Source organism: Lynx canadensis, chromosome A3 (genome assembly GCF_007474595.2).
Source record: "Lynx canadensis isolate LIC74 chromosome A3, mLynCan4.pri.v2, whole genome shotgun sequence".
In the NCBI taxonomy this organism is placed as follows: domain Eukaryota; kingdom Metazoa; phylum Chordata; class Mammalia; order Carnivora; family Felidae; genus Lynx; species Lynx canadensis.
The window spans coordinates 92,137,394-92,209,482 of record NC_044305.1 but is presented as its reverse complement, the minus strand read 5'-3'; positions in this window follow the sequence as shown (position 1 = coordinate 92,209,482).

The following is a 72,089-nucleotide window of genomic DNA, read 5'->3' as shown; positions in this document are numbered from 1 at the left end:
CAGCTTATAAAATACCTAGGAATTTAGTTTACGATAAATGTATGAACATTGCATGAACACTGGTCTATGCATATCTTGCAAGACAAACACTTCAATAAAAATAGAAGTACTAGAGGTTACTAAAACTTGAAAATCCCAGAAACAGACCCAACAGAATACTGTAAGTGTGTATAATGTATGTGCAATATATATGTATATGCATGTGTGTATCATATATATACCTATTATATATATATATATATATACACACACATAGTATAACTATAACCCCACCATGTACCAATGTCAGTTCCTGGTTTTATTGGTTATCATGATGTACGGTGAATAGTGGGCACAAAGTGAAGTTTACACGAACTCTATCAGAGTCTTCATGATTGTCGCTCGATCATACTTACCTCAAAATAACCTTTTAAAACGTACATTACATAGAAAATATGAAGCTGGTCAGAATAGAAAGATAGTCACGTTTTTTAACAGCCATTTTACAACCATTCCACACACTGCAACACAAGAATAAATGCCCATAAACATGTTTTATCCATCAGTAATCAAATCAGTCTAAGACAAACAGCAAAGAAATCTTGTTTGTTTCTTAACTTATTAACTTGTCAAAGAAAAAAATTACCCTTTGGTGTGAGAAAGTGGAAATTCTTATTCTACTATTAGGAGTTTAAATTCTGAGAAATTAGATATAAAAAAGTCTAAAATTATATATCCTTTATTCCAGCAATTCCTTTTTGTTATTTTTCATAAAAAATAATAAATTTATCTTCATGTATATAATCTCAAGACTATATGTTAATGTGTAATTTATAAAAATGTAGTCCCTCAGTTGGTTAAGGGTTTAACTCTGGATTTTGGCTCAGGTTATGATCTCACGGTTCCTGGGAGATAGAGCCCCCACTTTGGTTCCTGTCTCCCTCTCTCTCTCTGCCCCTCCCTCCCTCCTCCCTCTCTCTCTCAAATAAATAAATATTTTTTAAAAATTTAAAACTACAAAAAATCCAAAAGTGCAATACAGAATTGGTGAAATGAATATTAAACATCCATTAGAGCAATAATGTCTAATAACATATGTTTATATATATATATATATATAAATACATATATCAGAAGTTATTTTATGATAGATTATTAGTAATTTGTATTTTCTTCATTATATCAATTATTGTCTTGTTTCCAGGCTGTCTTACATATGTATTATTTTTATAATTAGAAAATAAGTAATTTATTTTAGCTTAAATATATTTAAGATAAAGAGAATAGAAAGACAATCTAGCCACATCAAGCAGTTACTAAAAGCTCCTACTTTCAAAATGCATTCAGGCTCTCTGCTCCAGGAGTTAAAATAACGTGACTTCACGCACATCAACATAATGTATTATTAGCAATTTCATACTGATCAATGCATGAATGAGACATTGGACGTCGTCATTTTTTCATCTTAAGTACATGCTCCAAAGATTTGTTAGCTTTTTACTTATACAATTTAGCTGAACTGTTGGGTCTTTCTAGGAAGAAAGTGAAACCTTTCCTTCCTTTTCCTATTCTTGTCTGAACAACATCGTCAATCTAGTTAATAGTGAATAAGAATATTAGAGACATGTGTGACAATTGATGTGGAAAAATTAGGTTCCTGCTGGCAATTACCTATCAAGAGCAGGTTGACTGATTGCCAGAGTTAAAACACATGCAAACTGTCAGCCATCATACAGGGCAACTATCCCAGAACCCTCGTGCAGCGTCAGGTAGAAATTCCGTTTTCACTGCTGGGAACCTGCCCTCGATGCCACACATTCATAATCTTCTCCCATCAAGCCAGGACACATTCAGAGACGTCCCATTCAGCAGTCAATATATGTCCTGTCAGATACATTCAATGGCTTTCATGATAAGTTGGACGAGAAGTGACATGCTACACATGATTGAGTGGAAGGGCATATCATATACAATTCCTGCTGTCATACTTTGTCATTCTATTTCTATATCTAGGTAAGGTACTTAACCTTGACACTTCTCCAGTTCAAATACCATGCCAATTAATAGACAAGACAAATCTGGGATATTTTAGTAAGTTGCTTATAAAACATGACTATGATGATAAAGTGGGTAAGTCAAATATTAATAAAATTAACTTGATTTTCAATTTTGAAAACAAACTGTATCAAGGTTCAATAAAATTTTTAAAAACGGAAAGCTCAGTGACATTCAACTTCACATTTTGCCTAAATTACCAAAGTCATCTGAAGGACTGAGCACTGTGCTGGTATGTTTATAGATATTATCTCCTTTACTGTGCTAATAAGTGTTTCATTACACAAATGAAATATCTATAATCAACATTATGTAAAAAGCATTCACTGAAATCTGACTTTGAGCCAACTCCTAGGCTAGAGAAGATAACCTATTCGTCTGTGGCAGATGATACATTCTAAAATTAACCAAGTATTGGCCATGATAAGAAGACAGACATTTCCTTCACCTCAGATTTTTCCTGAGCTTTCTATCAGTGGCATTTGGTTGGTATGATCTCACTAACTTCTCCTAAAACGTCTTTTTCCCTCTAGCTCAGGGACATGGGAAAAGAGAAAGCACATGTTTGGCCTCTCTCTGCAGCTCCTTTGCAACTGTTCTATAATCTCATTTAAAAAAATAAAAAAAGGAAAAAAAGAGGGAAAATGACTTAATCTCCTTGTGACACCATTTAGTTATTATCCTGGCAGCTGTTACCCATAAAATCCCACATTTAAGATCTTCTTTGAGATCATGTCTGTGACTTAAACCTACACGTTTGTCTATATTTTTTAATATGATCATCTTCTGCCAAACACCTGGAGGCATTATCACGATGTGATCACCTTAATCCAATTTCATGTGTTCGGATAGAGATTATTTTGAACTGGAGTACCCTGCATGGAATGTTAATTTTCAGTTCTTTCTTACGCCTGGTGTGAGCCCCTGCTGATCCTCAACCTAAATGAAGGGGTGTTCTCCAAGACCACATCCCCACGTAGGTGAACTTGAAATTCCAATTCCTGTCTCCCTTGCCACATGACAATCTCTAAAGTGTTTATAAGCTGCCAACTCTCAACCGTTTCCTCTGATATCAGCAAATGTCTCCAAAGGGAAGAGCCGGCCTACTGGGATCAATTCCCTAAGTCTCTGTCTACCACTCCTGGATCTTGGCTCAATAATAATTCCCCAACTTGTTAGTTTTTTGATGCTCTCATGCAGATTTTTAAAATATTTTGTATAGCCTTTATAGTGGCCCTCATCAGAAATTTTGGTCCAAATTACTTATTCTGCCATTGTCTTATTCAATAAGCCTCTGAAGTAAGTAATCTTATTTTCTCCATTTTCACATGGAGAAACTGAGTTGTGCAAGGGATTAGCATCTTCTCCTATGACAGAGTTAACAGATGGCCAGCAAAACTGAGTGTGGAGATGAAGACTTCATATCAGGCTTAAAAATTTTCAGAGGGTGCAAAGTGACTTGGGGGGCTGATAGATCAGTTTCCTCAAGGAGAGTTAATGCCTCATGATCCAGAACTTCAGGAAGAGTGTATTTTACAGATTTCTTACAGAAAATTTGTGGAGGGCAAATCAGTACAGTAGTGGCAGCATAGACCACACACAAAATGTAATATGATTTTGTTATTTAAAGTACCTGTAGTGGAACATTTTCTCCCACACTGAAGGAGTAAAGAAAGAAAACAGTCCATTTAAAAGAAGTCTTTAAAAGTCTCTTTTCCTCAAATATAATTTTATTCTTACAGATACCATTTAGTGGGCCAAACTTTTAGTTAACTCAGACTGGCTATTGCCACTTTCTTTCTGTCTACTTCTGTGAAGAAGGAGGGAAGGAAGAAGGAAGGAAGGCTTTTTAAATTTTGTGTATGTGTGTGTGTATTTGTTGTCACTGATCTTACTAGTGTGTTTATGTCTTTCAAAGTTTAAATCCAGAAAAATAAAATTAAAATCAACACTATGACGCAAAATATGCAGAAGTATTGAAATGAGAGTGACCAAACAGTAAATTCAAAAGAGTGAAAGAAAAAAAAAAACAAGATGAAAAAGAGAGACAAAGATGGCACAAGGAAGAAATGAAGGGATAACTGAGGGACAGGAAAGAGGAAAGCAGTAAAAGTAGGGGCAGAGAGACAGAACGAGTTAAAAATAACTGAATGGAGCCCACAAAGGAAAAACAATGGTGGACGGAATAAGTTGGCAAACTGGGCTAACATGTGTTTCATTTGTCCAAATTAAAAATTTGCAGCAAGATCATAGATCAAGATGAAAGAAAATCTCAATAAAGGGAGGAAGATACGAAGATACCTTTAAGGCTTTGAGGTACAAGAGAAATCCCTAAGACACATGTAGTCAGTCGTATTCTGGGTGTAAGATGATAAGAATGCTTTTTTCTAGATTGCTTGTAATAGTCACCATAGAATTGGATGTAGAAGAGTATTGGGCCACTGAAATGGATTTGCTTAAGGCAGTCTTGTTACTTCAACAAGTGAGAAGTTCTTAAAAACAGAAACTTGAAGGGGAGATTTTCAATTTCAGTGATTTACAGAATAACTGTTAGAAGGTATCAGAGATGGGATGTTGAGATTGTCCTGAATAATCCTTAAAGATTTATTTTCAGTTTTCAGTCTTCTTGTTTTTGTGACAATTGCTATATTGTTTCTTATTCTTTTAAATATTAGCTTGGTAGGGTCAAATGAGCAATCAAATAAGAACCAATGAAATATCCTGTATCAGTCGGGTTGTCTTGACTTTGCTCAAGCAGTCATCCCAAAAGAGGCTAAAAGAAAAAAAAAAAAAAAACAAGTCTGGTAGTCTGATTCCATGCTGCCTGACTGCTATGTTAAAATAATGCTGAAAACAGTATTATTTTAATTAAAAGGTAAGTACTGGTCTATAATATACTCTCCTCTCCTCTATACCAGTGTTAGCAAATAATGCTTAACTGTCGGTGTCTCAGCCCATTAGCTTCTCCATCTGGTTATCTTATTATATTGGCTCAATAAATTAGTCAATGTTCTTATAACCTCCAGGAAACCCAGAACAGGTCATGTCTTTTGCTAGATTGACTGGAAATTGCTATCATTAGGTGGTGTGTCTGTATCCTCTCCAAGAGTTAATGGGCACAACTGTAAAATGCGTCTGGGCCTGCAGCCTGGTTGTTTTTCTCTCTCTCTGTGTAGACCCTGGAGCAATGCAAAGATGTATGACCAAGGCCTTTGCAGGTTTATTCCTGAAAATAGTCCATTAGCCTCAACAGTTCTAACTTTATCTTAACACTGAATTGCACTCGTCTGTTAATATAAAACCTTGACTGTCTCAGTTCTGGGATGTTGTGTGGCATGGAAATGCCTAGCAGAGAGCTTTTAAAAGTTTTTATCATTAGGTGCTGCCATGTGGCTGCAGGTGATGTCATTGGGGCCAGATTACTAATAGCCTTTAAAATGTTCTGTGACTTTTCTTCTTCATTTCTGAATGAGCATCTATTATATTAAATGCTTGCCAATAACTACAATTGTGATTTTCTAAAATAATGCTTTCTTTACTTTTCATATACCCACCCTATGTGCTAACAACATCAAAGTGGAAAAATCTAAAATTCCCAGGGTATCTTAGAAATCATGAAGTATAAGAGAGACACACAATAGTACATACAAAAATTTGGACAAATCTGCAGTGTCTGGGTGGCTCAGTTCATTGAGCGTCTGACTCTTGATTTCAGCTTAGGTCATGATGCCAGGGTCTTGGGATTGAGCCCCGCATGGAGCTCTGCATTGAGTGTGGAGCCTGCTTAAGATTCTCTCTCTCTCCTCTCTCTCTCTCTCTCTGTCTCTCTGTCTCTCTCTCTCTCTCTTACTCTGCCCCATCCTCCACTAGTGCACATACTCTCTCTCTCTCTCAAAACAAATCGGACAAATCTGAGGTGAAATTTAAGGTTAAAATTGTATTTTGAAGATTTTGTATTGTGATAATCTGTATAAAATATCTAGCTCGGTGGCTAAAACACATAGAAGCAAAATAAGGAAAAAGGCAGTGAAGGGGGAATTAAGGGCAGTAGGCGTGTGTGGCTGGAGAAGAAGACACAACTGAATGGTGAAAAGTCCCTGTGACCAAGGAGTTCAGGACTATTGCTTTTATTTTGGGAAGTAAAAGAATTAAATCAGTTCCTTGAAAAGAATAAGCTGGCAATCTAGAGGGAATAGAGGTTTTTTTCTTCTTTGGAATTCAGGAAATGTAACATTATGTTTGTTACACAAAGCAGTGGAAGATGGAACTGTGTAAGCTTAAAATATAATTCACCTTGAAAACAAATAATAAAGTACTGTGGATAATGTCCTTACTTGAGTATCAATCACATTTGAAATTACAATGTACCTTTTATTTCTCAAATTGGTATCTGACACAACAGGGAACTCTTAGAATGGAAATACACACACACACACACACATATATATATGTATGTATGTATATATATAGTCTAAACTCTCTTCTAATGCATCATTTTCCCCCATAATACCACTGTCTGTCTTTACCTTTAGTGGTGAAAAGCTTATTATTTATTAAAAGAGCAAGTCCTAGCATGGACACATCTATCGGGGGGGGGGGGGGGGGGAACTTCTTTGAAATGTTAAACACCCACCTGTTAATTCTGTTTCTTTGCAACAAAATTTGCATCCATTTCAACTGTATTCTGTAACAGGGATGCTTTCCTGTGCTTGAATGGAGATATATATATATATATATATATATATATATATATATTTGATATGAATATACTTACATAAATGGTCACGTGTAATGTATACACCCATCTTTTACAATACAAACAGAAAGACTAGGAAAAAGAGCACATAATAGAACAGGTCAACCTGTTTAAAACGTGCCTGGCTTCAGGTCCTGAAACGTTGAGCAAGGGAACAGTGTGCTTTGTTTTATCAAATTGTGTCAAGTGGTTTTACTTCTCCAAGACTGCCACCTCTGGAGAGCAGGAGACAGTAGCAGCAGGCTAATGCACCTAAGCAGCATGGGCTAAGCACAGGGTCAGCCAAACCCAGTAACAATGCCAGCAGGGGAAAAAACATCACCTCAACTCAAGGAGAATTCATTTGGCTGTAGCTATTGCTGTGCTTTAGGTAGTAATTTCTGATTCTGCTGCACTGGGACCTTTCCTTTGAGTTATTTTTTTGTATGTTTTGTTTTTCCTTAATACTGATCGGATCTGTTGTGCTTCATCCATATCATCTCATTCGGTTTACCTGCAACTGTGCTGCTGAGCACCTGAGGAGGACCTGGAGGAATAGAAGACTCCAGTGAGGAGCTGAATATCCTTGAACACACACTTGCGCTACGCTCTCGAGAGGAGTGGAGAGGGAAAGCAGAGTCAGCGAGGACAGACCGAAGCTCCCTGCGGTGCCGTGGAGTTCTCCTACATGCTCCATCTGTTCTTTAGAACTTGTACATATATTTTCTATGTTTTCCAGTCCTTCCTGCTCTGAAGGTTTATGAATTCAGTGCAACACCACTCGTTGAGCAACGGAGAGATGGCAGTGAGTAGGACTTCTCCTGGTCTCAGAATGCACGCGCCTCCATTCTTCCGGGAGAATCTGTGATTTCTCTCACTTGTGGTCAGAAATTTACCCATATGTATAGGCAGCATAGATTTTCATATTGGTAATGATATGTTGATTAAATTTGCTTTTGTTGTACACTACAAACTAATAGTAATAATAATATAATAATAATAGCTATAAGTGCTGAGTATCTCATATGTGACAAAGGTCATACTCAAACTTTACATTCATTTCTGGTTTAATCCACAGAACAATGATAACAAGTAAAGTCCATTACCTTTATGCTATAAATGAGGGACCCAGAGGAAGAAATTAACCCTCTTAATATCAAACAATAATTAAGGGAAGGAGGCAGTTGAATTGAATGGGTATTCAAAGGGCAGATAATACTCTTTAACTCTGAATTTGAGTGCCCTACACCCATTTTTCATGGTGATTTTTCATTTGTCAGTCCTTTTTTCTTATATAAAAACATGCTGTATGTTTAGGTTTATATATTTATGCTAGATATATGTAGACATAGAGATGTATTATGAGTGTATTTATATTTATTTAAAATGTATATTACATTTATATTAGAATAAATTTTTAAATATTTATTTGAGAGAGAGAGACAACATGCATGCATATGTGGGAGGGGCAGAGAGAAAGGAGAGAGAGGATTCCAAGCGGGCTCTGCACTGTCATTGCAGAGCCCAATGTGAGGCTCAATTCCACAAAGTGTGAGATCATGACCCTAGCTGAAATCAAGAGTCAGACGCTCAACCTACTGAGCCACTCAGGCACTCAAGTTTCCTCCAATTTTTGGTTTCCTCTTTGAACCTCCAAATTTCATGTTAGAAGTTTTCCCCATATGCTGTTGATCCTTGGTTGTTTTGTTTCTATCTAGAAAGCTCATTGAAGTGCCGTAAATATGGACTATGATAGGAGTTTCTCCAAGAGATCATCTCTCTGGACAGTTTTGTTAAAGCCTATCTGCTAGCAGTTTCCTTACGTCTTTCTTCTGGGGCTAATCAGATTCCTCAAGAGGACCTTTCTAATATCCTGCCAGGAGGCTGCCCACCTGGCTGAGGATATTGGGGATATGAGAGGGGGAAGAGGGCTGCTGGCCTCACCATCTGATGTACATTCACAAAATTCCTTTATTTTGTGTACATATACCTACTGCCAACTGTGCCTTCTATACTCTTGCCCAGTTTCCCCTCTTCCACCAGAAAGAGAAAGAACAGGCCTGCAGCAGCACAGAGTTGGGCTGGCAATCTTATTTATCTTTTATTTAGAATATCCCCTATCGACAATAGCCAACTTCCATTACCTGCCCTCATATCTTGTTTAACTTCCAGTTCTGCTCCAGATTGGGATTCTTCTGTTTTTAGTCTCATCTTCACTCTGACTTCCAGAGGACTTATTGCTGACAATTTCTTAGGCTTTTTGGTGATTTCTAGATTCTTGCACTTTGGCTATTAAGCTAAATCAGGTACCACTCATTGTTCTGTGTTTAGCTTCTAAAATGTTGTTGTTAATTCCTTTCCTTTTTCTTTATGATATTATGCCTTAAAAATCTTTTAGTGATATCATATGGGGATTCAGGAGGAATTCAAAGTTAATATGAGTTTTCCATATATCATTTTTATAAACAAGTATAAACAATTTTTTTGTAATTCTGAAATAAGTTTCCTAAAGACCCAATTCCATAATGGAATGTTAGTAGTGTTAAATATAATAGGTCATAATATTATCATTAATTATATTTTCAGCTTCAGTTGGAATATAATTATTTCCTCAACAAATACAGTCTTGCATAGCTCAGCAGATTAAAAAAAATATGCAATGAACTGGGACCTGGGGGGGCTAAGCCCTACCTGAATAACTGGTAATAACATTCAATCTGCTGACATAGCATTTTCCCTTGAGGAATAGCCTACATGTCCCTAAAAGAATCTTCCTTTGGTGAGGATGAGATACTTGCTTTGAGGCTGGGAAAGTTTCTCCTAGAATTCAAGCTGGTATTGCCACTAACTGCATTTCTTGCAGACAGTATCTCACATAAGGAATGGAGAAATTAGAAGATAGAATCTGGCTGGGCAGGAAAAAGGTTTCATTTTGGAATTTGGGGCAGACTCATATCACAAGGCAGCCGAACCCATTCAGGCAGACTCCTACTCAGAGAGAAAGCCTTGATAGAGCTAAGGCTTTATTTCCAGGAACAGGGAAACATGACCTGCAAAACTTTAGTGGAATAATCTAACTTGGTGGGTCCAAGCAGTGGGCAGCACTGTGTTTAGAATTCAAAGTTTTCTTTTCCTCTTGGGATGAGTAACTGACACAGCAACTGAGAAAAAATAGAAGGGTATGCCACGGGAGAAAAATGCAATTGGAATAATATGTTGTACTGTCTTTGGAGTAGTAAATTTCCAAAGCCAAGGATAAACATAATTTTTAGAAGATCACTTGATTCAAGGTCACAGCTAGAGGAAGAACCATTAGAAACAGCCCTAGGATACAAAAGTCTGGGGACTTTTCCAAGTTCTCAAGACTATTAGAGCAGGGAGGTTGCCTATTCAAATTATGGGGATCTCTGACAATAAAAGAATTAAGACTGTTTCGTTTCTACAGAGTCCACATCAATCTAGCACTGAAATGCCAGAAAGACAGAAGCCAAAGGGGAAATAAAAGCTTTTAAATAAGAGAGATGAACAGAATAATGAATGATATATCCTCAAGAGAGCTGTTAGGAAACTAGTCTGAGATTTGATCATATTTTAGAATTTCTGTGAGCACAGGGCTGATGCGTCTATATTTGTACGTGATACGTGTCATGTTGATTCACTGGAACATCAGAAATGTGGGAGATGTGAGCAATTTGGTATTAGAATGATTACTCACTACTGCGTGATGGCAACAGTGGTCCACTGGGCACCGTCCAAACAGGACTAAGCATAGGTAGGAGAATTGTCAATATAAGAACAAATGAGAGTGGAGGGTTAATTGGGGCATTATTACAGTTTTAAATTACTTGTGAAAATAAGAGAAGATGTGCTTGATAAAGGAGAAGCCAATTTGGAGCATTTTCTAGTGTACATATTCTAATATTTGGGACATGGTGTCATCTGACTTTTATTGGTTGATGAACTTAGATAATTGAGCCAAGCATTTTTTGAGATAGGAGAAAGAGGTGTGATTTCTTATTTTTGAATATAATTTGAGATATTATATCATAAGTTACATTAATTGAAGACAAAATAGTATGGTGCTTATGAGTGCATACTCCAATCCTTAAAACCTGGGCTTGAATCCCAACTTTAGGGAAATCAACTGATTTAAAATATCTCAGCCTCAATGTTGTTGTCTGTAAAGTGGAAATAACAATTGTAGTTATCATAAGGGTTCTTATGAAAGTTATTAGAAATAATACACCTTAAAACATTAACTCATTTAATCACACGCTAGAGAGTTTTCCAAAGTTTTTGTGCACAAGAATCACTCTGGAGCTTTCTTTTTAAAACTTCAGATGAATTAAATGGTTTCCATGAGGCATTTTTGTGGCCACACTTATCCTTGTTTTCTTCTAGTGAGAATGGCTTGAAAGGGGTATCATTAATGCCTTTTGCAATGGTAAGAAGCAAACGGCCCAAGGAGAATCTCCCTCACTTAGGATTGCCAGATTTAACAAAAACAAAGCAAAAACAAAAAATTGTATGCCCTGTTAAATTTTAACTTTGGATACATATAAGTATCTCCAATGCAAAATTTGAGATGAATTTGAGACTACGAAAATATTTGCCACTGTTCTGATGAAATTCAAATTTGCCTGGGAATTTCATATTTTGTCTGACAATCCCACCCTCAATGTATGAAAAGAGAACATTTGAGGAAGAGGGTCTGATATGTCAGTTGAGTAAGGCGGCTGCCATTAGCATCAGGGTAAAAGTAGTTACTGATTTGATCTGCCTAGTACTTTATGAGTCAAAAGCTTGTGCAGATGAAACCCAGCATCCATACTGGCTCTGACCCTGAACCTGGTGACCCAGCCACAGTTACAGATGGCTTCTCGGTAAACCATCTCAGCAAAGGCCAGGTTTCACTGCACAGAACAGCCACATGAGCAAAGGTTCTAAATAATTGGTTGGTTTACCCTCAGTGCCTTACCTAACACCTCTCTGCCTAACATGAGCCATACTTGTCATGAACATTATGTCCTCAGCCGTCTTATTTTAGAACTTCACCCACTCTTTGTATAGAAGGATGTTTCCTGAATTTTCTGGGGGTCACTTTCTGAATTTTCACATTGGGAAGCTTGTGCAGTTATTCCCTCTCTGTGCCTCCGCTGGCCTTTGGCACTTAACCCTGTGCCTGTCACAGGAGTGATAACAAAACTAGGAGCTCAAGAACTAAAACGTATGCCATGCACACTCGATGCCCAGCACTAGTGGAATGATTTTACAGATTTGCCTCATTTGATCTTGCAAAAATATGGATAGATGAAAAAACTGAGACTTAGAGATGATCGTCTGCTTCATGGGCATGCAGCCACTGCATGCCAAAATCTGAATGTGATCTCAGGTTTGTCTGAATTTGAAAGTTGTAATGTATACTGCTGTAGTATATTGCCCTTCGATGACAAACAGAAGAGCTCCTTTATTTAGCTGCTTCTTTGGTTCTCCAAGGATATTGTACACACACGGAATGGATGTTGTTTGTATGCTGAGCAGGGTATTAGGCTCTGGAAACACAAGATGAAAATGACTTGGTGGCATCTGCCTTCTGTGCCTAGTACAAAGTTGGCATGTACTAGGTGCTCAAGAAATATTGGTAGAATGAACAAGTGAATGCATTTCAATAACTTAACACTTACTGGATTGGGTATTATTAAAATATTATATTAGGTTTATAAAATGCATGTGTATGATCAGATGATCATTATCGCAGATATTATTATAATAAAATCAATAGAGATGCTCACTTAATGTAATGAGCTTTTCTTTTTTTCATGATATCTGACCTTGTAATGCCATTTTCCCAAGCTGGGTGATAAGTTTTCAGGACTAAGAATAATTCTGGGATGAAAAGGACAGGTATGCAAACTGTGCTGTTAGTCATGCTGTTGGATCAGAAGAGGCAGAAATATCTGAAATTAGAAAAGAATTATGCAGTAATCAGGCTGCAGAGAAAGGCACCTAGAAGTGGAGAAAGTTGCTGATGAGAGAAGCATAATGGGACACACTCTTCTAATAAATTACACCTGTGTCCAGGAAGGGGGGGGGCAGTTTCCAATGAGGTGGAAAGGGAGCTGTGAAGAGTTTTCTCTTTGAAAATCTGAAGGGCAATAGCATGTGTACAGTTCCTATTTTGTAGCAGAATTGTGAAGAGACAAAGTTGAAAACATTTACTGGAACATCTGCTGTGTAAGCCACTTTGAGAAAATAAGCAGGAGGCAGAAGATGAACATGTGCCTGACAGTGGGTATGTGCAGTGAGGATGTGGGGAGAAAGCAGTGAAGACGTGGCATGGTAAGAAAGGGCTTGGCAGGCATGTGTGTCCTTCAGGTTTGGGGGTCCTCAGGTCCTGAGCTTTGGAGGGAAGCATTGAAGAAGGGTTAATCCTGCAGAGAGACTTTAAGATAAGGAGACATTCCTCCCAATCTGGCTACCAAATTAAAAGGTGCCTGTGTGCAAAATGTAATCATAGGAAACAAAACATGAGGTAGGCTACAGAGTCTGTTGATCATTGATCATTAAATGTCCAGAAACCACTGTATCCAACAGGGGAGCCAAAGAAGCTCCCAGGGTTTCTTTTGCCTAAAGGACTAAGTCTGTCTGAAGGACCATGACATGCTCAACCCCATCAGAGTCCACCCGACACCTCTGAGGTCTTATGTTGCCTGGTAGAACAAAGATTTATATGGAATATTAAACACCAGGGTTTTTCCTACTGAGAAATGCATCATTTTAGATATCAACAACTTTGGAGGGCCCTACCAAGAAACAGAATTATCTACAAATGACCCTAGAATACTACTATGGGTTTCCTGGGCAGATGTTATCTGTGACAAAAGGCCCTACCTTCTTCTACTGAGGAGACCATAACATTCCATAAACTCCAAGTTAACACTTTGTCTCAGAAAATGATCTGAAATGCATTTATAATGGTCTAAAAGACAGATTGATCAAGTTACTTGTAAGAGTTTTTTTATACTACTTTTTGTAAAAATTCATACTTGTCAACATTCCAATCCCTGGAATCTGTGTGTATGTTACATGTGTTACATGACAAAAAGGGACTTTGCAGATGTGATTAACTTAAGGACCTGGCAACAGGGAGAGTACTCTGGATTATCTAGGTGGGTTCCATCTTGCCATGTTGGTTCTCAAAATTAAAGAATCCTTCCCAGCAATGCCCAGAGAAGATGCGAGGATGAAAGCAGGACCAGTGAGAAGCTACTGTTACTGGCTTTGAAGCTGGACAGAGGGTCCCTGAGCTAGAGAATGGGGGCAGCCTCTGGAATAGGCAAAGAAACAGAATCTTGCCTAGAGTTTCCAAAAAGGAAACTAAAACTAAACCTTGACAACACCTTGATTTTAACCCGGTGAGACTTGTGTTTGACCTCTGACCTACAGAATTATAAGATATTAAATTTGTGTCATTTAAGATGTTATGTCTGTGGTAATTTGTTATAGCAGCAACCCCATAATACAACATTCTAGACAATTATTTAGGTAACATATTCAGATGCACAATGAACACATTTAGGAGTCCTTTTTCAACGATCTCATAAGTACATCTACACTTCCTATATGAAAGTTTTGTCCTTCTATTAAGTAAAACTTCCTGAGGACAGTAAAATAATCTAGTAACTAACAAATGAAAAAGACTGCTTACCTAGCTAATCAGTGAAATATAATAAATTTCCTTCTGACTTATGAGATTGCAGGAGAAATTTCCTCACAGATGTGTCAAATGTGTGAAATATTTCTGGGGCATTTCTGGAAAGACTTAATTCTATTAATTTTAACATAAATCGTTAAAAAAATAGAGGGTAAAAACACTGCATTGCTGTTTGAATTAGTTTAATCTACATGCCAAACACTAACAATTTACTGCCAAATGCAGTAGAGATGGGACAAGATATGAAGAGAACTCCTAGTCAACATGAATTATTATCATTGCCAAAATGAATCATGATGTAGCAGAATTCAATACAGAATACAAGGGATCAATTTTTTCCCCAAGCTCCTACTTTAGAGAATCAAAGACTGGAGACAAGAAGAGTGACCATGTTGAGGGAGACTCATGGTCAACATTCCATTTGGAGGGCCTTTGCCCATTAAGCATGAGGAAGTTGAGGTAGCTGGAATTCTTGTAATTCTTGGATTTATAGCTTAAAAAAATAGGTGGGAAGTGGGAAGTACAGAGGTGGCTCCTGAGAATGTAGGTCTGTGGTAGCACCAGAAAAGATGACAGTCAGAATGACTATTGTAAATACAGAAACTAAACCTCTCAGCAATGAGGTGGGCTTGCTGAGATGACCTTCTCCTCTCTCCACCATTCCCAAAGGACTAACAGATCTGGCAACTAGAAACCAGCCCCATCTTCACTTCCCTTCCTCCCAGGAGAGTACTGAGGGGACAGTTTCTGAAGCCTGAACTTTTACATGAGTATAAGGTAACAAAACCCTTTTCAAATACACACACCATCAGGATATTTTCCACTATGTGACCTTCTTACTACATTATTTGAAGAAGCATAGTAGCTAAACTAGACATCACTATAGGAGAAAAATCCCAAGATCCCAAAGATAGAGAAATAATGTTCTAACTAGAATTAAGGTAAGATTTACATCTGTCTATATAGATAGATAGATAGATAGATATAGATATAGATATATAAAGAGAGAAGTATATATATGAGGCTACTGCACCTATTATTTATATTTTTATTTATAATTTTTAGTTGCAATGTAACACACATATAAGGAGATAATGTATTTCCTGTTTGGTTTTACCATAGGAGGTTTTTTAAAAAAATTTTATGTTTATTTATTTTCGAGAAAGAGAGAGAGAGATAACATGTGAGCAAGGAAGGGCAGAGAGAGGGGGAGCCATAGAATCTGAAGCAGGCTTCAGTCTCTGAGCTGTTAGCACCGAGCTCCACTCAGGGCTTGAACCCACAAACCATGAGATCATGACCTGAGCCAAAGCCAGATGCTTTACTGACTGAGCCACCCAGATACCCTACTACAGAAGTTTTTTTAAATTAGTATTCAGATCTCTTAATTCGTTTAAAGTAATTCTACTCATGCACAAATTTTAGTCATATGTCTGCAACAAAAAGTGAGGTATAACTCTCTAGCTTATTTGCTCTAGTTTAACAAAATTCCTTTGTTCCTATTTAAAAATATTTCCTGTATTTTCTTTTTCAAAAAATTAAAAATATACAACATCTTTATTATGAAAGAAATGTGGGGGTGCCTGGGTGGCCCAAGTCAGACTCTGAGCTGACAACTGGGTGGCTGGAGCCTGCTTTGGATTCTGTGTCTCCCTCTCTCTCTGCCCCTTCCCTGCTCACATTTTGTCTCTCTTTCTCTCAAAAAATAAATAAACATTATTTTTTTTAATCAAGGAATGAGAGTTTGTACAAAAATACAGAACTTTTGGAGGTGATGGGTATCTTTATGGCACAGATTGTTGTGATGATTTCATTGATGTAAACTTATCTGCAAACTCATTAAGTTGTATATGTTAAGTATATGCAACTTTTTGTATGTCAATCATACTTAAATAAAATGATTTTAGGGATGCCTCGGTGGCCCAGTCGGTTGAGCAACTGACTCTTGATTTCGGCTCTGGTCATGATCTCACAGTTGTGAGACTGAAACCCACACTGGGCTCTGATCTGGATGCGGAGTCTACTTAAGATTTTCTCTCTCTCTCTCTCTGCCCCTTCCCTGCTCATGCTCTCTCTCTCTCTCTCTCAAAAAAATTGTTTTTAATAAAATGATTTTAAAAAAGAAAACTTCGGGGCGCCTGGGTGGCTCAGTCGGTTAAGCGTCCGACTTCAGCTCAGGTCACGATCTCGCGGTCTGTGGGTTCGAGCCCCGCGTCGGGCTCTGGGCTGATGGCTCAGAGCCTGGAGCCTGCTTCAGATTCTGTGTCTCCCTCTCTCTCTGCCCCTCCCCCATTCATGCTCTGTCTCTCTCTGTCTCAAAAATAAAAGGTTAAAAAAAATTTAAAAATAAAATAAAAAAAAAATAAAAATAAAAAAGAAAACTTCAAAATAAAATATGAAAGGCATGTGCAAGCAAAGTCAAAGCAGTAGGCACAATATTAAAACAAAAAATTAAATTTAAATTTAAAATCAGTATTTGAAACAAAAACCCAAATTCTTTTATGAGGTTTAAATCAGCATATGACAGCTAGAACTTTCATTAAGTTTATAAAATGAAACAAAGTTTTTAAGAACCACACAGAAAAAATGGACAGAAGGTAGAAGGACTAAACAGCTCTACATCCTTGACAGGACAAAAAAATATGACGAAGACATAGTTATGTAAAAATTGAAAGTTCTTCTCTATTCCTAGAATATATATTTACTAAAATAAATGGAGAAATCAATATTCCAATCTAAAGACTCACAGAAAAGTAATTTATAGCAACAAAATAATTTTGATACCTATGTAAAGAAAACATTAAGAGTTAACCACCATAATAAAACAAATCCAATCATCTTAAATAATACAATCCAACATCATAAGTGCTACCTTTTTTTTTAACATAAATTTAATGCAATTGCACTTAAAATGCTAAACAGATTTCTTCTAGGACTCGACAAAGTAGTTCTTGAGTTCATCTTGAGATATATCATAGTAAACTTTGAAAAATAGTGACGAAGTTTGCTTTATTCCACCTGCTATTCCAATGTGTTCTACAGCAATGGCTGGTGCCCCATAGACAGACAAGCAATGAAGGTGAGCACAAATCTTAAAATATCAAAAGGAATTACATTCAAGTTAGAATTTAAAGAATTGATTATTCAATAATCTTTGCTCATATATTTAGCTGCCTACCTTGGAAAAAAGAATATTTGAGTCTTTACCTCACTGCATATGCCAATCTAATTTAAAGTAGTTAAATGTATATAATAGAACCATGAAAGGATTAGAATAGAAGATAGAAAATATTTTTGTTTATAACCTTCATAGGGGAAGCCATTCTAAGGGTAAAGGAAAAGGACATTTAAAAAATACATTTTAAATAAAATGTATTTAAAATGCATTCAAAAATGTATTCTGAATGTCAAAAATCATCATGAATAATATTAAGACACAAATGATGATCTGAGAATTATGAGGAGGGAGGAAGAGGGGGAAGGAATCCATCATGGAAAAGAAGCAAAAGTCCTTGTGGTAAATATGGCACACTAGCCACTCAAATCCTTCCAAACCTTACAACTAGATTTAAAATCTTAAAAGCTTGATAGAGGCTGGGAAGCTGAAGACAATGTTCATCAGATTCCCTTAGTGCTTGGGGTCTAGGCTTCTCTGAAGAAGATGGAATAGTACAAAAATGTGAAAGAGACCTGTGAGATGGAAGATAGGCTTTTGCTGTTCTTGTTGCTTCTGCAGGCAATTTCATTTGTGCAAGTGATTAGTTTTGTGACAGCAACAGTAGCAATAGACAGACACTCCATAGCATTATAGACATTAAGATGTAACATCCAGGGTATCTGCTTTGCTCATATGTATCGAGCAGCACTGGGAAAGCAGCCTTCCTGACTCCCAGGATTTTCAGTTGGCCCACCAGCCTTCATGGTTGTCCACTTTTGCATGATTGTTCTTATGGTTATTGTGTTCAGTCAGGGTTCTTAGAAGCAGAGCCAAGATGGGGATTTTTTTGTGAGTGATTTGTTGATGGAATGCTCTTCGGGACAGGGAGTTAAGGAAGAAGAAGGGAGTATGTAGAGACTAAACAAGAAAGTAGACTGTATGTGAGGGGAGCTGTACCTTTGAAGGGAACTTTGGGGTATCAATTGTAACACCTTGAGGGAAAGGATCTATCCTTTTGTACCTCGTGTTAGTGAGTTATCGGCTGCTAGCTTCTTTTGGGGAGGAGAGTAACTTAACCTCCAGGAGACACAATTTCCATTCAGCCAAAGAAAATTCTGGGGAAAAGTGGAGAGCTATGAGCCAATTCTCAGAGCTGCTTGGGCATAGAGCCCTGACTACTAAGGGGAATCTGGTGGGTCACCAGGAGCACCCACTCTACTGTGCATGTTCAGCCTACGGTTGGCGTCCAAGACTTCCACTTATTTTATAAGCATATAACACCCTGTATTATATTTCAATTACTTGAAGGAGCTGGAATGGTTTCTATTATGTGCAGTTAAATCCTAATAAATTCACAAACAAGGATTTATGGAATAAAAAATAGAAATTGCCAACAGAAAAATTATTCATATTTTTTAATATGAAATTTATGATCAAATTGGTTTCCAAACAACACCCAGTGCTCATCCATCCCAACAGGTGCCCTCCTCAAAAGCCACCACCCATCCCCCATCAATCCTCAGTTTGTTCTCAGTTTTTAAGAGTTTCTTATGTTTTGGCTCCCTCCCTCTCTAACCTTTTATTGTTTCCCCTTCACCTCCTCCATGGTCTTCTGTTAAGTTTCTCAGGATCCACATAAGAGTGAAACCATATGGTATCTGTCTTTCTCTGTATGGCTTATTTCACTTAGCATCACACTCTCCAGTTCCATCCACGTTGCTACAAAAGGCCATATTTCATTTTTTCTCATTGCCACGTAGTATTCCATTGTGTATATAAACCACAATTTCTTTACCCATTCATCGGTTGATTGACATTTAGACTCTTTCCATAATTGCCAACAAAATTATTAATAGGTGTTTGGTCTCACTAGTAACCAAATAATATAAATTAGAGGAAACTTTTCTGGAAGAAAATTTGGTAATAGGTATTTAAAATTTTTTAAAGTGTACATGTATATTCCCTTTGAGCAAGCAGCAGTACTTCTTAAGACTTTTAAGGAAACTATTTCAGTAACTTAGAAAACTTATTTGAAACTCGATGTATATGAGAAAATCCATCACACAGTATTTAAATCAAAACATTAGAAATAACCCAAGAGAAATACTAATACTGCTCAGATTATAGTAGGGATATACATTATAGGCATTGTTAATTTAATTAAACAAGGAGACCATTAGTCTGAGGCGGCTCTCGTGCCATGGTGACCTATGTAAGCAAACCAAAATTTAAGCCTATAAATCCATGAAGGGTACAAAATCAAAACACCAAGGATTACCAATCACAGCCAACTAGGTTTTAAGCCATAGTCAGTAAAATAATTTCCTTTCTTTGTTTCCACACTTTTTCTATGTAAGTCTTTCCCCTAGCTCCTGTCAGCGAAGTGCTGCCAACCGCTTCCAGTTTGGTGCTGCCCTATTCAAGTAGATTCATGGTCAAATAAACTCCTAAAATTTATAAGATGCCTCAGTTTATCTCTTAACAGCATATATAATGTATTAGGAACTATATACCTAATATTACATTACTATACTTCATGTGCATATCAGCAGTATACAGCCATTAAAATTGTAAGAGTCTAATGACAATGAAATGTACACAAGAGAGTAGCCCGCAAAAGAGTAACTATAAAATGATCTTATTTTTGCAAATATAGTTATGTGTGTATAGAAAAATACCGGGAAGAACTAGTACCAAATATTTATAGTCCTAATTGCTAGGTGGTAGAATTGTGGACAATTTTTCTTTTCTTTCTTTTTTTTTTTTTTTTTTTGCTTATCCTTATTTTCTAGTTTGTTCTATAATAACCTTATATAACTTATGTAATTTAAAAATGTATTATATCTAAAAAGTGAGGGTCATTTGCTTATTAGAACAGTCTTGGTAGTTGCAGAAGTCAGGTGGCTAAATCACCCAAAATTTGATGTAAGTTTTGATATCTTTTTGGTTTTTCTTTTGCTCTTCCTTAGTTTTCTGAATCTGACACAAAAGACAGAAGGAACAAATGGCTTGTCAATATCTTTTTTATGCCTCTTCAGATAGACTTCACACCTAAAGCTTCAGTGTTTATCTACCCAGTGGACCCAAAGAAACACTGACAGGAAAATATAGTGTTCTGAAAAGGGTGTGATGATTCAGGGAATGGAAATCTTTATCGTCTATCAATAGATTTGGCAGTTCAGAGAGCTAGGTAGACTTCAGGTTGTGACAGAAATTTGAATAGTGTGTTTTCTCCTTGTATTATGTTTCACTTGTTCTTTTTGAGCGAATGGAACAAAAGCTGAAAATTAACCACCTCTCCCCCAACCCCCACTTCATATTGTAATTTTAGCCTTGTTTTCTGCATCAGCTATTGCCTGTGGTTGATTCAAAGCAGGAGCAAACTGTAGATTCATACTACATAAATTCATCGGCTCCAAACTTATGTAGCTATTCCAGAACATTCTGCAGGGTTGTCTTTTGTTATGACCTGTTGTAAAACCTGATGGTGTGTGTACTGTAAACATAGAAAGGTCTAGCTAACAAATGGGTCTCTAGTTGTTCTAAAAAACCCATTTCTACTTTAAGATATTGTACTTCTGTGTTGGAGCATGCACTTTATTTAGAAGTTCCTTTATTATTATTTTTAGGGCTTTAAAATTATTTTCTTCTCAAATGTCATAGAATGTCTTACCGCCCATCTGCTCAAGAGGCATAATTATGAAACTGACAGTCTTTTTTGACACCTCCTTGAAGTGGGAGGAATGAACACATTTTCATTCATTTTGGGAACTCAAATTTTGGCTTTCCTCTTTTCTTGTAGGAATGAGCCTTTTGAACAGGCTCCACATTACATAAGTATTTTCAAGATGTGTAAGAAAGCAGGGACTCTTGCAAGGCAATAGCCCTGTTGACACATTTAACCACTTAAGCCACTAATGGAATTGGTAAATCGTCATTTCATCCGACAACTGCCTAATTCCAGCCAAACATTTAGGCTCCACATCACAGTTGTGCCTCTTCACAGCAATGCAGACGATATTTGACACTGAAGTTTTTGTTCAGCTCTTATAGTAAATAATACTTATAAATAACCTTATAAAATAATACACTAAATAGTATAAGAAATGATATTTACTTTAAAAATATTGAACCATCTGGAACAAAAACAGATATTCAGATCAATGGAACAGAATAGAGAGCCCAGAAATGGACCCACAAACGTATGGCCACCTGATCTTTGACAAAGCAGGAAAGAATATCTAGTGGAATAAAGACAGTCTCTTCAGCAAGTGGTGCTGGGAAAACTGGACAGCGATGTGCAGAAGAATGAACCTCCACCACTTTCTTACACCATACACAAAAATAAACTCAAAATGGATGAAAGACCTCAATGTAAGACAGGAAGCCATCAAAATCCTCGAGGAGAAAACAGGCAAAAACCTCTTTGATCTTGGCTACAGCAACTTCTTACTCAACATGTCTCCAGAGGCAAGGGAAACAAAAGCAAAAATGAACTACCGGGACCTCATCAAAACAAAAAGCTTCTGCACAGTGGAGGAAACAATAAGCAAAACTAAAAGGCAACCAACAGAATGGGAGAAGATATTTGCAAATGACATATCAGATAAAGGGTTAGTATCCAAACTCTATAAAGCACTTATCAAACTCAACACCCAAAAAACAAATAATCCAGTGTAGAAATGAGCAAAAGACATAAATAGACACTTCTCTAAAAAACACATCCAGATGGCCAACCAACATGTGAAAAAATGCTCAACATCACTCATCATCAGGGAAATACAAATCAAAACCACAATGAGATATCACCACACATCTGTCAGAATGGCTAACATTAACAACTCAGCCAACAACAGATGTTGGCAAGGATGTGGAGAAAGAGGATATCTTTCGCATTGCTGGTGGGAATGCAAGCTGGTGCAGCCACTCTGGAGAACAGTATGGTGGTTCTTCAAGAAATTAAAAATAAAACTACCCTACGACCCAGCAATTACACTACTCGGTAATTATCCAAGGGATACAAGTATGCTGTTTTGAAGGGACATATGCACCCCAATGTTTATAGCAGCACTATCAACAATAGCCAAAGTATGGAAAGAGCCCAGATGTCCATTGGTGGATGAATGGATAAAGAAGATGTGGTATATATATACAATGGAGTATTACTCGCCAATCACAAAGAATGGAATCTTGCCATTTGCAACTATGTGGATGGAACTAGAGAGTATTATGCTAAGTGAAATTAGTCAGTCAGAGAAAGACAAATATCATATGACTTCACTCATATGAGGACTTTAAGACACAGAACAGATGAACATAAGGGAAGGGAAGCAAAAGTAATATAAAACCAGGGAGGGGGACAAAACATAAGAGACTCTTAAATATGGAGAACAAACAGAGGGTTGCTAGAAAGGTTGTGGGAGGGGGATGGGCTAAATGGGTAAGGGGAATTAAGGAATCTAGTCCTGAAATCATTGTTGCACTATATGCTAACTATCGTGGATGTAAATTTAAAAAAAAAAAGAAAGAAAAAAAATATTGAACAATCATTGATTCTCTTTTTTTTAAACATTTATTTATTATTGAAAGACAGAGAGACACAGAGTATGAGCAGTAGAGGGGTAGAGAGAGGGGGAGATACAGAATCTGAAGTTAGGCTCCAGGCTCCGAGCTGTCAACACAGAGCCCCACGCGGGGATCAAACTCACAAACTGTGAGATCATGACCTGAGCCGAAGTCAGACACCTAACCAACTGAGCCACCCAGGTGCCCCGATTCTAATCTATTTTCAAAGAACAATACAAAATCTTCTCTGTTGCAAGCACTATGCTTTTAAGGATCTTCATCTCATTTATTAAAAATAAGTTTATAAAGACACCAGAGATGTGTCACCCACTTAAAAGATTACTTCAGGGTAGTCTGATGTGTGATCATAAGTTGATTCCATTCAGTATTTCCTTTAGTCACCAGTGACAGGGTGATAATTTGAAGAGTGGCTTTTTAGAACTAGTAAATCAGAATTTGAGAGATTGAGCATAATTTCAGAAATAGCTATTGTTGTAAGACTGGACAGATTTTAATTCTTGCAGCAGAAAGTCTAACAAGTTATCTATTTGTAAAAACAACAACAATGGGGCGCCTGGGTGGCTCAGTTGTTTGAGCCGCCAGGTCATGATCTCACGGTTTGTGAGTTCACGCCCCGCGTCAGTCTCTGTGCTGACAGCTTGGAGACTGGAGCCTGCTTCGGATTCTGTGATTCTGTGTCTCCCTCTCTCTGCTCCTCCGCTGCTCGTGCTCAGTCTCTCTTTCTCAAAAATAAACATTGAAAAAAAAAAAACAAAAACAACAACAAAATAATAAAAGTTGTATGTTAAGAGTACACCAAATAATAAGATAAATAAAAAGACAGACAGAGATATGGGCATGAGGAATTATTTTGGAATTTTAAAATATTACAGTGATTCAAGAATGTGGCTTATTCTAAAACTACATGTCAGGTTAGGTCAATCAAACCTTTTTAAATACCTGTAGTGTGATATGCAGCAAGGGACAAAGCATAAGCCCTGAACCCAGTTTATAATATAATTAGGAAAATATAAATATGTAAAAACTGTAGAAATTACTTAAGAGGTGAAGATTACAAACATTTGAAATGTTACTGATAAATTTGTGTTATTGGTAAAGGCTTACAACTGCTTTGATGGCATCATCGGAAAAGTTTATGGTGATAACCTAGGATTACACGACTTGCTCTTTTTACCTAAAGTCTCTTATGTGATGGTCTCTCTATCTAAATACCTTCTGCCCCAGCCAGAAGCATTCAGAGATCATTAAAAAAATGCAGGTATGATATGACTGGCATGAGTCTGGTGACAGCAAACAGCAAGCAACTCCTTATCGCTCACCTACTACGCCAGGCATCACTGATGCATGAATGTTCCAATTTAATTGCCTCCCAACATTACAGAGTAGAATTAGTGTGCCCATAGTTCTGACTGAGGATAATGAGAAGATGTTACTCACAGAGAGCTAGAATGTGGCAGAGTAGGGCCTATTTGGCCCCACTCTAACATTTCCCTTGATGAAGCGTGGTTGAGATAGAAGAGTAAATAAGACATAGAGTCTGTTTCGATGTTAGGGATGATTTAAAAGCAAGAATAACATATGGCCATAAATATAGAAATGGTAATATTAGTTCCAGTGTCTGTTTTGTTTTTGTTTTTAGCATGCTTTTGGATTTAGATTCTGGGGAGGAGGCTGGCTTACAAGGGAGCATCCATACAGATGTATGCATTGAGCAGTTAAAATGTGGGTATGTGTGCATGGAGGTATGCATTGCATGCTCTCCAGTGTAGCTCTTTATACTGATAGGAACACACACAAAAAATAGATTGATCTTCACTGATGCCAAGAGTTTTAGAATAGGCTGTCTTCGTGAACTACTGTGATATTTTTAATTCCAAAATAATTCCTCATGTTCTCATCTCTGTGTGAGCAAGAAGGAGATAAAAGACAGTATGTGGCACAGCTTAAATAATTTCATAAACGTAGTTTGAGATCAAGGATATAGTAATCTCATTGTAGGACAGTATGGCTGTATGAGTTAGAATTCAGTAGAGATGAAAATTAGTTTTTTAAACCTGAACTTATTTAATCCTGGGTAGTAGAGGCTCACACATATCATTGGAAGGGTTGTCAGTGCGGGGTCTGGGCTGAGACTCATAGAAGGACCCAGCATAGAAAAATCCATAGGACCAGCCCACCAAAAGAAGTACTGATTCAGTCACAATCCAGAATCTTGAAAAGGGGGGTAGCTGCTGACTCAGCTGGTTGAGTACTGATCTAGGGATAGGCAGCTGCTGTCAGAACTGTTGACCCCAGAGCCCTATCATGGCTGCTTGATATGCAACAGAGAAATGGATGTTTCAAGGGTTATTGCCCGTCTCCCTACTTAACGTAATTACAGATTCAACGCTCAGGCAAGTGTAGCTAAATGTGGGTCCTAAATAACATCTGGACCTCCGGTGCAAGGGAGTCTGGGAAATGTAATATTTTGTTGTCCAGCCTCTTCAGTAAAGGAAGGCACCCTTAAAGGAGGTGGAACAGATGGCAAACAAGGCAATATAGCATATTCACTGCAACAGACAAGCATAATACACCAGAGAATTCCCCTAATGCATGTTACTGAAGTAGAAGGGAGAAACTAGTGGGCAATTGGCAGCCAGCTCCAGGTATATAATCACTGAGGAGAGCAATGATTGCTGAGCTCTGAGCAGCCTTGGAGACCATTAGCATAATGAGAAAGACATAAGAATCAGGGAATTTTATAAAACCTGTAGTGTAAACTTGGAGCCTTCATCTCCATCCTTTCCAAGATTCCTTTAGTAAGCTGAGAGAGTGCCAGAAATAAGACTGCCTCAGACCAAGGCCAGGGCTTTTCTGGACCATAACTCTTTTCTCTTTTGTATAAGTAAAGAAGGTGAAGAACTCCATTAAAGAGATTGAGTGGATTGATCCTAGAACCACAATGATGAAGTTTATTTCAACTGATCTTTCCAAATCCAATTGTGCTGTATGTTCTCAATGCACTTGGAAAATGATCATTCCATATGATAAATTCATACTGCAAACCCTGTAATGTGCCAAATGAGCTTTTATGTGACACAGTAACTTTTAACGCTTGCCAAAACTTTGAAATGTTGGAAAAGGTGTTGCTAGCTTTCAACATGTGCTAATTGGGTTTGCCTACCCAGATGGCATAGAAAGAGAAGGGGGGAAAAAGAAAAGAAGAAAAAAAAAATGGCTCCAGCTCCTAAACCGTTTTAATCAAGGAAAAGAATAAGGATAACCCATACAAAAACAAATCATTTCACCTCTTTGTTTTCGTTGGTGCATGTAATAGGGTGATTTTAATTTTACTTATCATCTTCTGAGGAATTTGTGTGTAAAGTTACTATTTAAGGGGAAAAAAAACAGAATCAAAGCAGCACAAAATAAATAACCGAGCTCCCATAAAATTCAGAGCACGGTTTTCAGAATCTCTAACTTAAAGTGAACCATCCATATTTTACAATTATATAAATGGATCCGATGTATCTGCTTAAACAGTTACTTCTATGTGAGAAAATTGGTAGGATTTTCTTGTTTCTCTGTATGATTTCTGTATTGAGTTTCATACCAATAATCATCCTTTTTTCTTTTGGGGCTGGAGTTGATAGAGTGCTTGAAATCTACCAAACTGAGACATAACTTTTGTCACATATAAGTGACTAAGAATCAGTATCTCAAGAGAACATGCCATTTTCAGTTTTAAAGGTCTGTGCTTCTTAATGTTCTTATTGACCCACTCTCATGTGTTTAACTGCTTTATGTGAACAGTTTACGTATTGTCAGATATTTTTAAATAATTTCTAACATTCAGATTTCAACATTTTTTCTTTTTTTCTTTTTTTTTTTTTTTTTGCCAAATCAGTCACTAAACCAATTAAACCACTTCAGTATCATTAGCCCTTCTTTCTGATAATATCTGATATTAGACTCTGTGAGACTAGCCATCTGACCAAGAACTAACTAGGAGATCTGACACTCTTAGAAATGTAGTGAATAAATGATTAACTTGGAAAACAAACAAGACACTCTATGGAAGCCAGTGGCATCCATGATAAAAGATTAACTCTATAAATTAAGTAAAACTTATGTGAAATATTAATTTTGAGGAGAAATCAGAAATTCACTAGTTACTATGTTTTTATAGATGTCCATATATAAAAATAGTTCTAATTTTAAATATCTAATAAAATCAGCGGAACACGACTTCTTCCATCCTGTCCTTGAACCTTCCTGAAATGGCCAAAGGAAAAGAGGGGAAGGACCTGAATCACTTTTGTAATCAAGGTAAAAATTAATTATTTTTAGAGTAAATCTGATATATAGGGTAGCCTTGGGACCGAATAAAAACAAAAGAGAATACCCAAAACAGACTCACAGGAACTTCCCCCCTGTGAAAGAAATGTGGCATTGCGGGAAGCTGGTAGAGAAGACTATTACAAAGCCGCATTAATGCTCTGTAATTTGAAAAGCCAAGAGCTAGAGATTTGCTATGGTCTGAATGTTTGTGCCCCCTCCCCTCCAACTTCCACAATTCCTATGTTACAACACTAATTCCTAATATGATGACATTTAGAGATACAGACTTCGGGAAGTAATTAGTTTTAGATGTGCGTTTTTATAAGAAGGGACACCAGAGGCCCTGCCTCTAGTTTCTGCTGTATGAGGTACAAAGAAAAGATGGCTATCCTCAAACCAGGAAGAGACTATCAACACACAGCAGCTATCCTGGCACCTTAACTTGGATTTCCCAACATCTAGAACTGTGAGAAATGTTTGTTAAGTCACCCAGTTTATGGTATTTTTGTACTAGCAGGCTGAACTAAGACAAAATCATACTATGTCCTAGCATAGAGAATGATTTTTGCCACCATGGATTTAAGTTTGGGGTTGCCATTATTTATAGGGCTTTAGAGCAAATAGACCAGAGAGAAGACCTTCACCATGACACCATTTTTTTTCTGCTGTAGTGGTCAGAAGAACCAAAAGGAGTTCTAGCTCGAAAAATATCTTCAACATGGATGAAAAAAGTACATGTAAAATAAATGAATACACACACACACACACACACACACACACACACAAATCAAGAAAGAAAAGAAAGCAAAAGATTATTAAAATATAGGCCATCATTTATTTTAATCCCTGAAGTTTCCTTTTATTATTATTTTCATTTCTAATCACACAAGTCAAGACAGAATTCATAAAATAAAATAATAGATACCTAGGTACATAGATAAATAGATAATTAAGCATATTAATAAATAGTACCTGTTGGTTAAGAAGCCCAAATGTTAATTTAAAAAGAAAGTACACATTGGAAAAATTATAAGTTAACATACTTAATATAAAAAACATTAACAAAACAATTGGAAATGCTCCTGATTATCCTTATAACCTTAAAAAAATTATTTAGAATTTCTAGGACTTTATTTTCTTATTTTTAGGAGGCAATAAAACTAATTTTTTCTGTATGTATAAGGTAGAGGTAAGTTAAGGTATATAAAACTTGTTTCAATATTGTCTGGCACATAGTAACCATCAAAAAATAGTTATTTAAAAAGATTGTTTTATTCCCTGATTAACTATAGTCTCTTTACTGTGGTCCATAAAGTCTTATATGATCCAGCCCCTGTCTCACAACAGTCCACCTCTTAGGGATGCTATACAAGCTGTTGTGTGCTGCTTGGAGATCTCTGTATGGTTGGCACCTACTCATCACCTAGGTCTCAGCTCAGTGGTAACTTTCCAGAGAGGTCTTCACTGGCCTCTACATGTAAAGTAAGCCTCCCAGCATATCCCTGACCACTCTCTGTCTTGGAAGTTGAAATGTGCACTTTCTTTGCTGCTCCTCGTATTTGTCACAGTGTGGTGGGTTGAACTGTGACCCCCTAAAAGCTCTGTTCAAGTCCTAAGCCCAGTATTTGTGAATGTAACCTTATTTGGAAATATAGTGTTTGCAGATATCATCAAGTTAAAATGACATCATACTGACTGGGGGGGGTCTCATTACAAGGACTCATCTCTTTATAAGAGAAAGGAGAGAAATACTGGACAAAGAGACATGAGCAAACACAGAGGAAAGACAGATACAGAGATTGGATTGGATGAGGACACAAATCAAGAAATACCTGGAGCCACTAGATGCTGGAAGAAGGTTATGAAAGCAAGGCCCAGCTGACACCTTGATTTCAAACATCTAGCCTTCAGAACTGTGAATAAATTTCTGCTTGAGCCACACAATTTGTGGTATTTTGTTACAGCAGTCCTAGGAAACTATTACACATGAGCTGAAATTAATTTGTTTATTTTTGAATTCTGTGTATCTGTCTCCCTTCAGGAGCATGTGTACCTTTGAGAGTGGGAGTTCATCATGTTCATCACTTGTTTCCAGCACCTTATGCTGCCTACAGCACAGTAGGTATTTATCAAATGAATAAATAAAAGGATGAGTGAAAGAAAGAATGAATGAATGAAATGAATACAATAAAAGTAAAATATAACTTATTACAAATGACCAATCACTCACTATATTGAAAAATTTTCCGGTTTAATAATTAGTAATAATCAAAAGACCTTCAGTTAAATAAAAATGAGACAAAAATTTAATCTATTAAATTGATAAGTATTTAAATGTCTTGATAAAAGCCACTCTCAGCAAACATAAACAATGTTTTCTCACAGCTGCTAGGTATGAAATTGGTATAACATTTTAGAAAAAAGAATCTAACAATACATATTCTTTGCCTCTTTCCATTGATTTATTCTTAGGAAACCGTCATAGAGATTGATATCATTTTTTACTTATAAGTATATTCCTGCTGGGATTATTTATAATAGTTTAAAGACTTGAAACAAATAAAATAAATGATAATAGAGTATTGACAAAATAAATGTTGATACATTATGAATTTCATATGCATAAATGTAACCTTATATAAAATATTTTAAGGAGGAGCCAAGATGGCAGAATAGAAGTTTTTGTGAGTCTTGCTTCCATGAAATACAGCCAGACCAATAATAAACCATCCTGCACACCTAGAAAACTAATTGGAGGATTAACACAACACTCTGCACAACCTGAATCACAGAATTCAGCAGGTATGCAGCATGCAGAGGTGAACTTGGGGAGTGAGAAGCCACAGCAGGCAGGGAAGTGCTTTTGTGGGCAGAGAGAGGACGGGGGGGGGGGAGAATATGGGAAAAGCACCCCTTCCCAAAAGCAGCTGGAGAGAAAGTGGAAAATTGGAAACGACCACAGGTACTAAACTAAAGGGAGAAAGGAGAAAGGACAGGGTTTAAATTCCATGAAGACTGTAAACAAGAGGAGCACAGAGTCTGCAACTCCGCCGCTGGATACCTGGCAGTGCTCTGGTGTGAAGGGTGAATCCCCAGGAACAGAGTGGGGTCCAGGAGGTTCTTGGGCCACATGGGGAAAAGCGGTTCCACTGCTGGAAGGACATTTGGTAGAGACTGTGGCCCAGCAGACCCCAGAAAATGGCCACATTCACTGGTGCTAGAACAAGGTCATTAAGGGTAAAGCCTGGTGCCAGATGTGTGTTGTGATTTTCCATAATCCCTGAAATGCTGCTGCTACACTGTCTCGAGAACTTTTTCTGGGGCAGGCTGGCACCTGGCCAGTCTCGTGGCACTGGCAGCAGCACGGTCCAGCAAGCATTCCTGAGTGCAGCTGACATTTGGCCATTGCTCTGTGAGACCCTCCTGCAAAGGGGCAGAATGGGTCAAAGCCGCAGTCCTTGAGAAGTAAGGGGCTGGGGAAAACAGCTGGATCTGAGACAAAACTCGGGAGAGAGGTACTGCCTGGGTTTTGGTCATTAGAGTGAAAAAGTTGCGAGTGGACGAAAGCTGAAGACAGAGGATGGGTGCATGATTGCTGACTGGGGAGAACAGAGTTCCGATACTAGAGACTGGGTAGATGGGTGATGCCATTTTCACCGCTCCCATGCATGCACATACACACCCAAGAGCTCCACAACACTCCACCCCAGTAGGCGAGCAGCACTATCTAGTGGAGAACTGAGCCATTACACTGAGTCCCGCCCAACTGGGCCAACCTCGCTCAAGAACACAAGTCTCACCGCCTGCTTAGTTTATGGACTATAAAGCACTTCACAGTCTGACTTCTAGGGGAAAACGGAATAATTTCAGTCTTACTTCAATCCGTTAGTAGGTTCATCTATTCAATTTTCTTTCTTTATTTTTTCTCTTTTTCACTTATTTTCTTTTTCTTGAATACAGAAAGAGAAAAAATTCATTTTTATTTTCAATTTTTATTAAAAAATATTTTTCTTTAATTTTTCATTATTTTTTTACTTTTGTGTAATTATTTTCAAATTCTATTTTACTTCCATCGTTTTATTTTAGTCTACTTCAGTGTATTCACTTTTTCAAATTTTCAAATGATTTCCTTTATTTTCTTCTTCTTTTTTCTCTTTTTCGTTTCTTTTCTTTTTCTTGAATTCAGAAAGAGAAAAACTTCATTTTTACTTTCAATTTCTATTAAAAATATTTTTCTTTAGTTTCTTTACTATATTTTTTATTTTTATGTATTTTTTTTCAAATTCTATTTTACTTCCATCATTTTCTTTTAGTCTACTACATTGTATTCACTTTTTCAAATTTTCAAATGATTTCCTTTTTTTCTCTTTTTTTCTTTTTAGTTTCTCTTCTTTTTCTTGAATACAGAAAGAGAAAAACTTCATTTTTATTTTTAATTTTTATTAAAAATATTTTTCTTTAATTTTTTCTACTATATTCTTTGCTTTTGTGTAATTTTTTTCCAGTTCAATTTTACTCCCATCATCTCATTTTAGTCTACTTCAGTGTATTCAATTTTTCAAATTCTCAAAAGATTTCCTTCCTCACCCCCCCCTTTTTTTCTCTAATCTGTCAAACCACTTTCAACACCCAGACCAAAACACACCTAGGATATAGCATCATCTATTTGATTTGTGTGTGTGTGTAATTTTTTAATTTTAATTTTTTTAATTTTAATTTTTTTTAATTTTAGTTTTTCTACCTCATTAATTCCTTTTCTCCCTTCAAAATGATAAAACGAAGGAATTCACCCCAAAAGAAAGAGCATGAAGAAATGATAGCCAGGGATTTAACCAACACAGATACAAGCAAGATGTCTGTATCAGAATTTAGAATCACAATAATTAAGAATACTACCTGGAGTTGAAAATAGATTGGAATCCCTTTCTGCAGAGATAAAAGAAGTAAAAGTGAAAACTAGTCACAATGAAATAAAAAATGCTATAACTGAGCTGCAATCACGGATGGATGCTGCAGCAGCAAGGATGGGTGAGGCAGAACAGAATGAGCAATATAGAGGACAAAGTTACAGAGAATAATGAAGCAGGAAAAAAGAGGGAAATTAAGGCAAAAGAGCACGATTTAAGAATTACAGAAATCAGTGACTCATTAAAAAGGAATAACATCAGAATCATAGGGGTCCTGGAAGAGGAAGAGAGAGAAATAGAGGTAGAAGGGTTATGTGAGCAAATCATAGTGGAAAACTTTCCTAACCTGAAGAAAGACTCAGACATAAAAATCCAGGAAGCACAGAGGACCCCCATTAGATTCAACAAAAGACGACCATCAACACAGCATATCATAATCAAATTTACAAAATACTCAGGCAAGGAGAGAATCATGAAAGCATCAAGGGAAAAAAAGTCCCTAACCTACAAGGGAAGACAGATTATGTTTGCAGCAGACCTATCCACAGAAACCTGGCAGGCCAGAAAGGAATGGCAGGATATATTCAGTGTGCTGAATCAGAAAAATATGCAGCCAAGATTCTTTATCCAGCAAAGCTGTCATTCAAAATAGAAGGAGAGATAAAAACTTTCCCAGACAAACAAAAATTAAAGGAGTTTGTAACCACAAAACCAGCCCTGCAAGAAAATTTAAGGGGGACTCAATGAGAGGATAAAAGATGAAAAAAAAAGACCAAAAGCAACAAAGACTAGAAAGGACCAGAGAACACCACCAGAAACTCCAACTCTGCAAGAAACATAATGACAATAAATTAATATCTTTCGGTACTCACTCTAAATGTCAATTGGCTCAATGCTCCAATCAAAAAACATAGGGTAACAGAATGGATAAGAAAACAAGATCCATCTATATGCTGTTTACAAGAAACCCACTTGAGACCTAAAGACACCTTCAGATTGAAAATAAGGGGATGGAGAACCATCTATCATGCTAATGTTCAACAAAAGAAAACCGGAGTATCCATACTTATATCAGACAACCTAGACTTTAAAATAAAGACTGTATCAAGAGATGCAGAAGGGCATTATATCATAATTAAGGGGTCTATCCACCAAAAAGACCTAAAAATTGTAAACTTTATGCACCAAATGTGGAAGTACCCAAATATATACATCAATTAATCACAAACATAAAGAAACTCATTGATAGTAATCCCATAATAGTAGGAGACTTCAACACCCCACTCACAGCAATTGACAGATCATCTAATCAAAAAATCAACAAGGAAACAATGGCTTTGAATGACACACTGGACTAGATGGACTTAACAGATATATTCAGATCATTTCATCCTAAAGCAGCAGATTCTACATTCTTCTCCAGTGGACATGGAACATTCTCCAGAATAGACCATATACTGGGACACAAATCAGCCCTAAGTAAGTACAAAAAGATCAAGATCATACTGTGCATATTTTCAGACCACAACCCTATGAAACTTGAAATCAACCACAAGAAAAAATTTGGAAAGGTAACAAATACTTGGAGACTGAAGAACATCCTACTAAAGAATGAATGGGCTAACCAAGCAGTTAAAGAGGAAATTAAAAAGTAGATGGAAGTCAATGAAAATGATAACACCACAACCTAAAACCTCTGGAATGCAGCAAAGGTGGTCATAAGAGGAAAGTATAGCGATCCAGGCCTTCCTAGAGATGGAAGAAAGATCTCAGATACACAACCTAACCTTATGCCTTAAGGAGCTGGAAAAAGAACAGCAAATAAAACCCCAAATCAGCAGAAGACAGGAAATAATAAAGATTAGAGCAGAAATTAATGCTATCAAAACCAAAAAAAAAAAAAAAAAAAAAACAGTAGAACAGATCAATGACCAGAAGCTGGTTCTTTGAAAGAATTAACAAAATTGATAAACCACTAGCCAGTATGATCAATAAGAAAAAGGGAATGACCCAAATAAATAAAATCAAGAATGAAAGAGGAGAGATCACAACCAACACAGCAGAAATAAAAACAATAATAAGAGAATGTAATGAACAATTATATGGCAATAAAATAGGCAATCTGGAAGAAGTGGACAAATTCCTAAAAACGTATACACTACCAAAACTGAAACAGGAAGAAATATAAAATTTGAACAGACCCATAGCCTGTAAGGAAATTGAATTAGTAATAAAAAATCTGCCAAAAAACAAGAATCCAGGGCCAGATGGCTTTCCAGGGGAATTCTACCAAACATTTAAGGAAGAGTTAACACCTATTCTCTTGAAACTCTTCCAAAAAGTAGAAATGGAAGGAAAACTTCCAAACTCTCTCTATGAAGCCAGCATTACCTTGATTCCAAAACCAGACAGAGACTCACTAAAAAGGAGAACTATAGACCAATTTCCCTGATGAACATGGATGCAAAAATCCTCAAAAAGATATGACCCAACCGGATCCAAGAATACATTTAAAAAATTATTCACCACGACCAAGTGGGATTTCTACCTGGGATGCAAGGCTGGTTCAATATCAGCAAAACAATCAATGTGATTCATCACATCAATAGAAGAAAGAACAAGAACCATATGATCCTCTAAATAGATGCAGAGAAAGCATTTGACAAAATACAGCATCCTTTCTTGATTAAAAACACAAGAAAGTGGGGTTCAGAAGGAGCATACCTCAAGATCATAAAAGCCATATATGAATGACCCAATGCTAATATCATCCTCAATGGGGAAAAACTGACAGCTTTCCCCATAAGGAGAGGAACAAGACAGGGATGTCCACTCTTGCCACTGTTATTCAACATAGTATTGGAAGTCTTAGCCTCTGCAATCAGACAACACAAAGAAATAAAAGGCATCTAAATTGGCCAGGAGGAGGTCAAACTTTCCCTCTTCACAGATGACATGATACTCTATATGGAAAACCCAAAAGATTCCACCAAAAACTTCTAGAATTGATTCATGAATTCAGAAAAGTTGCAGGATATAACACCAACACACAGAAATCGGTTGCATTCCTATACACCAACAATGAAGTGACAGAAAGAGAAATCAAAGAATCAATCCCATTTACAGTTGCACAAAAAACCATAAAATACCTAGGAATAAATCTAACCAAAGAGGTGAAAATCTATACACTGAAAACTATAGAAAGCTTATGAAAGAAATTGAAGAAGACACACAAAAAAATGGAAACAGATTCTATGCTCCTGGATAGCAAGAACAAATATCACTAAAATGTCAACACTACCGAATGCAATCTACATATTCAATGCGCTACCTATCAAAATAACACCAGCATTCTTCACAGAGCTAGAACAAATAATCATAAAATTTGTATGGAACCAGAAAAGACCCCAAATAGCCAAAGCGATCTTGAAAAAGAAAACCAAAGCAGGAGGCATCACAATCTCAGACTTCAAGCTATACTACAAAGCTGTAATCATCAAGACAGTATGGTACTGGCGCAAGAACAGACACTCAGATTAATGGAACAGAATAGAGAGCCCAGAAATGGACCCACAAACGTATGGCCAACTAGTCTTTGACAAAGCAGGAAAGAATATCCAATGGAATAAAGACAGTCTCTTCAGCAAGTGGTGCTGAGAAAACTGGACAACGACATGCAGAAGAATGAACCTGGACCACTTTTTACACCATACACAAAAATAAACTCAAAAGGGATGAAAGACCTGAATGTAAGACAAGAAGCCATCAAAATCCTCGAGGAGAAAGCAGGCAAAAACTTTGATCTTGGCCTCAGCAATTTCTTACTCAACACGGTTCTGGAGGCAAGGGAAACAAAAGCAAAAATGAACTACTGGGACCTCATAAAAATAAACAGCTTCTGCACAGCAAAGGAAACAATCAGCAAAACCAAAATGCAACTGACAGAATGGGAGAAGATATTCACAAGTGACATATCAGATAAAGGGTCAGTATCCAAAATCTATAAAGCACTTATCAAACTCAACACCCAAAAAACAAATAATCCAGTGAAGAAATGGGAAAAGACATGAATAGACACTTCTCCAAAGAAGACATCCAGATGGCCAACCGACACATGAAAAAATGCTCAATTTTACTCATCATCAGGGAAATACAAATCAAAACCACAATGAGATACCACTGCACACCTGTCAGAATGGCTAACGTTAACAACTTAGCCAACAACGGATGTGGCAAGGATGTGGAGAAAGAGGATCTCTTTTACATTGTTGGTGGGAATGCAAGCTGGTGCAGCCACTCTGGAAAACAGTATGGAGGTTCCTCAAAAAACTAAAAATAGAACTACCCTACCACCATAGCAAATACTATGACCCAGTAGTGCAACAATTGCCCTACTAGGCATTTATCCAAGGGATATAGTTGTGCTGTTTCAAATGGACACATGCACCCCAATTTTATAGTAGCACTATCAACAATAGCCAAAGTATGGAAAGAGCCCAAATGTCCATGGATGGATGAATGGATAAAGAAGTGGTATATATATACAATGGCAATCAAAAAGAATGAAATCTTGCCATTTTGCAACTATGTGGATGGAACTAGAGGGTATTATGCTAAGTGAAATTAGTCAGTCAGAGAAAGATAAAAATCATATGACTTCACTCATATGAGGACTTTAGGAGACAAAACAGATGAACATAAGGGAAGGGAAACAAAAATAATATAGAAACAGGGAGAGGGACAAAACATAAGAGACTCATAAATATGGAGAACAAACTGAGCATTACTGGAGGGGGTATGGGCTAAATGGGTAAGAGACACTAAGGAATATACTCCTGAAATCATTGTTGCAGTATATACTAATTTGGATGTAAATTTAAAAAAAAATAAAAAATAAAATTTAAAATAATGTGTTAATAACTAGAGATCTGTTCCTGTTTTATTAAATGAAAAATATTAAGCTATAAACAAGTGGTATGCTACTGTCCCAATTTTGTGAATATATAAGTATATTTGCATATTATATATATATGTATATGCATAAATGTTTACAGATTGAATATGTTAATGGTAGTTATCTCTGGGTTGTGAGATTCAAGCAGTTTTTATCTTTTTCTTTCTGGTTTTCAGTATCTTCTTACATTTTCTACAATGAACAGTTATTATATTCGTAATCAGGAAATAGTTATAAAATGAGAAGACTTGAAGAAATCTACCTTTCATGCCTCAGCTGAAACATGTCTTTGGATAATGTGATTGTGCCCATTAAAAATGATAGGCTTGAATTTTTCTATCATTAATACATTTAAATGTAAAGACTTTCGATAGCTAATGATGTAGCACACAAAATAATTAGCCAATATAGAAGTCAGAGTTCATTTACACTTCTCTTAGGAAGCCTAATAATGTGTTACCTTAACCTGTACCTTGATTATACCACAGTTTGATAAAATGTGGAATAGAAGACAATCCAGCTGTAAACACAGCAGTAGGAAGCTGAAACATATTTTGTGTTCCATAGAATCGTAGGTAATGGCTTTAAGGAAGACTGAACAGTCGATCTAAAATTATTTTCCTTGGGGGGAAAAATGAATTGGTTAGGATTTTTGACTATTTTTTTTTAATTATGAAAAAAAGGAAGAAAAAACATCATAGGCTTAAGATTTTAGAGTTTCATATAGAAATCTAATATTCGTGTCCCCATATAAGGGCACTGTGGGTATTTTGTGAAGATAGACATGAGAAATGTAGTTAGCAAAATCTGTGCTCTAAAATAACTGGAAAAATGATGCTTTTGTCATTTCTCCCCACTGGTAAGAAGGAACCACAGGCTTAGGGAGAGGCCACTGGGGGTGGGGGGCTGGGTGGCTGATGGTAGGGGACCCCAGACAGTATGCCAGCTTTGCCTTGGCCAGGTGCTGGCTCTGCATTTTTGGGTTATTTATTTAACTCCTAAGAATCCTTTCCTCATCCTTAAAATAGCATAACAATATTATCCAAAAACTTTCTTTGGTGCCTAATAAGTACTCTGTAGTAACTGCCCTTTCTCAGGGGAAAAGGGGGCATATCTTCATTTGAGACCCAAAAAGTTCTGTCATTATTTCTGCATACAAACATACCCATCGCTTTCAGAGCAGTTCACTTAACTGTGGTCTTTTTACCTGGTGTTCCCTTCCTGTTGCCCTTTCAAAGATGGGACAGAGTCTGACTCCTTTATTGATATCTCAGGAGAAACCTGCACCTTATTGACCTACTTCAGCTATAATTAGCAACCAAGAAACCTAGGCCTCCCAAGTTACCGCATAGAAAGTCAAAGAAAGGTCAAAGACCAAGAGTCTTTTCCTATCATCTGAGAGTTAGTGTCATTCTCAGTGGTTCTTCAAGCCAGATTTATTTCTCTTCTGTGTTTCAGCTGTCTCTTGGGTTTCAGCCATTGGTTTTCTAAACCAGCCAAATCAATGATCTTTAAACTCCTTGGCTGGAAACATTGGCACTTAGTGAGTTCGTGTGAAATGGTCCTGCATTAACACAACATTGCAAAACAAAGTGTTGGTTGGTCATATTTGTAAGTTATTGTTTTTTCCTGGTGCCACATTCCTATATCTTCTTTGCTATATTATGTTATGTTTGTATTTAATAGAGTAGTATGATGTGCTGTTTTCCAAATTAAACCATTGTTTGCTGGAAATTTTGGAGACCTTTTAACTTCATTGCACTGTAAGTCTTATCTTTCCATTCTTCTTTGACCTATTTCTTTTGGAAAGGCAGAAATTAATTACAATTGACAAGGCTTCCTTTATTATGGTCCTAGGATAAGATTCAGATTTTTGAACCCTGTAAGGACACTCCACACCCAAAGGCTACACTTAAGTACCTGGCACATACTTTTTCCTCAATTACTATTTACTGATCGAACAAATAAATGAATGAAATACTGAAAGTCCGTGACAATCATGTCTTAAACTTTGCATCAGATGTAGTAAGACAATTCCAAAATTATTAGGATGATTATGGAAGAACAACCAGAGTTCAACCTACTCCAGGATGCCTTTGCAGCTGTTCAGTTAAAAGGACAGAAATCAGCTTCGGGGCTCTTTTACAAGCTTTGGTGAAGGGACAAGGTAAGAGCTGATTTGGAATTACAACTATAGTTCATTCATCAATACAATGCTCTGGTCCCAAAGGGCACTGAGAAAATGTTTTTTCTGAATTTTTTCTAACTTTTACTTTTCTCTCTGTCAGGCATACCAAAATGAACAACAAAGAAAAAAGTCTCACACCTACAATCTTCATTTGCCAGTAAGTTTTATACCTTTGAGTTTCACCTAGACATTTTCCCCCACATCACATCAGTTTGCACATTAGAGTTAATCTGCGTGTATCTCAAGGGTTACTCAAGTGTGAATAAGCTTCGGTTTGGGGACAGTGTTTTTCTAAGGATGAAAATAAACAGATTTTAAGAGCTACAGTGAATTAATTGTTATCATAAGACCCCAGAGGCAACATGAAACAGAAAGGAAGTGACCTAGAAAAATTTTTTATTTGCTTTGTTGAATAATAATCACTTAAAAAAAAGCATTTTGTTTATTTTGAGCTGAGGAGCCTTGCTTTTCTCTTGTCAGTTTGTTTAATATTTCACATAAATCAAATAAAATGTAGTGATTCTACAACCTTTTCTTTGAGAAAGCTCTTACCTGAATCCGTACTTGCCAAGTTAACCCTGAGCAGGGTGACCCCAAGTGTGATGAAAGTATTAGGAAAATGTGATATGATATTGTCAATCCAAATGCCATGATAGCAGTATTAGAATAGCGTTTTAAATATATGCATTGTGCATAGTGCTATTTTAGGAAAATACAATAATGCATCACCCCCCCCCCCCAGTGAAGGATATATTGCTACTTCCTGTCCTACATCTTGAACTTTGATCACCTTTCAAAGGCCAGGGCTTCTTCCCCTCAGATATTTGCAGTCAGTTAAGCTGCTGAATTAGCTTGTAGTCAGAATAAAAAGATGAAAGAATTAAGTTATATTTTGAACTGTGGGACACTATTGTTCTTTCCATCCTCACTGTTAGCAGGAACATGCATTGGCTTTTGGAAATCAGAGTGAAATTTTGAAATAATTGCAATTTACTCTATTAGGTGGACTAGTGAGAGGTGCTGGAGAATGCTTATCTACGTACATGCACAAAACACATTACATGATTGCACTATTCTTTCATGTAGAAAACATTTCATTTATGCTCAATGTGCACAGAAACACTTAAGAATATGGCAAAGTGTGAGTATGAGGGCTATTACAAGATCAGCTCAATATCTTCTTGCTGAAAACTCACTGTGGTGTTGGCCTTGACATGACCTATAGAATTTTGTGTTGGCAGGAAACCAACTTTGAAATTTGTTCTGTAGCAAATCATTGTGGCAATATACTTCCAGGAATTAAATCCTTTACATTGCATGGCAGTGTTGCCAGAGAGCGTGTAGGGTCTCTTCTGATAGGAACCATGAAGGAGGCTTTGGCCAGAAATTCGAAGCCATATGTTAGTCCTGTCAAAAATGATATGGATCTGCTTACAAAAACCTTGCTCAGTGGCTTTGCCAGGAACCCTGTGGCCGTGTCCTGCCGGAAAGCCATTGCATGCATTATCACTGCCAGAAATTGATGCTGCCCTGGGATAATCTAACAGCACTAAAAACTCAACCTCTGGGTTTCGACTGCCAGACTTTAACTATTAACAGAGCCTGTGAGTGTATTACAGGGAAATAAGGCCTATTTGCCCTCTCTTGGGGTGAGGGTGGGCAATCCTGTTGGCTTCAAATACTTGAAGTTAATTAGCTCTTTGGAAAGGATTCCTGGCTGAGATTATATTAGTTATTTGTTTCCTGATGTTAATGAACTTTAGCTAATATTTTCCCAAGAATGGACTTGACTGGTAGTTTTATTTATATAGGGAAAATAGACAGATAAAGGTAAAACTCCATATATTTTGTTTGTAGTAGAGTAGCTAGTATATTCTAAAGTATTCTAAATATCAACTTAATGTTTGCTGTACAAAAGCTAGAACAACAGGAGTCCCCAGCTTTGATAATTGTGGCAAAAAACCAGTTGGTGACAAATGATTCCCATATTCTGAAGTGTAGTCAGTATTACACATGGACATTTTACTTTGAGATGAATAATATCATAGTGAAAAATGCTCCAAGTAAGCCCATTTATATATTTGGCATATTTGGGATTCAAATTTAAAAAAAAAAACATTTCAATTTTGAATTAATGAGCATGTTTACCAAAGTTTTGTAAAACTGTGCTACACAAAGTATGGTCCATGGGCTGATGCCAGTTTCTGAACTGTTTTTAATTGGTCCACAAACAGATAAGTACAGAAAATCAGGGTAAGTGCTTAGAAAATTTACAACAATTTGATATTGCTGAAAAATGTCTTTGTATTTTGTAAAATGTCAGTCTGCATTAGATTGGAAATTGAAAAACAAAATCTTGATACCACAGATAGTTTGAAGAGCACCTAGAGATGGCAAAATAGTCACACTTCCTCATCTTCTCATAATTAGAAGTCACAGACTTGATCTAATCATTCCTTTATCACTGTTCATGCAGGTTTTATCCATCATTTTTTCTATTATTAGAAACTCTGTTCTACAATCTTTGTACAGTAATGTTTGGATACTTTGAAATTTCTGTAGAGAAATGTTAATGGGTCAGTCAGTGACTCCAATGTCAGCCACTTCTTACTTAGATCCATTCTGGAGAACTCAAACCAGATTATTTTGTAGAAAATGTGGAGTTCTTATATATAAGTTCCCTTACCTACATGGTTGACCCCAGTTGAAGAACTAATATGTAATTTCTCTTATGAATAATGATATAATTTAATTCACAAAACTTACTTTGACCCTCCGTGTCATCAAGGTAAAATGATGTCAAGCTCATGGTCACATGGTTTTAATGAGAATCAGGCCCCATAGTTTCTGTATCACCCATTATCTTTACCACTCATATTCTTAAACAATCTGGGTTTCAAATCCCACTGCTGGCCCCCCAGGCCATTTATAATCTATTTTGTTTTCAAAATTAGGTATCCTTAAGTATCTAGTACACCTTTGTACCTTTAGTTTTTACCCAATAGCCACTTTTAGAGAACCCAGCATTAACTGGATCCTGCATGGGCCCTGGGATTACAGCAGGAAAAATGGTGGGGACCATCTCTGCTGTCAGGAAACTCATTATGTGATAAAGGATAAAAATGCACAGGATAAAATGTTAACAACTACACATATTATTATACAAAGGACAAAAGGAATAACAGAGATTAACTGAACTTTAGTGTAAGTAATGGAATAATATGTAGTTATTTAACATGGGGACATATACCTGTATTTCCAGAACATACTGTTTGGACAAAATCGGGTTAACATATATTAAAAAGTAAAAATATATTCTTGCAGGGTGCCTGGATGGTCAGTTGGTTGAGTGTCTGATTCTTCATTTTGGCTCAGGTCATGATCCCAGGATGGTGGGAGTGAGCCCTGCATTGGGTTCTGTACTGAGCATGGACCTTGCTAAGAGTTGTCTCTCTCTTTCTCTCTCCACCTATCTCTTGGGGTGCCTGGGTGGCTCAGTCAGTTAAGTACCTGACTTGATTTCGGCTCAGGTCATGATCTCATGGTTTGTGAGTTCCAGCCATGGGACAAGCCCCTTCAAGCCCAGTGTCAAATCTGGAGTAGGCTCTGTGCTGACAGGGCAGAGCCTGCTTGAGATTCTGTCTCCCTCTTTGCTCCTTCCCTGCTCTCACGTTCTAAACTTAAAAAAAAATAAGATTCTCTCTCTCTCCCTCTGCCCCTCTCCTTGACTTGTGCTCTCTCTCTCTAAAAATAAAATTACATATATATATATATACATACACACACACACACATATATTTATATTCTTGCAATTCTATGTGTATCAGTGCAGAGAAAATAATATTTGGAGGGAAATTCACTAAAATGCTAGCTATGTAGTAATCTGTGTGGAAGAGCTTTGGAGTTATTTTTCTTTTATTCTTTGTGATTTGCTGAAGAGTTCTTTCTAATATTTTACTGGAAGCCTTATGAATTCTACAAAATAATATATGTTAGTTAATTTTTAATTGAATACTTTTTGTCTAATTTTTGTTCTTTGTCTTTTAGTTGTGTTTTTGATGATGAAAGATTTTAATTTACCAATATTTTCCTTTATAATTTCTACCTTGGCTGTCATGTATAGAAAGTCTCTATTAATATTTGTATTTTATTTAAATTTTTGTTTCCACATTTTTACTATTAATTCTTTCATTATTTTGAAATTTATTGTGATACATAAAGTAAAGTAAAATCTTCTTTCCCCCTCCATAGAATTGGCCAATTATCTTGACACCACTTTTGGAGTAATTTTAGTATTTACAGCTAACTTAAAATACTGCCCTATTCATAGACTAAATAATTGCATACTCTGGTTTATTTCAAGGCTTCCAGTTTGATATACTTATCTGTTTGCCCAGTCTGTGGTAAGTATCATACTATTCAAATTATTTTGACTGTAGAGATAATTTTATATTCTTTAATATTAACCTCCATGTAATGTTTGTATTTCTTTTCAATTATTTATTTTTCAAATTCAAACATGAATACTTTTTTCTGGAATAAATAAATTATAAAAATTATTTGAGAGAGAATTACCATGTAATTTGACATTGAATTTACATATAATAATTTTGTAAAATTTTATTAAAAATGCATAATTAGTATTTTGACTTGAATTGACTTAAGCTCAATTAATTTAGGAATTACTGTCATATTTGTATATTCAATCTTTCTATTCAACACTAAATTCATGCAATATCCTTATTTCTTGAAATCAATGAAGTATTATAATTCTTTCTATATATGTCTCACATGTTTACTATTATGATTTTCCCATGTGTTTTACATTTCTTGTAATTGTGCATCTATATTGTTTTCTATCAGCTATCTATTGTATAAATATCTATTGTTATTGGGTGCACAATCTTTTAAAGTTATCTGTCAGCAGTTAGATGACAATGATATGCCAGCTAAATTTGAAGTGACTGAACTTTTCATATTTTTCTGAGCTATGGGAAAGTTCTATAGTAAAACCTCTACTCCTTCTTCTTTTTCTTTTATCTTTCTCCAATATGAACATCTTTTCCCTTAAAAGTTGGTATCTGGCCATCTCCTTTTCTGCTCTTTTCCTCAAGCTTTAGATGTGTGGTTTCATATTTGATCTATTGTTCTTTCATTCCTACAGCCATTTATCTCTCCACACGAATCCGAGAAAAAATTCTGTTTCCCCTTTGAACATTGGATTTAAAAATTAGATAACCATTATTAGCACAACCTCACAGCATGGGACTGGATGAGAAGCTCCATATTTAATAGATAAGTGCAAATTAGTTCAGGGCCTTAAGAACAGTCTCCAAAACATTGAAAATTTTAAGACACATTATTTAGGCTTAAATTTAATTGTTTTAATACAAGCCCCAACCCCATCTACTATTGAGATATAGTAGTATAGCCAAAGAACCCACATGGAATAGACTTATATACCATTTCCAAATAGCTTTATGTTTATTTCCTCAAATATGTGATATATGTAATGACAGCCTTTTTCAAATGCAGTGTAGAGTTCTAGCAATTCCAGAATCTATATAGTTGGAAATCAAGTGATTCAGTTTTGCTTTGTATTCTTACTTTTTGAAAATCAAGTGATTTGGTTTTACCTTGTGTTACCACTTTTATTAAATAATTATTTTTGAGTCCTCTCTTTATGCCAAGAATTGTTTTTATCACTAAAGATATCGTGATGACCACACCAAAATATTGGCCTGGTTCAGTTGTACTTGGAGGGTAGATCATAAGTACATAAATACATACATATTTGGATCATGAGTATCTCTACACTAATAAAACGGGCAATTAGTTTTAAAGAGTGATCAGTGGTGGAGTGTTGCTACTTTAGCTAAGATTGGCATAGGATAAGATGAGGAGCTAAGATTGTTTCTGAGAAGGTGGAACTTAGGGTAAATGTTGAAAGGAAGGCAGGCGTGCCAAGAGTGTTCCAGACAGAGGATAGAGTAATGCAAAAAACTGAAGTCACATCTAAGGTTGACCTCCTCTAGGGACTGGAATAGAAGCTTGTCTATCTAGAGCACAAGGAACAGGGGGAAACTGACAAGAGCTCACGGAAGCTAGCCTGGAGACTTGTCTATTGTGTAGGACAGAACTGAACGTAAATGTTGGTTTCCCTCACAAATACCATGCTCTATCAATCACAGTATCCTGTTGCCTACCTAGTAAATGGTAGATGCCCAATAAATATGACTTCAAATAAATATAGTTTCTCAAAAGGAGACCATATCTTTAATTATAGCTATTGTTCTAAAATATAAACATAGATAAAGGAAAACTGAAAGTCAGTTATGAGTGTTGTTTTCTTCTGTGCAGCAAAATATATGTTTCAGAAGCTGATGTTTTTCCCCTTTTCTTTTCTCACAAATTCTAGAAAATGAAATATAATTAACTCTCGATAAGAGTTTTCCATTTGGCTGGGAGAAAATACTGACAAACAAAATTAAATTTCCTTTAAAAATTAATTGTTTCATAAAGAAAAACCTAAACATTATGGAGTGTTCTTATTTCCAAGAATAATGAGTCACATTTTTATTCTGTTAAAAACTACCGAACAACTGTAGTGTTTTGAAATTTCAAGAACATCATTTGTATTCAATTTATGACTTTTTTCACCCTACTCTCATATGAATGGGGTGTTTTTTTTTTCTCTTCTTTCCTTCTCAGTCTGAGTCTTCTCATGCATTGGACACTTTATCTCTTTCTGCTTATCCTTACTAAGGGAATGTTTTTATCACAACTACCGTCATAACCCTCACCACATCCATGGCTCCTACTTGTTTCTATGGCAGGCTGGTAAGCAGTTCTTACACATTAGCTGTGCCAACTGTTATACCACTGAAATACTCTTACCTGGTTTGCTAAAACACAGCTTCCCTGAAACTCAACACATGGCTTCTGATGCCCCAGCCTCTCTCTTGAAATGCCTCAATCTCCACCATCGCAAAGGCCAATGCCAGGCCCCCAAGATCCTGCACTATCATCAAAGTCTGAATCTGTTCTGAATGACTGGTGCCTATGATGTGTTGATTACAAAATACTTTAAATATTACCCCTGCTTCTATGAATTAAGCATTCACATTAGTAAGCAATGTGCTATGCACTTTAACTGTATATTATCTTATTAGGAGAAAAAAAAAATCAACATCCCTGTGTAGTTGGTGTTATCTCCATTTTACAGATGGGAAAACTAAAGCTTAAAGGATATTAAGTGGCTTCCCCAAGAACATATTGCCGGTACTAGCTTGGCTAAAATTAACCCAGGACTGTCTGATTTGAGCTCTTGCATTATCAACATAGTCCTGTGTCTCTCTTGAACTGGAAGTTCTGTGGGTACTTGCGTTGCATGCATATATCCTTTTTCATCTGAGATTAAAGGAAAAATCCAAATATTTTTACCAGCCTGAAATCTACTGGATTTGGGAGGGATTTTCTGGGGAAGGCTGATATCTGCAGAGCATAACACTTCATGATTAGCCCTCAAGGTCTGTTGGCAAAATACTTACTTCCATTTGGAGCTCTATTTAGAGATTTTAATGCTTACTGAAGAAATATTGCCACTAAGGAAACAATAACATTTCCCCTGAATTAAAAGCTGAGTAAGACTGTCACCCGGTCATTTTGTTCTTTTCATGTCAGTTGATCAATATTACCACCCCCCCCCCAAAAAAAGTGTTATGATGTCCAGGTGATAGATCTGAAATATCAAGGGTTAATTGGATTTCTGTTAGGCTACCATGCTGGGGTCAAGGAGGAGTACAAATGATACCCTTGGGATTCCCTAAGGTACATGTTTTTACTACTAGGTTCAAGAGTAACGAATAATGGGGCACCTGGGTGGGCTCAGCTGTTTAGGCCTTTGACTCTTGATTTCAGCTCAGGTCATGATCTCACAGTTTGTGAGTTTGAGTCCCGTGTCAGGCTCCACGCTGACAGTGTGCATCCTGCTTAGGATTCTCTGTCTCCCTCTCTTTGTCCCTCCCCCACTAAGTAAATAAACACTTTAGAAAGATAAATTTAAAAAAAAAGAGTAACAAGTTCCAAGAACACTGAAACCTTGCACAGGCCTCCAAAACGTTGAATCACAGGGTTTGGATCTGTTAGAAATGGCGCGTGTGTACCATCCCACTGTGGGCAGACTGCTGACCATTTGAAGAGTTGGATGAGAATAAAAGTAACCTTTAGCTATTACTAGAGAAGGGAAATAGTAAATCCATTTCATAGCTACTTGCAGAATTAAGTCAAAGAATTAATGTATCATATATATGTGTTTTCTTCCTTCGCATGGACATGTATGGGTGTGTGTGTGTGTGTGTGTGTGTTGGGAGACAGAGAGAATATTTCTTTTTTTCCCCCTATATTGTTGAATATAATAGGTTTGGCTACTTTTATGACTTAGTAGTTTGCCTATATATAGATGCTATTCAGGAAGAAGTAAAGAAACACTATTATCAATAGATCTTGTTGACATAGTACATAACATGACTTTGGACGTCTTCTTACAGGGTTATGAGGTGAGAGGTTTTGCTTGTGATATGTGATAGTTGCATTATGATAGGCAAGACCATTGTTTCAAAATGCAAGAAACATATATATTGAGGTGCACAACCAAAATTTTAGATCATAGGTAATATTAATAATTTTTACCAGTCCATTATTGAAATATCATCGCATACTTGGGAACTTCCTCTGTGTTTGTCTTCATAGGAACCGAATCCTCTGTTTCCTATAGGAACTGAGAAGTCAGCCTCCCTTGCAACAAAAGGACAGATAAGGATTTAAGCCCTAACATTTAAGCTCACACACTCTGACCTTGAAATGGGAGTTAGTAATACACAGAAGTGGGAACACTGTAGACTCAGTTTTGGTGGTGTTGGCAGCAATATCAGTTTTCCAGTACATATGGTATTCTATATTTTGTACATCGGCTTCAAGGTAGCAAACTAGAACATCCTGCATTCAGTAACAATGGGGACGGATAGACATCATAGTGTATAGTTGCCCTTGATTCCAACTGTTTCCCAAGTGTGATCTCAAGGATGCCTAGTCATTCTGTGCGTGTGACTTAATATCCTTTCCATAAACTCCAGGTTTTTCTATTGCTTGCAATTAAAAACTGTAGATGATTTGTCAGATTTCCCTATTGTAGCTGGTCATTTCAGTACAGATGCGGCAAGATGATGTCATATTCGGCACATAGACTCTGATTTTCATCATGGACAGGGAGCTCCTGTTATTTTCTAACTTTGAATTTTTATTGGAATTCCAAATACATCATTAATGAATTCTCTAGAGAAATATGACAGCCTCCAGCTAAAGTTGAAAAGTCAATTCTGATCAAATGAAACCAGTCAGACTGTTGCTTTATTCTATTTTTCTCAGTGACCATAAATGTTTAAGGCTCTTTCCCCCTTAATTTAAATTCCCTAGTTTAGTTTCAAATAATATCCTGGTGAAAACAATTTTTATTCTTATATAGTTGAGGCTTTCTGTTATAATGAAACTGATTTTCAGTGTGTGCAGTGTGCAGAAGTTTCCAATTAATGAGATTAAGGAATCTGAGCTTTCACCTCTTTCTCTTAACTAGATTTCACAATGATTTTTAAAGGTTAACTCATCACTGCTTCAGGGATCCATGTTTTAGGTCTATTGTCGTCTCATTACTGAAGTAGATTTCATTATATCCAGACTCATTATGAGTTCCAAAATACAATGATGTCTTCAATTCCTTCTTTAACATCTGGAGTTCTATAATTGTTCATTAAACAGCCACCTCTGAAAAGCTTGCACTTTATTAAGTAGCATATTAATCTGCTTGCTTGGGGCTCTGAAAAATAGTGTGTTAATATCTGTTGACCTTGCTTTTCCTGTTGTATATTTTCAGCAATTTGCACCCACAATGATGACATGGTCATCGCATTCTGTTATTGTTTTTATATCAGAGATCTCTTTACTGGAAAAATGTTTGCTATTCATCACTTGATTTTTTTTTTCATTTTTCTTAAAAGAAATGCCAGCTTCTTATTTGGAGCACTAAGACATTTTTAGTAGTGCCCTAAGAAAATTATTTTCAATGTCTTTCCCCAAGGATTTAGTGGCTGGCTTGTACCATGCTCTGATGAAATATTTACCTGGAATATGTCTTTTTTTTTAAACTGGAATAAGAAGGGGGTCAATTGTAAGAATACCTAATTTAAAAGCCATCTCCTTTTGTTGTCATTAGTTTTTATTACAAAATGACACATATTTATTTAAAAGAACTAAATCAGAAAAATGGAAATAAACAAATTGAAGAAAATAAAATCATCCACAATTCTCTGAGTGATAGCAAGAAGTAATATTTTGGTTTCTCTCTATCCTTCACCTAATCATAGACTTATTCATTCATTCGACAAATGTTTGGAGTGAATTCTGTCTCTCTCTCTGTCTCTCAATAATAAATAAACGTTAAATTTTTTTTTTAAAAAAACAACTCTGTCCTTTACAGGATAATGTATTTGAGAAACAGATACACAAATACACAAACACACACACAACCTCTTAACACATATTCTGTTAACATCATGCATGATCAGCATTTTTCAATTCATGAAATATTTAAAACATGTTTTTAAAATTGAAGTGAAATACAAGCACCTGGAAAATCAACCATTGAAGAGCGTATGATTCAGTGGTACTTGATCCTTTCACAGTATTGTGCAAACACCATCTCTGTCTTGTTCCAAAGCGTTTTTATCACCTCAAAAGAAAACCCGACTATCAATCAAGCAGCCGTTTCCTATTCACCACTGGAAAACAACTTACCTAATTTCTGACTTGATATTTCTGAACACTCTTAATACTTCAATGGAATTATACAATATGTGACGTCTGTCTCTGACTTCTTTTTCTTCCAAACAACATAATGCTTTTGAGGTATACATCCAAGTATTAACACATATCATTACTTCATTCTTTTTGTGCTGAAAACATTCCATTGTGTGTGTGTGTGTGTGTGTGTGTGTGTGTATTCAATAGATAATGGGTATTTAGGTTGTTTCCACTTTTCAGTTACTATAAATAATGCTGCTATGAACATTTATATGCAAGTAAATATTTGCGTACCTATTTTATTTTTAAGGATATATATCTAGGAGGAGAATTGCTGGGTCATATAGTAAATCTCTATGTACCTTTTTGAGGAACTGCCAAACTGTTTTGTTAGTGGCTGCACTATTTTATATACACGTCAGCAATGTGCAAAACTTTTGATCTCTCTCTATCCTTGTGAACACTTGCTATTTTCAATTTTAAAAATTATACTTATCCTAGTGAGTGTAGCAATATCTCATTGTGATTTGATTTGCATTCCCCTATGATGACTAATATTGAACATTTTTTCATGTGTTACTGGCTATTGCATATCTTCTTTGGAGAAATGTCTATGTAAGTCCTTTGCCCATTTTTGAGCTGATTGTCTTTTTTGTTGTTGAGTTATAAGCGTTTTTTTTGTACTCCAGATACTAGACCTTTATCAGATACCTGATTTGCAAATATTTCCTCTTATTCTGTAGGTTGTCTTTGACTTTCTTAATAAAGTTGTTTGATGCATAAAAATTTTTAATTTTGATTAAGTCCATTTTTTTTGTTTTTTTGTTTTTTTGCCCAGGCTTTGGTGTCATATCTAAGAATCCATTGCCAAATCCAGGGACATGAAGGTTTACCCCTATGTTTTCTTCTAAGAGTTTTATAGTTTTATCCCTTACATTTAGGTTATTTAATCCATTTTGAGAGAATTTTTTGTATATGCTGTAAAGTAGGAATCCAACTTCATTCTTATTTATCTTGGAAACTCTTACTATTCCCTTCAGTTTTTGAAGGGGAGTTTTGCTGAGTATAGAAATCTTGGCTGACAGTGTATTCTTTCAGCAGTTTAAGACTGCCGGCTCACTTTCTTCTGTTAATCTTACAGAGGACCACTTGGCTATGATGAGTCACTTCTCTCCTGCTGCTTTTAGGATTCTCATTTTGTCTTTGGTTTTGGCAATCTGATTTTGATGTGTTTTGGTGTGGATCTTTTTTAGTTTATTCTTGTTGGAATTTGTTGAGCTTCCATGATGTGAGAGTTATCCAATATGGGGAGTTTTCAGTCATTATTTCTTCAAATATTCTCTCTGCCTCTTTCTCTCCCCTCTCTTTCTGGGACTGCCATTACATATATGTTAGGATGACTGATTATGTTCCACAGGTCTTAGGCTCTGTTCATTTTTCTTTCTTTTTTTTTTATCTGTTACTCAGACTAGATATTTTCAATTGACTTATTTTCAAGTTTGCTGACTCTTTCTTTTGCTTGCTCAAATCTGCTATTAAAACCACCTAGTGAGTTGCTCACTTCCATTATTATAGCTTTCACTTCCAGAATTTGTTTGGTTCCTTTTTAAAAAATGTTTTATTGTAGTACAATACATATAACATAACATTAACCATCTTAACCATTTTGAAGTGTACAGTTCAGTGGTATTAAGTGCATTCATAATGTTGTACAATAATCACCACCAGCCATCTAAGTCATTCTTCCATCTTATCAAACTGAAATTCTATATCCATTAAAAAATAACTCCCATGATCTCCTCATTCCATTAGTTATCTCTATGATTGTGGGTACTCCAAGTATAAGTGTAATCACACTTATGCGTTTCTTTTTGTGATTAGCTTATTTCAGTTAGCATAATGTCTTCAAGTTTCACCCGTGGTGTAGCTTGTCAGAATTTTCTTCCTTTTTCTGGCTGAATAATAGTTTATTGTATGTATATACCACATTTTGCTTATCCATTCATCCATCAATGGGTATATGAATTGCTTCCATATTTTAGCAACTATGAATGTTGCTATGGAAATGTTTGTACAAATATCTACTCAAGACCCTGATTTTAATTCTTTTGGGTATATAGCCAGAAGGTAATTTTTAGATCTTATGGCAGTTCTATTTTTAATATTTGAAATAACTGTCATAGTGTTTTCTACAGTGGCTATACTGTTTTACATTTCTGCCAACAGTGCCAATGATTTCTATTTCTGTACATCCTTGCCAACATTTGTTATTTTATCTTATCTTATTTTATTTATTTAAATTTTTTATAGTAGCCATCACAATGGGTATGAGGTAATACTTCATTGCATGTCTGATTTGCATTGTCCTAATGATTAGTGATGTTGAGCATCTTTTCATGTGCTTATTGGACATGTGTCTATCTTTTTTGGAGAAATGTATATTCAAGTCCTTTGATCATTTTTTAATTGGGTGGTTTGTTTTATTGTTGACTTTTAGGAGTTTTCTGTATATCATGGATATTAATCCCTTATCAGATACAAGATTTGTAAATATTTTCTCACATTCTGAGGGTTGCCTTTTTGCTCTGTTCAAACTGTCTTTTGATGCACAAAATTTTAAAGGTTTCATGAATTCCAAATTGTCTATTTTCCTGTTGTGGCCTGGGTCTTTCATGCCATATCCAAAAAGTGTTGCTAAATCTAATGTTGTGAAGCTTTTGCCCTATGTTTCCTTCTAAAAGTTTTATAGTTTTAGTTCTTAGATTTAGACCTTTGATTTATTTTAAATTAATTTTTGTATATAATATTAGATAAGGGTCCAACTTCATCTTTTGCTTATGGATATCCAGTTTTCTTACTTCCATTTGTTAAAAAGACTGCTTTCTCCCATTGAATGGTCTTGATGCCCTTATCAAATACCATTTGACCATATATGCATGAGTTTATTTCTAGGCTTTCCATTCTATTAAATTTCCCAGTATACCTGTCTTTATGCCAATGCCACACTGTTTTTATCACCTTAGCTTTGTAGTAGGTGTTGAAATCAGGAAATACGAGTCCTCCAGCTTTGTTTTTTTCTTTTCAAGATTGTTTTGGTTATTCAGGGTCTATTGAGGTTTCATATAAATTTTAGGATGAGTTTTTCTATTTCTGCAAAACAAAACAAAACAAAACCAAACAAACAAACAAAATATATCATTGGGATTTAGACAGGAATTGCATTGATTCTGTAAATCTCTTTGTGCAGTATCAACATTTTAACAATATTAATCTTCCAATCTGTGAACATGAGATGTTCATAGATGTCTTCTTTAATTTCTTTCATCAGTGTTTTATAGTGAAAATTTAGGGTTTTCTCAGGTCTTTCATTGAGCATGTATCTTGACCTGGAATATACGTAACTTTAAAATTCTATAGTATACATGCGTACTTTGGAATTAAAAAACAAAACAAAACACCTCTCTCCCCAACTTTTACTCCTAGGATTTATATGTTTCATTGTTTGCTGTAACTATAATCTTTAGCTACAGGCCACAGCAAGTTGTTCACTTCTATCACAATGTCTTTGTGGAATGTCTACCACTTTTCCAGATTGTGTGAGTTCTATGTGAGGCAAAATTAAGTCATACATTTTGTGTCAGTCTTCAGGTAGCCCCCAGACAGGTTAGAACACGTAGACACAGTTCTTTGAGAATAAGGTACGCCTGCCCACCGTGGAACCACAGAGGATTCCACGCAGGACGTAGGCTGCCATGTTCGGGACTGCCACTGCCAAGGAGGGAATGGTACAAATGCGAGCAAAAGCGCCACAACTTTTTATGGTTTTTAAGTTATACTCTTCTTGGTTTAGTGTTGATTTGATTGCTGTAAGCCTTTGACTATTTTCCACAGTTTTGACACAGTTGATTCTGATAATTTTTGCTTGATTTTTCAATGTTCCTGTGGGTGGACGGACTCTTGGAGTTACCTATTGTGCCAGTTTTGCTGATGTCCTCATCTAAAATATTCTTTTTGATAACTGCAATTATCTCTCCAATGGATATTTGGACTACGGTGTAAGTAATAGGTGGTTAATTTCTCCTTATTTAGGTAGTTTCTAATTTTTTGAAAACAGCATGGGGAAGCTCTTCTAACCTATCCAGATTAACATATCTGGATTCAAAAATTTACTCTTTCATTCTGTTTAAGGGCTTTTTTTGTTTGTTTGTTTGTTTTTTGAAGTGTTTAGACTACCGTCTTTTTTCCTGGATAAAGGGGGATGATCATTCAGACTTCATTCCATTTTTGTCAGTATTAACTAAAAAAGGTATACAAAGTGCTTAGTTCTGTGCTTAGTGCATTGTAAGTGTTCTAAAAATGGTAGTGAAAATAATTGCTTTCACACTTCTTTGCTTATAGCTATGATTATTTCCTTAGCATGAGTTTCTAGAAGAAAAATTGCTGCAATAAGTAACATGTACATTATTTAGGATTTGAATTAATATCAACAAATTGTGCTTTGAAAGTGGTTGTGCCACTTTACTCATCTTCTGTGCAAAGATCTTATTTTTTGCTCTTTTACCAGCCCACCACCTGGCTCTGTTGTACTCACACTTGAGGAAGGATATAAAAAAAAAAATCACAATTTCCATAGATTCCTTCTGTATTCACTTGGACTTACAGTGCCATTTTACTTCTCTACTTCTCTACTTCTTTACTTCTTTACTTCTTTACTTCTCTCTTACTTTTGCTTGGTTTAATAGTGACAATTCATTTCTGTTTAGTTGTTCCTACCCAAATGCAGAAAGTTACGAGAGCATGGATATGTGGGGAAAGAGCCCTTCCAGACTGTTATTGACAACATCTCAGAATAAGCTTGTGTTTTTCTACTTCCTGATGGTTTTAGGGCCAGTATTTCTGAGACAATAACACATAGAGAGAGGTATTACCTATCCCTAGGAGTGACGATATAGCTGACCATCAATCTACAACAATTTTTAGGTCAATATTTCATTATAAAAATTTTTAAACATGCAACCTCAGGACATTTTTGAAAGTGAAAGGAGATTATGTCTGGAAAACTGGGACACATGGTCATACTACACACATTTGATTATCTGTTTACTCTTCAGACTAAACAAGAGTCTGGCATTTGGTTGGTGGCCAGTCTCCATTTTTTTTTTTTTTTGAAGGAGAGGTGTATACTTTCATAATTATTTTTATTGGGAGGTGATATGAGGCTACATGACATATTCAACTGTAAGGCATCCCTCTTCTGACATACAGGACAATGTAGTGAGTTGCATCATGGTTCAACATGAACCATGCTCATTTCATGTTCATGTTGCTCATGTTCGTGTTGTTCATGTTCTTGTTGCTCATTTGTGAGGATCCTTCTTTGCAGTGGCCCTCCCTTTGGAGTATCATCTCACATCTCTTCGTCTCAAGCCTGAACACATAACTTACTCTGGCCAATCAATTATTAGTGAGGTTTAAGAGAAAATGTCAACACTTATTTTCCATAAATTCTTCCTGTGTTAGCTCTGACCTACATTTTTCGACATGAGATTGGTAATGTCCTAAATTAGGTCTCCTCTGTAAGCCTGAATACTGGAGTAAGACAACATGAAACAGAGTCTGAGCCAGTTTGTGATAGACATATAACTTCCAAGAGAAATACAACTTTGTTGTGAGTCCCTGAGATTTTAGTGTTGACTGTTACAGCATCATAATTTAGCTTAAACTGACGGATAAAGTTCATCTATTCAGGAAATGGTTTACCCCTTGCTGAGAGAATAAAAATAAATTTGAGTATTATTCTTTTTTTTGATAACTTCATTTATTTGGTCTTGTCTCCTTTTTACCTGATACCTCATTACTTTTGACCAAATCCATTTCAATTATGTATTTATCCCATATTCATTCTTTATATATGCACAGCTAAAGATAAAATGCCCTACCCATTAAAGATCTCCAGCTGTAAACTGAGTACAATTTATAAAGACCAGCTCCTTGCCTGGGTTTGATGACACATGAGAAAACTTGGAGAAGGATGTCTTGTGGAAGGCCACAATTATTATCTCCAGTGGCTCCATTCAAATCAGAGATTTTAGTTCAGTCCAGATGGCCAAAGATGGAAGTTTGGAGGAAAGCTGTCATTCTAGATTTCCTAAATTTGAAGCACTAGAGAAAAATCTCTGAGATTCAAAATGTAAAAGTGAATATACTGTGGGATAAAATCATGTAGAATAAATATCTTAAATAGATTCTTAAAATTTGGAGGCAAAAATACAGGAAATCTGTTTCAAATTATAATCATCAGCTTTACTTAAAATACTGTCCAGAGATAAAATTTATCCAGACTTTATCTTAAGAGGCCTGTATTATACTTCTTACCTGTGGAATTGGACATCTCCATTCTGTCCCCTCTGACACAAGCATTCCCATGAGTGAAAGTCCTACAAAAGTCTGCACTTACAGGTTTTAAGATCTAAATACAGGATGAGTTACACAAGTAATGGGAGCTGATTTCTGTGACCTCTGAAAGGTCTCTCACTCTCTCTCTCTCTCATTTTATTATTATTATTTTTTTAATCTTAAATTACCCCCTCCACAAGCTACCAGATGATGCCTGGACATATTCCATGGAATGTTGATGAAGTTATATGGAAAGAACACTGGATTGGAAGTTAGGTGATTGAAGTTCGAATCCTGAATCCATCCCACTTAATGTTTTTGGATTTCAGTTTTATTCTTTGTAAAATGAAGTTATTTAACTAAATTTTCATATGTTGGTCTATGTAGTAAATTCCATGTAGGACTCTGGACATATCCAACTCTTTCCTCACTGAAAACTCCAATGTTTGATTTAATTTCCATATTAGTGTTATCTTTGAGTGAGAAAAGACTTAAGGAGTCTCATCTTAACTTAATAGATGAGATCTTGCCTTGGCACGAGGGACTGGAAATTTGATAGCAGAGGAAGTTGCATAGCTCAGTCCTGGGCTAGAGGATGCTTTCCACTACCACTACTGTACTTCTGTTCTTATTAGTTTATTTCTGATAAGCTGGAGCACTGTTATTTTCTCCTACTTTCTTGTCCCTGGCTGCCAGACCAGGCTTCTTTCATGAAATACAATGCCTTTCTGGAAAAAGAAGGAGTGTAAGGAAGGCGTGTGAAACAGCAACAGACACTGGCGGCAGCAATTCTGCTGGTAACCAGGGGGAAGGAGGGGGCTGCCAGCCTGTCAGTGTTCACAGCTCCAGTGAATGGTACTGAACATATGCAAGCCTTGCACTGTTCCTTATCACTTAGAGGAGAGCTGGTGGATTAAAGTAAACTCAAGCTGTGTCTTTCAGGTAGAGGGGGATGATATTTACATAACAAAGAGCAGTGCTGGGTGCATTTCTCAAGGTTTGGAGTATGAGGTAAGGATTACTCCAAATTATCACTTTTGCCTAAACTTCTGGAAAATTGGACTGGATATTATGAGACCAAGCTTGCTGTCCTCTTAGTCTTTAGAGATTTTATTTTGTATCCCTCTAGCATAGCAATGTAGGATACAATTTATGTGAGAGAGTGTGGTTTGGGGAAGGGGGGAAGAATGCAATTAAACACAAAGCTTTTCTTGAGCATGATTTGGTGGCTTAAAATCTACAAGACCTGCTTTGAAAGACTGTCCTATTACTGACAACAAATCGTGTCTTAACCAGGCACTTCTGTTAGTAATGATTTGTCAGGCAAGGAGCTCAGAATTCTCTTAGAAGAGAGCAGTCCAAAGCCAAATCTCTCCTTCTCATCAGAGCTCTTTTATTGGAAATCTAAAGATTCATATATCTTGGAAGACCATCAGATGTGGTCTTTTCCTGAAAATATATAATGGTCAGTGTTAGCTTTGACTTTAACAAAGGAAACATTTCCAGCAGTACCCAATAAGAATAGGATTACACATGAATTCTTCTTTAACTGCATACAATGTCTTACAATATAGAGAATTTACTATTTCATGAATAGTTAAGTAATTTCATGGAGGAAAGTTTAAATGTATTATTTAATTCAATGATATTTACCGAGTGCCATCTTTGTGCCAAGTATTATGTTTATCTTTCCATGCAGTATGGTCTGAACCACAATAGACAAAAATAGGTAATAAAATCAATAGTTAGCAATTACTTACTGAGTGCTTATTGTGGGACAGGCATCTTTCTGTTTACTTATATATTTGGCATGCATTAACTCATGCGTTCTTCTCAATAACCTAATGAAGTAGGCATTATTATGATCCCCCATTTTACTCATGAGAAAACTTAGGTATAGATAATAAGTATGTTTCTTAAGATCATTCAATGAGTAAATGACAGAACCAGGATTCAAGTCAACAGTCATATTGTAAAAGGAATATTTAGAATATACACTGTGATGTATTTAGATATATCATTTCTTTCCCAGTACACTGGATCACATTTGTCCATTCTGCCCACTGGCTGTAAGGAAGTGGTTGAGATCCTGCAGGCTGGGCATACATCCTTAATTTTAAGAGGCCAGGGCTACCTGTGGTCCACTAATCCTTGGAGTCTATAACGTTGTGACAAGCAGAGCCCATCCCCAATTGTTTCCTTGTTCCTCTTTGCCTGGCCCTTCATCCCTCTTGGATCACTAGTTTCCCTTGACTTGTCAGATAAGCAAACTTCTCACAATTTTTTCCTCTTTATATGGCTCTTTCTTTTCTATTTTTTTTAAATTTCAGTATAGTTGACACTCCATGTTACATTAGTTCCAGGTATACGACATAGTGATTCAACTTTATACATTAATGCTGTACTCACCACAATACCATCTGTCACCACACAACACTATTAAAATACCATTGATTATATTCCCTATGCTGCATATGGCTATTTTGGGGGACAGGTTAAGACTCAGATGGAAGGTTAATCTCTAGAGTCTTTAGCCCTGAAAGCAGGTGCAGATGTATTACTGAAAATGTTTTAAGTGTTGAAAATATCAATATTCTAAAATGTAAAATGTATCATGCATTTATTCTACATTAAAGGCAGGATGAATTATTTCTGAGAACCAATTCTAGAGCTTAGAACCTAATGTGTAAGGAATCCAATTAAGATTGTTAAAAATATTTCAATAGAAAAAATTAAAATACATGAAACTTATGAAAATGACAACAAAGAACATAATTAACACATCTTTTAATATGTCATTCAAAATAATTAAAAACCCTAGGAGGAATTATAATGAGGCACTTCCCAGTGAGAGTTCTGGAGTAAAAATGGTCTTGTTTTAAATTCAGATTTCATCTCTTCCTTTCTGTATAACCACAGACAAGCTTCTTCTTGTTATGGAAGTTACTTTCATCATAAAATGGGGCCAGTGTCATGTGTTTCTCAGATTGATATTGTGAAGAATAACTAAGCTAATGCAGGTGAATTGCTCGGCACAGTACCTGGGAGCACCCAATAAAGAAATATAGAGAATTCAAGATACCACCCCAAGAACAATGGATGAAGTCACTATAATTAATGATCATGGACATATGGCAGCTAAGGGAGGTGAAACACCATGATATTTCTAGCATAGCACTCGCCTGTTGTTTGCTGGGTATTTTCTAGCCTAATTGGATCTTAGCCCTATGTCTCTCCTCAGAAAATCCTTACACATTGAGCCAAAAATCCTGCCAATTTCTAGCTTCCTATGGTTTTTACAAGGCATGTTATCAAAATCCTAGTGCAAGTGACAAGCTTTGAACTTTAGTTCTGTCATGGGTCTACCTGAAATGAACAGTTGATTGTTTCAAACAATATTTGTATAGCCCTTTATAGCATCCAGATGATCTCTGATATAATAATGCATTTGCTTCTCATTGCCCAAAGAGTCCTGTAAGGAACCCATAATCATCCATATTTTAAATAGGACATGTAAAAGAAGCTCAGTCAAACCTGGACACAGATTATTGGATTCTAAATCCTTTGCTTTTTAAACTTCAATTAGTCTATAAAGTAAATACTTTTTAAAAATCAATGTAATTTGAAATATATGGTTTAGTCAATGTGATACAACCTCAGAGAATGCTGTTAAAGCTCAGGCTGTCTGTGTTCATCACAGAATGGATTTGAAACCTCAACCACATTCAGCATGGTCCTATTGGATTTGCCTAGTATCTAAATCTGACTCATTTATTTAATTTGGGTTTGTTTCCCATCTCCTTCATAAGTAGCCTATTGAGGGCAATTTGGGTGTAGTAGTGGTTACATCCTGCCAATGGAGTGCAGAAATACTGAGGTATCATGCACAATCAATCACACAAATATAACATATGTCCATATGTCCAGGGACCAGGAGAAATCACACCACACCTTGAGCATGCCGTACATTTTCACTAAATATTTATTCTTGATTGATGAATTGCTTAAAATATGACCAGGTCACTAAGAAATCAGGCAGGGAGTCAGTCAGAATTTTAATGACCTTGGCTTTTTGCCCACTTCAATCAGAACGCATGCCCTTCTTTCCCTTTTAAAATTTAAGGTTGTGAAATACATCCTGTATCTGATTCTCTGTTTGCCTTTTTCTTTCCTATCCTTTCCTTTCCCTTCCCCTTCCCTTCCCTCCCCTTCCCTTTTCTTCCCTTTTCTTCGTTTCTTTTCTTGCTGATATCAAATTTATAAATAAATTTGGTTCTGTTGACTCTCAGCATATGTTATTTTAAACTATAGTACATAGAAGCATTACTTTGGGGAGCTTGTTAAAAACACAAATTTCCCACCAGGTCTTACATCGGAGATCTGTGCACTTTCAGCACAAGTGCATTGTCAGATACTGTAAGAAGAGATGTTATTAAGAAATCTTTACGTTTACTCTTGGAAAGGAACAGAGGGTAGTAACAACACATTGTAATGTTTGTTCTAATAAAATGCACTCTCTCTTTTTACAGCAACTTTAACACAAAACTTATCATTATGCCAACTAGATCTTTGATGATTCCCAACACCATCAGGTGGCTTTATTAATCAATTATGGCACCACCTTTCTGATCATTTGCCCTACAAGATAGTTTTGGGGTTCATGTCAGTGATAATAATAAGCTTTGGTCATCCATCACTAATATGGAATAAGTATTAAGGCCTTTAACAAAAGGAAATAAAGTTTTAATACATTAATTCTGTGTACATAGTAAAGTATAATTTTATTTTAGTTTTTACAAATGTTAAAGGCATCTTTTACATAAATCACAAATAAAATCAAGACAAAAGAGGTATAAGGTATAGGAGAAAAAAGAAATAAATTTTGTAATTTATTATAATAAGGATTCTAGAAGTTGATTTTATGGAAAATGTAATGAAAAACTTAGTGATCTGCTGAAATGTTGAGTTTAATTATTTAAATATCAAATTGGAATACAGCAGCCATTAATGACTCTCAGAATTATCATGAGATCAAATGTGAATTTGAGTTTGACTCTCAAATTTGAATATAACAAAGATCTTCTATCAGGATACTGTTCTGTCTGTTCTGATATTCATGATGGGTGATTGGATTTTTCTCTCTGCAATTTTTCTTGAATTACTTGATATGTTTCAAGTCAAGGGTTAATATACCTGTCTGTATTCTGTTACAGTCCTTTAATAGATATTTCCCTCTATCCTCTCAAGGTTGGTTGCATATGGTTTTATTATAACTCACAAATGTATTAAGCTCTCTCACCTATTAAAAGCTCTGAGTCGTGAGGGCACCTGGGTGGCTCAGTCGGTTAAGCATCCAACTCATGATATCGACTCAGGTCATGATCTCACGGTTCATGGGTTTGAGCCCCAGGTTGAGCTCTGCACTGACAGCACACAGCCTACTTGGGATTCTCTCTCTCCCTCTCTCTCTGCACCTCCCCTTCTCTCTCTTTCTCTCTCAAAATAAATAAATAAACATTAAACAACAACAACAACAACTCTGGGTTGTGTACTGTGGTTAACCACAGGTTTGTCTGTTTAACTCTGGTCCAGGAACCACTCACCACTCCTACAAGGCTGGACCATGTGTCTGCCTCACAACCCCTCTTCCTGGCTGTAGTTAATTGGTCAAGATGTAGACCCCTGAGTAATGATGAACCAATCAGGTTTTCTCTTCAATAAATTGAAATTGGGACCAAATAACTTTACTCTGTCTATGCCACCTCTTAAGGTGCATTGTTCCTTCTGTGAACTGAAGAGCAGAGAAAGTTCTGCAAAGAGAGAAGAACAAAGCAGATATGACTCCTAAACTTGTATTTCCACTTTAACCTCTTCCCCAAGCTCCAGGTTTACATAGAAAACTGATTACCTAACACCCTGGCTTAAGAGGTCCAAAAACGTTTCTAACAACATTTCTAACCCTGGAATTCTAATCTTTCCTTTCAAAGTTTCTCTACCTGCATTATCCCATTCCAGTTAATCCCATTATCCCATGCACACTTTGTGCATCTCACACACAAAACTGAGTTATATTTTATTCCTCTTTTATCTCATGTTCCATGATTATCAGCAAATCCTACTGACTCTTTAAAATTCATCTGGAGTCAGATCACTTTTCACCATCTTTACTCCTTACTTTCCTGATCCAAGCTCCTGCTATCCATCCCTGGGTTGTTGCAATGGCGATGTAACAGGTATCCTTGCTTCCAACTTTCACCCTCTATGGTCTATTCTCAGAAAAGCAACCAGAATGGTCCTTTCAAAATGAAAAATCCCTGTAAGTTCTCCCATCAAAGACCTGTGACACATCCCCTGTTCATTCATGGTAAATGTGTAAGTCATGTCAATTGCCACAAAAACCCTCTTAACGAACTTGCAAACCAAAAGTCCTAATTAATACACCCAGGTACTCTGATGGCCTCACCTCAGCTTTGTAAGACTTGTTTTTCACTGGCTTTTACCATTTACAGTGACTTCAGGAAAATCTTCAAACCCATTTACATTTTAGTTTGCTCATCTGTAAAATGGGACTGACATCTACTTTGCTACTTTCATAACATCCTTTTGAGGATCAAAATTAGGAATACATGCAAGAGTGCTACATATATGTAAACAATTATCACTGGGAAGTAAAATAAATCTTGTACTTTCATATCTAAATAATAGAAGGATTAGAGCGTTTAAGCAAATGCAGCTCTTAAAATGAATAATGCATATTGATTTAGTTTTCATCTTTATTAAACTATTAAATTCTCTTAAAACTATTCAAAATACATGTAAATCTGAGGGGCAGTCTGAAAGATGATTGCAGTAGAGATTGGGTATAATCAGATTAATGCATAAAATAATGTGTACAACCAGAGTGCCAGTTTGTTAATTTCCTATTTAAAAAACTACTGAATAATACATAAAGGGTCTCCCTGTCAGTGTTTTATTTCCATAGATGATGAAAGGAAAGGTGACATAATCAGATGGGAATTTTCTTTTTTCCATTTAGAAACAAAATATAAGTCAGTGTACAAATTCTGATACACTTTATAGGTTTTCCTCAGATGTCTGAATTTGGAAAACCAATAAATTGTAACTCTGTCCCCACTTCTGAGTTTTGATTCAATAAGAAATATTGAATGAAGTCAAATAGATGGTGATACAGACATCATAGAGCAGTACATCAAGGGGAAAAGAAGGTGACTGACATATTTGTCAATTTTTATTTGCCTAATAAGACCATGAGGAAAAAGAAAACTACACACATAAATAAAGTAGGCATTAATATAAAATTCTTTTTCGTTGACTATTTCCCATATCTTTCCACCTCACAACTCCATGTCTCTGCATCTGGGATCATCACTTTGTACTGATGCAGCATGGCTGACACTTAATGCCTCCTCCTGTAAGGGAGCAGAATTCTTTGTGCTGTATTTATGAGTTAAGATGAATAGAGATCGACCACATCAGTAATTCATAGAATCCTACCTTTCCTATTGATTCAATGCAAATAATCAATCTTTTATGAAGTGAAGTTTTGGAAAAAGAGTCTTCTCTTCAGGAGAGAACGTGGGGATTGGTCCTGGAAGGCAGGTAGGCTCATCCCTACTAGATTTGGTGAACTCAACAATATCCCCTCTTCTTATCCTTTAGAGGAGACAGACTGAGTCAGAGGTGCTATAATTAGTCACTAAAACCCAACCAAACAGGAGCCATAAGGGCATCTAAGGGAGTTGTGGATGACTAAGGAAGGCCTTGTGCTATATAACACAGGGAAAGGGCTGACCCAGTTACACCTGGAATCTGTCTGTATTCCTAATCCCTAAAAGCTTTGGATTCTCCATTCTAGTTTGGGGAATCATCTTTTTCAGCCTCCATTTCCCATGTCAACATGGATTACTAAAAAGGAAATGGTCAAGTTGATGTACCTGATTGGAACTGAGCACTTATGGAGGGTTCAAGCAAAAAGAGAATCTTGAGAAGCAGGCAGATGGTAAAGGACAGCCACACATTGCAAAGAATATTTGTCCTGCCAGGGATAGGCAACAGCTTAAAATTTTAAGCCATATTTCATATTTGCATAAAAAATACCCTAGTGAATACAGAGGATGAACTGGGTTGCAAGAGGGAGAGAGTGTACAGAGCAGACCCAACAAGAAAGCTGGGGCACTAATTCAGTCTGGAAATAATAAGGATCTGAACTAGGACAAGCAAGTGAGGATTTAGATGAGGAGAGATAATTGAAAAATATTTATCTAGATTTCATGATGTGAGAGGTTGGAAAGAAATAAATTGTTGTTGTGTTAAATAATAGAGTTTAGAAACTTTCTTACTCTAGGGCTGTAACACCAAAACCTAATTAAGGTCTTCCCTCTGGCGCTTTAGAACTGATTTAGAAAATGTTTTCCTAAATCTAACACTTCCTCCTCCTCACCCCCACACAGTTTCCTGACTACTGTGGTTTCAGTGTGGGGAAACTCTAATGGAGACTTCCTACCTGCCCTCCAGGGATGTCAAGCTCTGTCCACCAGCCATCTAATTAGAACCTGTCCTATTGTCTTAGGATTTTACAGCTCTGTCCCAGGGTTGTACACTTTCCACTGACTTCACTTATCTTGCATAAATTGGTCATCTTGATCAATCACCTGGACTGCATCACACTGTGAATACTCCTAAATCAGTACTCTGAAATGCACCCCAATCCTGGTTTCTCAAATCAGAATTGCTTTGGGGCATTTAAAATGTCTGAGAGTGCCTTAAATGTTCCATACCCTTTTTTCTACTTAGGCTTTCACTGTTTCCCTTTGTCATCATCTTTGCCCTGGGTAGTTGCTTTAGGTTCTATGTAGGTTTAGTCCTTGTTCTCTTGAGGTGTACCATATGGCTAGGAAATTCTGGTGGATACTAATGCCTTGTTAGTCAAAATCCATTTAAGACTTAAAAGACATTTATAGAAGGAGTTCTCAATGTTGGTTAGGCAGGAAATAACTTGCAGAATAAAAAAAGGAAAAAGAAAGACAGAGAAAAAAACCTCAAAGAGATATGTACATGAATGAATGAATTTCTACATGAATAGTCCATTCCCATTGGTCTAGACAGGAACTACATATCCCTAGTTTTATGAAAAGCTTACCAAATATTTTTGAAAAGATTGAAATTTTTAAAAGAGATTATATAATATAACTTCTTACTTGTGAATGGTAACATGAGACCCAACTAAGAAGAGTCTGATAGTTAGAGGTAGAAGTGGAGTATAGAACATCTCTCTCAGACCAATGTGGCTTTTTTAAAATTTTTAGCCAATTCCTTGTCTTAATTACTTGATTCAAATACTTAGTAAGAATGTATATCTCATTGTAAAACCCAGCCTATAAGTTCTTTCATTCTGGTGGGTCAGTAAGTATTGGAACCATATGCTACCACCTATTGCCCAGCCAGACCAATTGACTATAATATTTAATAAAGTCTTATAAACATCAAATCTGGTTGTAGTGAGAATAGCAGCAACTATTTATGTAACCAGCCAAATGTGCACAGCTGACGCCTCCAAGAGCAGCCTAGTAAATATCATAACATGGACTCAAGTGTTCAACTGCCAGTCTTTGCCCATAATTCTCTTTTTTCAGTGTTTAGGAACTTGAGCTGCTAACGAATGTCTGTTAAGTATTACTCCAACCTGTTTGAAAACATGTTACACCATTTATGATTATGGCCTGTGTTCACACCAGATGACAAGAATCTGCTTGCAACCTGTTATGTTAGTTTTGAGCCTCTTGGGAGATTATGGTAATAAGTGCAATTGCAGGCCTACCTCCAGAGCCTGTGCAATTCTTTTATTCTTGGGTTTGAGCATAATGGTTACCATCACATCCCGAGAAAGAATTATCTTTTCTTCTTTTACATGCAAAAGTTATTATTTAAACCTACGTGGCTCTGTGCACTATTTCCTCCCTATCGGTAAAAAAAAAACAAAAACAAAACAACAAAAAAAAAACAACAACAACAAAAAAAACCTCATCTGGAAAAACCCTCCCCCATGCCAGAATTAATCACAATAACTTTTATCAAATAAGTGTGCCATGTTGTGCTATGCATGAGTACCCTTAGGTGACTCCATGAGTAAATCTACTTGACGGTGTCTTTGTCCTATATTTTGGCAGAAGTGTCATGATTCAAAATGTGCATCACTCCTTGATTTTCCTGAAGGCATGGCCCATTGGGACAAGGCTGTCCTCTAGTAAATGCTACCATACTGGGAGTTCCTGTTCTGTATGACTAATTTTTTCAAGGTATTCTGGAAACTCCCAGTCACCTACTTAATGGTGTGGAAAAGACTTGAGGTTACCTAGAAAAGATGCTAACTTGAGCACAGGTGTCTACTTTGCCATAAATCCTACTTTCCACAGGTGTTTACCTTGCCATACACCCTACATTACACAGTTGAAATTCATGGAAATATTTAGGCATATGTGTGTATAGCTATATATGTTTATTTGTATATCTATATATGTTTAGAAAGATGATAGATAGATTAGATTAGATTAGATAGATGATAGGGTCTGTGTGTTGACAGGATGGGTCTCCTAAGCATGAAAACTCAGACAGGGTACTAATTGAATGGCAAAAAACAGAATAGCTTTGATGGGATCCAGTGTAGTGATATTGAGGAAATATGAAGGTTAACTTACAATTCCCTAATCAAAAAAGCTGTACAGAATTATGAAAAATAATTAGAGGAAATCCTGGAAGAATACCACTCATACACTGTAATTTGGAATATTGCCCAATGGGACACAGAGGGAGTACCAAGCTTATATCACGTTGGCTGAGATTAAATATTATTCAGAAACAGGTGACCTAGGATTCTAAAAGGCATGCAAAAGAATACCAATAAACAAAAGTGGCTCCAGTGGGATGGTTTTCCTTAAAGTATTTTTTTTTAATTGAAGTCACAGGTCAAATTGCTACCTCAAAAATTGGAGACATAGGCCGATATGGAGAATCATAATTAACAAGAAAGAACACCTCCATGGGAACCAGTACCAGGGTAGAAAAATTTAAACTGTACAAATTACTGGAGACTGCATGTGGATAAGTTTGAGAACTTACAACTCCAGGGGACATGCCCAGTCTTAGTGGGGCCCTTATACTTTTATGAGTTTTACCTTCAGAAGTCCTACCAGGTTCTCACAGTGAAGATCAGAGCAAAATTCCATCCTGATTCCATTGTGGGGAGGGGAAAGATTACCAACTTGAAATAAAACCAGAGAATTCTGTTCTTACCAAGACTTGCTCTCAAAAGAAACTGATGAAATAGTTTTTGATGAAATACACTAGGATTTTGCCCAATCTGGGAGAAAGGGAATGCCCACCTGCAGGTTGCATTAGCTTTATATGTGGAGGATGAAAAATATTCTCTCCAATTCTCACTAGCCTTCCATGTGGAGGAAAGAAAATATCACCTCTAGTCCCCTCCAGCTCTCCTACCACCACTAAGGGAGAGGGGAAGACTCACATCACGTGTCAAGGTCACAGCCAAGGATACAGGCTCACTAAAAGACTGAAATGAATCATAGGACTACATAATGTTTTCCTCTCCTCCTCTTGCCACTGCATCAATAGGACTCCTGTGTAATAATAAGGAATTACAACTGAAAGAATTGCATATCTAACTTTATTTAACAAGGTCTCTAGGGAATTCCAAAGACAACGGGGTATATAAAAGCAAGGATACCAGCTAAAATTTTAGCCTCTGACACCTACAGCCACAGCAACAGTAAACACAGCCAAACTCTTAGCCAGATAAACATAAAACCTCATGGTAAAGGCCTTTTTACCTCCAATCCTTTTACTCAGTACCTCATGCCCAGCTTTCTCCAAGAAATGTCAAGACATATTGAAAGACAATAGAATTCAGTTTGAAGAGCCAGAGCAAGCATCAGACTGGCACAAATATGGCAAAAATGTTGGAATTACCAGATGACATATTTCAAGCAAATAGGATTAATATGCTAAGGGTTCTAATGGAAAAAATGCATAACATGCAAGAACAGATGGGTAATGTAAGCAGACAGATGGAAACTCTAAGAATTAATCAAAAGGAAATACAAGAAACCAAAATTACTATAACAAGAACAAAGAATGCCTTTGCAGGGCTCATTCAAAGACTAGACACAGCTAATAAAAAATCAGTGAGCTTGAGGATACGTCAATAGAAACGTCAAAAACTAAAAAAGAGGAGGCACCTGGGTGGGTCAGTTGGTTAAATATCTGACTCTTGGTTTTGGCTCAGGTCATGATCTCACAGTGGGTTCAAGCCCCACATAGGGCTCTGTGCTTACAGTGCAGAGCCTGCTTCGGATTTTCTCTCTCTCCCTCTATCTCTGCCCACCCCCCACCCGCTTGTGCTCTCTGTCTCTCTGTCTCTCTCTCTCTCTTTCCCCATCTCAAAATAAATAAATAAATATTAAAAAAAAAAACTAAAAAAGAGAAAAAAGGCTTTTAAAAAACCCAGAATATCCAAAGAGTAGGAAAACTACAAAACATGTAACATATGAGTAATGGGAGGCTAACAAGGAGAAGAAAGAGAGAAAGGAGAAGAAATATTTGAAGCAATGAGTGAGAATTTGCCAAAACTAATGATAGACACCAAACCACAAATTCAGGAGCTCAAAAAACACTAAATAGTATAATTGCTAGAAAGAAGAAAGAAAGAAAGAAAGAAAGAAAGAAAGAAAGAAAGAAAGAAAGTCTATAGCTGGGTATATTATATACAAACTGCAGAAAATAAAAGACACAGAAAATTTCAAAGAAAACTTTCAAACAAAACTTTGAAAGACGCTAGAGGAAAAAAGATTACCTATAATGGAGCATAGATAAGAATTATATCAAAATTCTCTTCAGAAACTATGCAAGCAAAAAGAGAATGGGTTGAAATATTTATAGTATTGCAAAGAAAAGATCCAACAATCTAAAATTCTGTATCTAGTGAAATTACCCTGCAATAGAAAAGGAAAATAAAAACTTCCTCAGAAAAACAGAAACTGAAGGAACTTGTCACCAGTGGACCTGCTTGCAAGAAATATTAAGATAAATTATTCTAAAAAGAAGGAAAATGACATAGGTCAGAAACTTGGATCTGCATAAAGAAAAGGAGAGCATTAGAAAAGGAATAACAGAAGGTCAAGTAATATATTTTATTTTTCTTATCCTTAATTGATCTATCAACCACCGTTTGCTTTAGTATATATAAGAAGAGGGCAATTGTCATCTGGAGAAATCAAAGAAAATGCACTGTACTCTTTTGTAGCACAAAACAATCCACAGTAGATCTCTCTCAAAGGAAGAATAAAGTCTTTGGAACGTAAAAATAAAACCAAGACATGCCTACCAAATATTTTGCCACCCAAAAGAAAGAGATAACTATAAAGCCTGCAAGGGAAAAAAATAGCATAGTTTTCACTCACAGTAAAATTCAATGCAATATATAGTCTATGAAACAAAAGGTAAAACATGGGATAAAGCAGGCAAAAAACATAATGAGAAGAAAGCAGAAAGAGAGAGATATACAAGAACTGTGTGGAATAAAGAAAGGCTTCAATGAACTGAAGCTAACAAAAACAAACATTTTATTTGAAGCAGTGAACAGAAATTAACAAAGAAAATAATATAATCAAGGATAGAGAGTACAAATAACTGACGTTATACAAGAAGACACAGGAAAAGAAGGAAAAGGGGGGAAAGACCATCAAAATACAGTAGACAATGAGGGGAGACAATGGACATCAAATATATTGATGCTGGCATTCTTGAGAAGAGACAAGGGCAATAGAAACAGAAGCAAATGACTGCACAAATGCTTAAGTATATCCACGGACTGATGATAAATAAAAAATAACTAATACATGAATGGAAACATCAGGCACTAAATTACATTAAATTACATAAATACACAAAACCATTTCCAAATATGGATATAAAAGAATGTGTAAGTAGTTCTTGCATGACAATATATTTATGTCAAAAAATAATAATAATTTAGGCTAAAGATCGCAGGCTATTTAAAAAAAAGGCTACAGAGAGATTGGGGTAATGAAATGAAGAAATTTTGTTTAGTCATTTATCAGAGGAGTTATCTGCTACATGATATTTCATCTTTAATCTTAAAGTTAGGAAAATATAAGACCTATAATATTTTCAAACTCTTAAAATTAATTCCTGTTAGAATTTAAAGACACAGAGCAGGAGAATAAAGAAAGACTCCTTCAGTAGGCAGAGTGGCTGTGATAAAACTATAAGATCTATTGGGGATTTCAATAGCTGGAGAGAGGATGTTCTATATAAACGGATTAAATCCAATATTTAAAAACATCAATGGACCAAGAAAACACATCTGTAACCAGATTACTCCTGGGGTCTCCCTAATCAAATAACTTGAGAGAATAACAAAAGAAATAAAATCTGAACAGCAAATGACAGAAAACAAAGCAGGGGGAAGTGTATATATATATATATTTAAAAACTAAATATGTGTGTGTAAGAAAGAAATCTATAAAAAATACAAATACTTTTATTTACACTATTAAAACTACTAAAGGTATATATTCAAGCAATAATAAGAATTTCAATTTTCTCTCAGCTGAATATCTAATACAGTGCATTGAACTGATATAATAATAACATAAGGTTTTGAGGGGTTCTAAGAGCCCTTGACTTTGAGAATAAGAATCATCTACTATGCTCTCTTTTTCGTTTGGTCTTCATAGCTCTCCATAATTTCTAACTTTTCCAAGAATGCTTTGCTTACCAATATCCTTTCACCTAATTTAGTCCCTAGCTTCAACTATGTATTAATTTTTTCAGACCTAGTTTTTATCTCTGTTTTGGTTTTGAACTCACTGAGAATATGCCTTACACTTTTTCTTGGTCAACAATCCTGAGCAATAATTTTGAAATAAACCCTAAATAAGTAACCAGTTGATTGATTAGTGTGCCTTATGTGACAAGTTTCCACTTGAAAGTAAAGGGAAAAATAAGCAAATGAAGATACTCTTTTCTGCATTCTCTGCTCTAATAACACTGAAAGGCAATCATTGAGCCTTCATTGGGTCTGGAAAACAATTAAATTGTAACCTTTTGATATGGTCATGTTTCCGTGTCCCATAAAATGTAACGCAACGCAGTATGAGAATCCAAATAGCCTGGACTTGATGCCTAA